This window comes from Corvus kubaryi, unplaced genomic scaffold (genome assembly GCF_017639235.1).
Source record: "Corvus kubaryi isolate FWS band 111438036 unplaced genomic scaffold, C.kubaryi_AGA036_p1.0 37397, whole genome shotgun sequence".
Lineage (NCBI taxonomy): Eukaryota > Metazoa > Chordata > Aves > Passeriformes > Corvidae > Corvus > Corvus kubaryi.
In genome coordinates this window covers 4045138-4104569 of record NW_024581136.1, presented here as the reverse complement: position 1 = coordinate 4104569, position 59432 = coordinate 4045138, and the positions used below count along the sequence as shown (strand labels likewise).

The 59432-nt window shown below is 39.9% G+C and overlaps 1 protein-coding gene across 3 annotated transcripts; it reads right to left on the bottom strand.

Moving 5' to 3' along the window:
* Positions 1 to 7890: 7890 nt before the first annotated feature.
* Positions 7891 to 44403, bottom strand: ACSL3 (acyl-CoA synthetase long chain family member 3). 3 transcript variants are annotated; one of them, XM_042041843.1, is made up of 15 exons: positions 44300 to 44403; positions 39385 to 39806; positions 32716 to 32893; positions 27390 to 27499; positions 26014 to 26152; positions 24011 to 24161; positions 23284 to 23407; positions 23055 to 23126; positions 22415 to 22554; positions 21524 to 21696; positions 20844 to 20918; positions 19980 to 20171; positions 19072 to 19186; positions 14364 to 14521; positions 7891 to 12016 (listed from the first exon to the last, which is right to left on the bottom strand). In XM_042041843.1, exons 2-15 carry the CDS (start codon positions 39733 to 39735, stop codon positions 11853 to 11855), a joined length of 2142 nt encoding a protein of 713 aa, XP_041897777.1. In that variant the 5' UTR covers positions 39736 to 39806; positions 44300 to 44403; the 3' UTR covers positions 7891 to 11852. The 3 variants fall into 3 exon arrangements, with proteins under 3 accessions (XP_041897777.1, XP_041897779.1, XP_041897780.1); XM_042041845.1 differs by lacking the exon at positions 23055 to 23126; XM_042041846.1 differs by lacking the exon at positions 7891 to 12016 and having other exon boundaries at positions 14460 to 14913.
* Positions 44404 to 59432: the final 15029 nt, after the last annotated feature.

Here is a 59432-nt window from a genome sequence, read left to right as displayed (position 1 = left end):
TAAACCCAGCCATGGACTGTCACACAGCTAAACCCAGCCATGGACTGCTCACAGCTAAAACCAGCCATGGACTGCTCACAGCTAAACCAGCCATGGACTGCTCACAGCTAAACCCATCCAGCGCAGCTTCTGGGGACAGGCGGGTCCTTCTCCTCCGGCGGAGTCAACGGGAGCCAGCAGAGCCTCCTGTCTGCAGCCAGCACACTTCGTCCTGAACTGAAGATGACACCACGCAGCCAGCAGCACAGAGGGAGCGAGGCTTTCTCCACCGTAAAGCCTGAACAAGAACACTCTTCAACATGGTGGCTTCAGAGTCAGGGAGAAAGAGAAGTGAGTCACGTGGGATGGAGCTGAGCATGGCGACGGGAGAAAAGAGGGTGGTGCCGCGATTCTCACGCGTAGCTTAAAAACCTTCTTGCATGGCTTGACAAGAAACTGTAATATCACAAACTGTTTGTCTCTTTAATCCATTTGAAGAACATGGGGGGATGGAGTATCTTCATGTGCCTTGAAGATTGTGAAGAATGCCTATGCCAGGCTATATAGAAGTAGTAAGAGGCTGTTAGAGACTTGTGGCGAAGAAAAGCCTTTGTGTGCAGGCCAAAATAACTTATCCTTAAAAAGATTAATAACCCCATGTGATGGCCCATGTTTTGCAGTGTGAAGGAACTGTGAGATTTTTCATGGGAGAGATGTTTTACACACAGCAGATTGTTTGTTTCCGGGCGGGTCTGCTGTTGGTGGCAGTTTGGGAACCACGTGCAACTGAAGAAAACCCTTTTTTCCTTAAGCATAAGAGAGAGACTTTTCAAGAACTGGAACACTGACTAACATCCCATGTTCTGTTATCCTTGTGCGAGCTGGGAGAGAAAAAAAGGAGAGAAGTGAAGGGAAAAGGGAGGGGGGGGATTTGCTTTAATTTTTTTTGTTATTTTCTCTTTACTTTTAATTCTATTAGTAATAAAACTCTTTCATTGTACTGCAACTGTTTAAGGTTTGTGCCTGCTTTGCTTTTCTCCTAATTCTTAGCTCACAGAAGGAAAATAAGTAAGTAATGAATATTTTAAACCAAAACCACTACAATAGTATAAATGTCTGTTGCCATCCTTCATACCTACTGTCAGCCAAGTTTTCTTATACTGTGGTTTCAGGGAATGAACACACTCAGATTGTGCCCCAAGATACTCATATAGCTGCCTTTTGAGACCATCACATGGACCAGCAGAGAAACACCTGTAGAGATTTTTTGCTTTGAAATTACCAATACCAACACTTCAGTTCAATAGCCTAGGAAATAAAAACATTAAGGTAAATTATCCAACCTCACACAGTCTGAGTTACTGATTCCCTCAGTGCTGCAGGAGCATTTACCCCCAGAGTGGCTGCAGTGACAAGGGGTTCTGTGACACCTGTTTGCTGATGTCCCCAGCACCCCACGCTGGCTGGGGACCCCATGAGTAAGGTGGGTGGCCTGTGCAGTTGCAGAGGAGCCAGGCTGCTCAAGCCCACAGCTCCCACCTCTGTAAACTCCTCCAGAAGTGATGCCTGGTCACACCAAACGACTCCTGCAGACAGTTTGAGGTATAAGCTCCAGAATAAAACAGATGAAGAGAAGGGATAATGAAGAGGACTAAAGTTTCGATATACCTTAGCAAAAATTATTACAAGACTTCTGTCAACTCAGTTATACAGAAAGCCTTTTGCTGCAGCTGACATGTGCTTCCAATTTTAAAAACGATTTATAAATTAGGAGTAAGATACCAGATTTGGAGATGATGCAAGCATTTGAGATGCATCAACATTTAAAGCTATTTCACTAAAAACTATGAGAAAGGTCTTGGCAGCAAAATCAAAAATTTATAATAAGAAAAAAAAAAAGGGCAAAAAGATACTAATTGTTTCTTAAGGGGAGCTGGGAGGAAAACCAAAGCAGGGCTATGGAACAGTGGAAGCTGGGTATAATTTTCTGCAGCCTCTGCTAAAGGTTATCACAGCAGCGTCCTCCACTGTATAAAGTCAGTGTTTACGAGGAATGAGATTAATTCAAAGGCTCCTGCTGTCAGGAGGAAAAGCTGGGCGAGGAAAAGCTGCTTTTGCCTGGCTGGGTTTGGCACAAGCCCTGACTCAGCACAGGGAGCAGCGGTGACATGGGCTGCAGCCCTTCCATGGGAAAGCTTGGCTCGGCTCCACTCTCCAGGCCAGCAGCCTGGCCTCACCACATGCAGCTGCTCTCCATGGAGGCCAAAATCCTGGAAAACGCTGGACCAGGAGCCCACCCACCGCCAGTGCTCCCCATGGCACTGCCAATGCACCTGCTCTGGTCAGACAAGGGGAATACCTGGAGACTCAGATGCAGGGGGAAAAGAGCATGGAAGAGAAGGAACCAAACAATTCTTAAAAGAGGTCTTAGTTAAGCAAAAAGTTGAAAGAAGCCAGGGAGTTGGCTGTAATCTCAGCCCTAAGAGGGAAAGAAAATGTGAAATGGTGTCAGCCTGTGCTCCTAAAGAGACTTTCTAAGGCTTTGCTGCACTGAATCAGCACAGGAATCTTCAAATCACAAGGGGCTAGAAATTTCTATCACAATAAAGCTGTTCTGAGTACTACTGGAGCTTTCTTGAAAAAGTAAATAAACAAAGACAAACAGATGGAAATAATTATAATCTGAATACTTGGAATTGTTGGAGTACAGTTTTCAATTACCCCAGATTGGCCTGGGCCCTAAAAACCCATCCAAACAGCTAGAGTTACAAAAGAGAGAAAAAAAAAAAAATCACTTCTGGCATAAACAGGTAGGAGGTTCCTGGGCTCTGGCCCACTCCAGAACCCAATCCACAGATCCCTGAGGGACAGCCTGGCACCCCCCGACCTTCAAGCAGGGATGAGCCCTTGGAGCAGAACATTCAGGGAGTGATCCAGCAGTACAGGTGATTAACCAGGAATTTACTGTGGCACACAAGGGCAAGGATGATGGTTTAGCTGCTCTCAGCAAAGGAGAGGGGCAGCCAGTGGCCCTCAGTACAAAGGGGGATGGAGAAGGAGTGAAGGGGAGAGCATCCTGTGGCCAGTTAAACTGTCAGACGTCACATGGCAATTCAGCAGCTTGCTTAATTTAAACTATGGAATATTTAAACTAATGAAAAAAGAAAGGTGTCAGGATAATGTAAATTTTTGTCTTTTTTTTTGTTTTAAATCAGGTTTTCCATTTCCCACTGAACTGGGGCTGCTGCAGAGCAGCAACGCAAGCTATTCACAGATCCTCAAGCCAGAGGACGAGGACAGCAAACCTTTGCTTTCATGGCAGGCATTTCTCAAATGCAGTTCTTTCTCTCCACCAAATCAGCTCACCCTTCCACAAGGACCACAAAGGCAGGGTGGGTACACAACTGCACAGCGCCCTGAGCACAGGCTGCTGCAGGTGTCACTTGGCAGCCATAGCCTCACTCTTCCAGCATTTCAGAAAAAATCCTGTCTAGAAATCTCTCCCAGTCAAGACATCTTTTTGTAAATTCCATAAAACTATTAACAAAGACTAAACATCTGTCAGGGAAAAAAAGCACACCAGAAAAATCTGATCAGACCATGGTATAATGAAAAGTTACTGGTAGAAAATAAAACTGATAGAAGGAAATGGAAAAATGGTTTAAAAACAAGTATCCCGTAGTAGCACTGGGAAAAATTCTGGGGAAAGTCCCAGATGTCATCTATTTATGAAAACATTAGGAAAATTACTGCAAAACACAAGGGAGCACACTCCCCATCAGCAACATGCTGCCCTCAACCAGACCTGTCACCTGCCAGTCCTGGAAAACCTCAGATAACCCACTACTAAGCACATGGAGGAATGATTATATGGGAGATACTTTCAAAGAAATATTGAACAAGTTTATCAAGACTTCAAATAAAAATGAAAGAAATTTCTGAAAGAAATTCTAGCACATTTCACTCATAACATCCTTGGAGAGATGTCAAACAGTTCAGCAGGAACCACCACGCCCCCGAACCTCCATGGTAGTCTGCACCAGGAAGGGACAACCCAAAATCTTCTGGTCGTCTGCCCTGTTGCAGGTCACCTACACAATGTCAGCCCGTGGGAGTGCAGAAGCACAGGCAGATATCCCACCGGAGCTGCACTTAATCAATAACTTATCAACCCATTTTGATACAGAAATCACTCTTGAAAAATCTCCCTTTTTTCCTTTCCCCTATTGTTTTACAGCTCTTACGCAACTTTGGCAAGAAGGGGAGGAATGAAGATACGATGCTGAACAGGCCAGATTGCTCATTGTCATTCTCAGCCTTCCTGCTAATTATGTTACACTGCTTTAGCTGGAACAGACCAAGTCCTGAATTGCAACAAAATTAAGCAAAATCATTTCCAAGAAACCTGGCATAAATACCCAGCAAATGTGTGTGAGTTCCAGAGAACTGATGAAACACAAAATGCTTAATGAGTTTCAGTAAATAGCTTCCTTATAGCTTGTTAAACATCCACAACCTACCTTCCAACTACACTACATAACAGGAACTATGCCTTCCAAATCATTCTTCAATCTTGTAAGCTATATGCTTAAGATTTAAAAACAACTATAAAAATATGGTACTAGGAAATGTACCAAAAATAGAGAGCTTGCAGAGAAATTCCTGATACAAATCTTATTTCAAAAAAACCGGACTGCATCCGACCAACATTATTAAGATAAAGCTCTAACTCAAAGCCTGTATTATTAGTTAAGGATCCAAGATGTTTTACCAGGTTGGGATACAACGAATTTTATGGGAAAAGTTCTGTCTTTTTTGCTATCAATAATTTAATATTTCAAAGTGATGCTTCTTCCTCCCTTAACCTCTCTAGGAGCCTGAAGTAGCAGAAACTAGATGGAAATTTTCTTCATGTAAGGAAACTTACTCAATGTAAGGATCTATGTGAAAATCTCACCATTTCAGAGGGATAAAGGTCACCAGCCACCAGGCTCGTTGCCAAACAGTACTGCGACTGCACATCAATGAGAAGTCACATAAACTTTTCCATTCATGAAGTTGTCTCTCAATTATCTGCAAATAATTACCATAACAAAAACCAAACAACCTACCCAACCTTGCTACCAATAGAAGGCATTACAGTTTCAGAGAAAGAAATAAACACATACCTGTAATAAAGTGCGAAAGGGTACAGTGGAATGCATGGATATTCAGGGGCTAGGGATTCAAATACGGTACGTGGTTTTTCCTGCTGTTGCACTTGGCAGTGCCGAGTACCCCTAAAGTCTGATTTAAAACATCTTTTTGACATTTCATGCAGGACGGGTTGCACTATCCTTTTGGGTACACGTGCTCCCAGGAAACTGAACCCACCCAACTCCCAACAGGGAGTGTTGACTTTTCTACCAATCACCTCGTACTGGAGATGAGGCAGCAGTTAGGGGATGTCCATCCAGGACCACCGGGAGCCAGAAGTGCCCCAATGGCCAGCTCTCTGTGAGAGCTGCAAGGTCTCTGCGTTGGGCAGGGAAGCAGCTAAAGCCTGGTTTGCACACAAAGCAGGAATGAAATGCTGAAGCCAATCTATATCATGATAGCTGGGATTCAAATCTTACAGATTACTTGCTGAAAGCCATAGGTATCTATTTTAATCGTAGCTTGAGTAGAGAAAATACTTGCAAACCTTCTCTGAAACTTTCAGCACCCCACACCTGCTGTCCCTCCAGCCACCACAGCTGGATCTGTGCTGGACAGCCTGAGGCAGACACAGGCCCACTGCCACCAGCTCTGCCCTCAGCTTCAGCTCCAGCTATCCCTGTACAGAAGCTACCCTGCCTGAGAACATTCCCTAATTTCCCATTGATCACTGGCACTTTTCATCCCAAATTAGAAACTTTCCTCCCACTGGCTCCCCAACACAAAGAAAAGGCACATCTGTCATCTGTTCCCTGGCTTGCTAAGGGCAGACAGATTCACTTTATATCACTTCTAGGGAAAGCCAGAGTCAACTTTCCACACTACTCCCCTTTCATCTGCAGGAGAACATTTAAAAGGGAGGGCAGGTCCCAGCCGCGGCTCAGTGACCAGCAGCCATTCCCAGCACTTCCCAACAGCTCCCCGGGGACAGCAGGAAAGGACAGGTACTGCTCTGCACACTGAGCACAGGCCTGGCGCTTCCTTTAACCTTTAGTGCCAAGGTAGAAATTCTACATGCACAGAAATAACAACAGGTTTTTTAAAATATAATTCCCAAGTATTACAACTCTTATTTGAAAAATTACTCACCTTTTCAACTGTTTGGGTACTTTCCTTATTATTTCCTTATTATTTTCTCTTTCCCTGCTGCCACCCCTAGATTTTTTTCAGTGTACACAGTAACAGTAATTCAGGTCTACAATGTTTTTATTTGTACTTTTATTGTATCTATTTTGGATCCTATGCCTCTTTAATGGCTACATTAACATATTTTCTGAAAAATGGTTACATTTTTCCTTCCTGAAATTAGTTCCTATAATAAATACCTATTTTATAGTAGTTCTGAACTTATTTCTCTTTATTAAAGAGACCCCTAACAGCATTTTAGTAGCTATAAATGCATTAAAAAAAAAGAAAAAAAAATCAAAGTGAATCATATTACCCTAAACGATTTGAAATAAATTTATAGTCTTAAAACCCCCCAGTATTTTTGAAAGAAAAAAACCCAAACAATTACTTGTGGGATATGCCCAGCCACTGCCCTGGAGGGATGTCTGCTGAGATAAAAGATTTCGCAATCGCCCAGCAGGACTCCCTGGAAAGGTGACTACTTTTGAGTCATGCAAAGGAAAGGTAGACCCACAATCCTTTGGGAGACCCTATGCAGATCATTCTGTAACCCATTGGTCTATCCCAGACCCTCTGTAATCCATTGGTCCCCTTGCTGATCCCCTGTATCCCTAAAAAAGAAGACCAATTCGCCTCTGTAGAGGGAGAGCTCGTCCCTGGCCTCCCTTCTCCGGAGGGGACCCACAATAAAGCTGCCTCTGTGCGGAACCAGCCACACAAGCCTCTCGTCTCTCTCTCCGGTCTGGTTTGGCCTGGAGGCTGCCCTGCAGAGCTGAGCTGGAATCACGAGCCGATAATCACTGAAGAGCTGACAGCCTCTGCAAGGGCTCCTCTGCCAGCAGCTGAGAGGAAGACACCGGGCCGCGGGAAGGTGATTCCTTTCAGGACCATCTCCCTGGACTGGTCACCTCTTCCTGGGTCAGAGCCTCGGACCCCACCACCAGCTGTAATAATTACTTTGCATATAACTGAATCTGGAGGAAGACGGAGCCTTCTCATGGCTGGTTAAAGGGATAAACAAAAATATCAGCTACACAGCAGGGAAGGTTTGACATTTCATCAGCACTATAACCCTGGGCATTTGGGGAACCTGTAAATAGAGACACAAAAAGAGGAAAAAGAGGCCTCTGTTGAGATGCCTCCAGGATGGAGTGTTACCAGCAGTGGTTTGTGAGCTTGTAATCAAAACTTGAAACTGAAGTGCTCAAGATCGCTTAAGAAGCCCAACTGCTAGCATCTAATACCTGACCCTTCAACCCACAAACTTAAGGAAAATGACACACCAAATACAAGTCCTAGCACACTTGGATAGGCAAAAAAAAGTCATAAGCCTACAGCTTTACATCAGGTATTACCACAGCCAGTGCTCTTAAAACCAGGTAAACAGCAGACCATATGCAAATAAAAATTGACCAAGCATGATTAATTTTCCTGCAGTGAAAATCCAGGCTAACCTGGTAATTTCTGTTCCTGCATTCAGTCCAAAATGGTCACATGTATTTGTAAATAAAAATATTTGACAATAACAAACACATTTCTATATTATCAACTCTGTACCACTGAAAAAACTGGATGTACAGGGACCAATTTGTGAAATTAATTTTATTTTTGAAACATGATATCCAATTACAAATAAATAATTCATACAATATAACTCAATTAGGATATACAATGTTCAGGCATTTCATAGTAACAACCAAGATCACACTGAAAATGAGTTTACATTAAATAACCCATTACAACAATATACAACTGGTCATTCAATTAACATTTCAGCCTGGTCCAAGGTGTAGGCAAGTTGAAAATTGTTCCTCTTACCAGTAAAGAAACAGATGTACACCATTTTATACTGCATCCAAAGTAATACACCACAGTAATAAAAATTAAAAATGCTGCATTGCATCGCCTAAATGTAGTTTTAGTACAGAATAAAAAGTTTGTGAATTTTAGCAGGACAAAGGTTATTGCAAAGGAGTTTTATGTCCCATAGCAATTTCTGCATAACTTCACGAGCTTTATGGGGTGTTCCTAATCTGTGGTTTCGGTTCCATACCCTTCTCTGCATCCTGTCTGTAAAGCAGTGGGATGTAGGTATGCGTTACGTTCTTAGCTCCAGTCACACATTGCTCTTCACTTCCATGTCAGCAGAATCTTTCAGTGCTCAGCCACAGCTCCCCACTGAGGTGTGCTCCTGCCTCTGAGACCTGCAGCAGCAGCGAACTTGCACTGTCTTTTCTGACACATAACTTTTGAATTTCTCACCTAGTCCAGAAACACCATGCTCTGCAAACAACACATCTAGCTTGAATGATAGCCTGAAGTCCTGAAATTTTTTAAAGAATTGTGGAACTTAAAGGATATTCACAGCATCCCTGGAATTTCTTGGTCAACCATTTTAATAATGAAATGCATGGATTTTCACAACAGAGTAAGTAGTTACAATTTCCAATGATTCAGAGACCTGGTAAGTTTGTATTTACAAAAGTTTTGTTAAAAATACCCCTCTTTTGGGGGCTCTTCAGGTGAGGTATATGCCCCTTGCTCTTAGTTTGAACTCAGATTGTTTAGTTACGGCTCTTTGCATTACAAAATCCACACATGACAGAGACCATTCCTTCCAAACATGCACTTCTCAGTTCCTGTACAGTTGCCCACAGCCTTTGGGACACATGCAGTGCACGCCAGCAGGAACTTTTGTTCTTGTGACACAGGGCATGGGAAGACAAACCAAAAAAAAAAAAAGAAAAAATGGAGGGAGATTCCCAGCTGGCAAGCAGTGCACCTCTGCGGGGTTGGAACAAATCCCTCTGAAGTTGTCCTTGTGCTCAGCAATGCAAGAGCACAGGGTGGCAGCCAGAAGGACCTGGCAGCCCACAGGACCAGGACCAGGGGAGGGAGGGAGGCCCACACCTGAACTGCAGCCTGACTGGACATCCCATTACAGACCCTGTCACTGCCCAGCACCCACAGGACAAGAGGCCTCAATGGGACTTGGAAGTACTCACAATCCAGCAGTAGTTGAGTCTGTCTTTTGTTATAAATCAAAGAACAAAACCAATACTCATCACAAAGATTTTTAAAAGTCTATCTCCAGCGCTGAGACTAAATGTAATGAACTGCTTTGTTTTCACATTCTGTAGAATAAATGTCCACAATGAATCTGATGCCTATTGAAGGAGGAACTACATATATCACAGCCATTTTAAACATAAACAAACCTGAACTATAAAATCAAATGCACAGTTAGACTGCAACCCCATCTTGTGACTGGATTAGTAAAAAAAATTTAAAACTACTATTTCCAAACCATTTTAAAAGTTTCATTTATGCAACTTCTCCAAAGGGAATTCAAACCCTTAGCAGAACAAAATACTAACTTCAGATTTGTTTAACCAAAAGCAGATTTTCTTAAATCTGCTGCACAATGCACCAAGTGATATACATAGTACTTCAGCAATTTATTAATTTTCACTAAAAATCACAAAAATATTTGAATAATGTACAGGCTGTGTTGAGTTCTATTTAAGAACCTGTTGAGGGAGCACAGATACAAATTTAAGTGTTAGTAATGTAATGTCTAATACAGGGTGTGACACTTCCCTACAGCCTTGGCAATTTTTCCATATCTGGATTCTTCAATCATTTTTCAACATTTGTCTTATCTCTATTTGCCACACGGTTTTCATTTATGATCTGGATATCTAAAGGCAGTAATCTCAAAAATATATGGTCCCAATTTCTTTTTGTTGCTTCTATTTCCATTTGATTACTTACACCAAAATTTACCAAATGTTAACAGTTTTTCATGGACAGCAGCAGAAGAAATCCTTAATTAGCATAGACCACCTCATAATTTCATCAAAACTCAAGTACAGGAAACCTGCTTGATAACCTTCAACTACTATGAATCTGCTTTCGATAATCAAGGGAGAGCATAAATTAAAAAAAAATACTTCAGAGGTTTATAGCATGAGAATTTGCATATCAAAGACCTCCCAAAACCTCATGTCACAAAGACAAACAGCAGGAACTCCCTCTCCCAAACTAAGCTTCTGCCCCTCAGCATTGCTATGTGCTGCCATAGCAGGGGACTAAGTGAGCATCAGGACCTTGAGTTTTATTACTACAAGTAAATGATACACGAGAGTAATCTCCAAATTAAAGCCATTTTAATATTTACTCCATCACAACATTGACTGATGCATGCCGTTTCACATTCTCATGTAACCCTGATTATTCTTTCCAGAAATATTTTGAAAAGAAAATTCACATCTGAAAAAAATCTGAACACACTCACTGAAGAAGAGCCCCCATATTTTTTCAAACTATATCCCTGAATCTCTACTGAAACAGAAATTAAGACTCCTTCCCAAAGTAAGAGTTGGGTGTAACAAACCAAGCAACATAAATAACTCTGACAAATGCTTCAAATATCTGTTTTTAAAGCAAAAAGTACTGCACAAAAGGACAGAGAATCAAAGGGAGATTTTTAATGGCACAAAGGGCAGCTAGGCACTGTGTGAGCTGAGAACATAACTGTCATTATGACTTTAAAAATCCCCCCCCGGAAGATGTGGGTTGCAGCTAGGGCAGAGCAAGGGTCTTGTCAAACCTTCACAAACAACAAAAGAGCAAACCCAGTGTAATGTCCAAACCTAATGAGAAAAGACAAAGATTGCTACAGTCCCTCTGCTAAAAGAACACTGTCAAGCTTGTAAAGTGTTAGGAAAAATTAATGATAAGAGTTCACATTAGCACTACACAATTCAACTCTGGATGAAATGGTCACGAGTTATTTAAAAAAGGAGTTTCTGTATCTGAGAGATTATTCTTAGGTTTAACTTCTGCTGTGTTAATAGCATCTTCTGTATTAAAGGAGCTTTAACTAACACCTGCAAGAGTACCTGCCTTGAGGCAGAGCTGTGCCATGACCATCCTTCCATTTTCAGATAAAAATAAAAGTAACCATTAGGCACATATTGAAGGTGTATTACACAAGCTGGAATGTCAAACATTTTCTCCCTCAGATTTACACAGAAAAATAGCACAGCAGCAAATAACCTGGTCCTCTGTTCAACAATTACCTTGTTACAAGCATTTTCAATGTACATAATGTCACAACATCAATACCTTCTTATCTTTAAATAATTAGGTAAAAAAAGGCTCCCAGTATAACCATTTCTTACATAGCCAAGTTCTCTCTATATACATCCAAATTTTAAAGATACAAATAAAACATTATACAGGATTTATAAATGTTTAAAAACTTGAGGCTTCAGAATCATGGTTTCCCAAAAAGACCTGGGAAAATCCACAGACTGACAAGGTAGCAGAGAAAACTGGAAAAAAGGAGACAGACACAAGTTTGCTGCCATAACATTTTACTAAATGTGCCAGTCATCATGGTGATGCCATTAGAAAGAACAGTTTAAGCTGGAAATGAGGAATGGTGGTTTTGTGTGTTGATCTCAAGCATTGAGTTGAGACAGGCAATTCAAGTATTTCCTATTTGATCCAAGCTCATCGTAGCAAAGTGGTGCAGAGGAGGATTATTTTACGTTTTTGCCATACATTCGATCAATGTCCATTTGATAGAACGCCGTGAGCTCTTTGCGTTTTAGTTTGAACGCATCTGTCACCAAACCAGTCTCTGGGGTCCAAGGATCAGGGCTCAAACGGATTTTTACTGGTATTTCAAACTTCTCCAGATTCGCTGTAAAAAGAAATATTTTTAATACAGAACCTAAACGTAACCATTTTCCTGAAGTTAAGCACAAAAGGAGAAATCATATTCTCACACAGAAAAGCACGTGACAAATGAGGAAGTGCTCCTCCAACCTCCCACATTGGCTTTGACAACCTGTGGGGTCACAAGCAGAGTAGACAGGATCCAGCAGTACCTGTTGGTCAGTTTCCACTGAAATACTGGAATAAAGCCCAGCTGTTCAGGTATCTGTGCTGCTCCCTAACTTCAAAAAAGTCTCAGTGCATGGAAATGATATCCTCAAAACACACTCTGCTCTACCAGCATCATGGTGCTCATCATCTGGAGATGAAGTCTTAATATCCATTCAAGCTAAGCTTGAAAAAATGAGGGAGTTTGTTTTTTCCTGATAGCTGTAAATTGATCAAGAGAATTATGTTCATATAGCAGCTCTTCCCTGTACTGAAAGAGAGCAGTGCTCTCCATGTTACACCTCCTGCATAAAACACTATCATTTGCAACAGTTTCTGCTATGATTTCAGGTATGAGAAAAGAAAATCAAAGAAGAGTGGCCAACAGACAATAATAAAAAAAAAAAAATCTCTATTTTCAAGTTGAACTTCAAAAATACACACAAATGTATATTTATCCTGTGCAACCTGCCATTTCTAGATTTTCCTGCCCCTTTTTCTCTCTTTGGCATTAGATTACTGGGCTTGCATTTTCAGAGATTTTTAAAATTTATCACTAAAACCCATAGTATTTAAAAATAAAGCCTGTGATACTAAAGTGAAAATCAGAAGCAAATACAAAATAACATCAAAATCACTGAATGAAAAACTACCTTTTATCAATTTAAAAAAAGTATTTAATTCTCTTCAGAATAGTTAGTGCTTCAGAAAAAAAGGAAGGCAACTTTGTACATGCTCTCCATCACAGCAGCTTCTGAGAATGACTTTGTCCACGTGCTCCACACAGTGAAGAAAGCCAGACTACAGAGGTGGGGCAAGGAAACAGCAGCTGCAGTGCTGAGACTGCACTCATGGCAGGACGGTGCTCCTGGGATGGGAGCTGGCAAGTATCTCACCAGAGTTTAATATATTCACAAGCAATATGGAGAAGAGATGAAGATTAACAAGCAAAGATTGCTGGAAGCATGTAGTTATCCAGTGTAGAAAGGAGGAGGACAAAGGGCAAAGAGGGGCAGAAGGACATTGTGATACTGAGCAACTGCAACACAGCAGCAAACATCCATTGCAGGAAAGCGTCAAGAGAATGAGTATGGAAAATTTTACACCCCTGATGACCATTTAAAAAAAAAAAAAAAAAAAAAAAAAAAAAAAAATCATTCTGTAGCCATAACTGACAGTGTTATGAAAAAAGCTCAGTGTTTAGTAATGGGCAAAAGCAAAAGGAAGGCAGAAATTATTAAGAAGAACAAAATATCACTGTGCCAGTAATAAAATATCATTCTGCACCAGAACAGCCTGACAGACTATGGCCAATTAGCACGAAAAAGATACTGAGGGGGAAGAATAACCCACACCGACAGAATCACAACCACCTCTGGGACTGCTCACTGCCTCTCCCAGACCAGAGCTCAGCAGAGTCACCCTGAACTGGCAGATGGAAGGCTTGGGACAAGCAAAGCATTTCTCCACACAAACTGGCCAAGCTACACAACTCACCATGAGACACTATGGACACTGATATGGAACATCTGAGTAACTCTGAAATGTGGCAAAAGTCTTCTGAAAATTACTAACTACAAAGATGCTGCTCTGGTTTTGGAAATCCTTCAGATGGAAGTGTGTGCCCCTGTCACCATGGGTTTATTTCAACTCGGCACTGGTATGTAGCATGTGAGACTGTCTGATACCTAACACGTGATTATGGATCTATAGATGGCCCACACTGTTTTTGGACCAGCAGCTAAGGCCAACAAGATACTAGAGGACATCTTAAAGAACACCAGACACATATGAAGAACTGTGATACTAAAGTGAATACAAAATAACATCAAAATCATTGAATCAAAAACTACCTTTCATCAATTTTAAAAAAACATTTAATTCTCTTCAGAATAGTTAGTGCTGCAGAAAAAAGGAGTACTTGCGAAGTTTGCCCTATTTGTATATTGTCTTCTCAGCTATATTTACCACAGTAAAAGAAGCTCCATGAAACAAAAGGACTGATCCAACTCACGTTTTGTCGTTGGGGTTTTTTGTATGAAAATTTCACTTCCTATAGGTTCTATGAAATAGACATACTCAAGGAAATATTTTTAGGGCCTATGATGATCTGTTTCACAGACACTGCAGTCCACAAGGTTGATACCGTCTACCCAGCCACTCACCTGCCATGGCAGCCTCAGCTAGCACCTTCAGTACCTCTTTTTCCATCTCAGGACTGTTACAGATCTCTTCCCAGCTTCCTTTGAATCCTTTTTTTCGGGCTAGTTCTGCGAGCTCCTTTTGATTTGGCACAACAAATCCAATGACATAAGAATGGAAACTGAGAAGCACAATGTACTTTAGTATGAATTTTACAAGTAAACAACTCTTCAAAAATAACATTACAAGTTGAGGGGTTTACACTTCATACAGAGATATTGCTCTTAACAGCTGGCTTTTGTTCACCTGATAATCTTCCTGAAATAGGACAGAAGTTACCTCTGCCTGCTTAAAAATAAGTAGAAAGAGAAGCTACTTACCTTACAGTAACTGGATTGCTTCAAGGTGTGCTGTCCATATGCATATTCCACTGTGTCTCATGCCCAAAGCTTTGGGAAGCAGTACCCATACGATGTCACTGCGCCCTGCCTCTGCTCATGTTTTGCAACCCGGAATGGAGACTGGTGTGCCGCTTCCCTACCTCAGTTTCCTCTCAACTGCAGAATCCAGTTACTGTAGAGGAGTAGAGGACTGCAGTGAAGAGGGGTTGGAGAGCAGGTTGTGGAACGAGCATATGCACAACACATCTCAAAGGACGCCTGCTTCTGTAAGGGAAGTGGCTTCTCTTTCTCTTTCAAGTGATTGTCCATACGCTAACTGTACTGTTGGCACTCTTTGTCTGCTCCTGACAGGCCCAGAACACAGGAAGCTGTGATCTCAAACTCTTTGGGCCCTAAAGCACTATTCACTCTGAAACAGGTATTCAAGGTTTTTCAGATGGTGTAAAGTTTAGGCAAAATGTGCACAGAACCTCATACAGCAGCTTGACACATTCTAACAAAGCAGATTACAGAGCCAGAGTTGAAAGTGATCTTAGAAGAGCTCCTAATCAATTCACCTGCCCTGAAGCAGGGTCAGATACATCTAAGAGATGTTTGTCTGAATCTTTCTTAAACATCAGCAAGCACTAATGCCAATTAGTGCTTCATCACTCGTAGCATGGATAAGGTGTTCCTGATGGCAATTCCTGACTCTTCCTCTTTGCAGTTTACATCAGAGTAGTCAGATGTCCCTCCCTTTTCCACAGAAGCTATTTTTTCATTCACAGACTCTTACCTTTTTTCCTTGTCACCCTTCTAGTCTTGCTTCCTTTCTTAGGTTTATTTAGAAATATAACCAGTGCCCCTTCCTCCTAAATCATGCCATCACAGGTCTCTGCCCAGACACTGCCATTTTTTTCCTGGACTCTTTTCATGAGGCCCATCTCTTCAGATGTGCTATATGCAGAACTCAGACCCTTTAATGCTTGGTAGAGCAAAGAGATCATTGTGCATTTTGCAGGCAATATATCTGATTATGCCCTTTACCTTCTTATAGCAGCATGGCACTTGTCGACTGATGTCAGCTCCTACAGAACTGCTACCAACTGGTGGTTCTCACCCTTAACTTCTGCAGTTTATTTAGCTGTAAGTATCATTTACAAATCCTCTCTTTAAACTTACTGCTGTTTTCAAGCAAGTCTCCCCATCTAGCCAAGCTTGCTCTGAATTCTCAGCCTATCCTCCACTGTAGCTTTGGTTCCATTCCCACCTTAACTATCTACAGATTTGTTAAATCTTTTCAACTCTCACCAGACAGATCATTAATACAAAATATGGAAACATAGCCCTGGCATGCAGATTACTGTAGCTATATCCCTTAAGGTCTTCAAATATCTCTAATTATGCTTTTGGTTACTGCACATTGCAATTTCTCCTCTGTTACTGGCATGAATTATAATGGGCATCTGACAGGAGTTGAGAAGACTGAACCAGAGTCCATTACAAACACAGACTTCCCTGGCAGCATCATCACAAGCTTTGCCTGCCAGCTTGAAACCATTTTCATTTTTCTCTTCCTGATAATGTATTACAGGATGATTTCAGATTAGCCTCAATATCACTACTGCTTCCATCTCACCTTCTGGCTTTGACTCTGTCCCATCTTCCACCACACACAGTCGTGCTGTACTCTGTACTGAACCCCTGTAACTTTGTCTATGGTCTGCTCCCTACTGTGTATGTATTGTGTGTGAAGGCATCTAGGACACAAAGGACTCTGGCACTTTCCTCCCTGGCTCCTGTAGTCTTTTGACATGCTCAAAATCACATCCAGCAATATCAACAGCATCTCCATGGATGAACAGCATACAGAAGTAATCAGCTGGCTGAAAAGCATCAAACTTTCTGTTCATCTAAAATCCAGCCCCTAGACTAGAAGCATATTTGTTCTGGACAAACAGGTTCACCCAACTGCTTTTTTCTTGAAAGAACACCTTGAAGCTCACAGTTCCTGAAACAAGTAGCTTTTCATTCTGTGCCACAAAGTTAAAGCTTCACTTATTGCAGTTCAAATGCTAAAGCACTGTTTAGTCTTGAGAGGTATCCTGAAGGTACATCTTCCCTCTTGCTGTTTCTTATGCAGATCTTCTGTATTTGGTAGCTTTGTCAGTCTTGGAAGTGATTTTCAGTGGAAGTTGGTCCTCAAGACCTCCTTAGTCATCTCTTCCATGATGAAAGATTTTGCCAAAATGTCTGTCCTACACTAGGCAGCCTCATTCCCTCGCTGTGCTTATGATTCTACCCCATGTATGGCTCTCAGACCTATGGTCAGAAACTTATTTAGTGGCACTACATATAGATACCACTGTTTCTATTCTGTAAAGTCTGGTCCTTATCTCCTTGAGATTACTAAGAAGTCCCTCAGGTTTTTTGCCATGTTTCCTCATTCCTCAGGTAACTGAGTTACTAGTTTTCCTGAGGTGATGCTTGAAACCCACTTCATTTGTGTTGGATAGGTGAAGTGTTGACAAAGCAGTCAGAGTCTCCCCTGACAGAGCTCTAATCCTGACTCCTTTCAGCAAATGTTTTTATTCCTTATCTCACTTATTTTATCTGAAGTCAATACAGCTTTTGAAGCAGCAATATCATGCAAACAATTCTGATTCCCTACTACCATGTTCAGAGGAGCTTTGCACCCTAAAATCTAAGGTCAAATCACGTATTAAACCCATTTGTAAGTCCACCCTCCTTGTCCTTTTGCATGTGGGAAATGGAACAGCTACAAATATAAAGGACTCCTCCTGCATACAAGATCATCCAGGCAAAGTATAAGGAGAAACAGGATCTAAGAAAGGTCACAGGTTACAAAATCTCTCTGAGCTCAGACTGCTGAGGTGAGCACATATCCACAATGAAATGTGCATATGGACAATCATTCAGGGACTCTTACATGGCTACTCAGGCTACATTATATACATAACAGTATTAAGAAAAAATACAGCCGCAACAGAAAAACCCATCTGGAATGTCTTGCCTTGTTTGTCCCTGGTCTGGACTCTTGTTTGTAAATTACCTTTAAAAATTGCTCATAGGTTTTCCTATTTTTAAGTAACAGACACAACATGGCCTATCAGAGTCAAGTGTCTGTCTAGCAAGTGCATTTTAGCTTCCAATGTTATGTTGACCTAGAAAAATTAACACAAAAATTTGGTAGCATGAGTCCAATAGCGAACTGCAATCCTAGAAGAAAAGAAATCACATGTAGGAAGCTCTTTCTCCACAGATTACAGAGGGTGCTTGGAACAATCACAACTTCGGGCTGTCAAAGTGAGCAAACATGAGACTCACTCAGTGAGTCCAAACCACAAGTAAAACTTAATAGAATGAAAATTTTCTCAGAGGTGGCAGGCCCAATGCATGGCAGCCTACTGATCCAAAACTGTCAAAACCAACTAAAGTTACAGAATGCCTACCATTAGTTAACATACCCTCCCCACCCCCCAAAATTACAGAGAACCAGGTGAACAAACCAAAAGTTGGGGTTTTTTTTATTTATTACCACTGAGCAATTCTCTGGTATGCTTGTCCTGGCATCTATCAAAATAAAGTGGGAATCAGAATATTTCGGATCACTCAAAAGCTCCAAAATAACTTTCCAAACATCAGTGTCAAATGTCAACAGGAAACAAAGACCACCTGAAGTATATTTATATCTGTAAGAGCTAAGAAATTATAGAAACAAACTTAAGACATGTCTGAGCCCTTATCACCTCATTTACTAGTACACATATAAAGCAAAAAGAAACAACAGTTGATTGCCATTTATTGTGTGTTTGCACAGTATTTAGAGTGTGTTTTCTCTCAGGCTTAAAGGTGGTGTACTGCAAGGGTTAAAGAAAAGTAACTTTAATTCACAAGCCAGCTACTGGGCTGTTGGTGGTTTTTATCACCACCTTCCTCTGAAGTACCACAGTAACTTCCTCTGAAGGACAGATCACAACTAAACACAGCAAGGAACTAGGTGTCCTAGGGCTTCTAAAGGTAATAATCTCCAAAGTGCTTGAGTGATGTCTGTAATTAATGCAATAGAGCTCAGCTGCTTTTCAGATTGGGGAAGGGGGAATGTAAGACTCATTATTGGTATTTTCCAATAAATTATGAAACAAATGAGAAAGGAAAAATAAAAATAGATTTCAGATCTTTTAGTTTTGATAGTTATTCCATTGTATTGTAAGTAAAATCCCTTCTTTAACTGATTTTAAAAATTCCACACATTGAGTGGCAAAAAATTTTGCTTACGGCTTCAAGAGGACAAAGAACAGAGCAGTAACAAAGTATCAGCTGCTCTTACCTGCTTGCATACGCACAAATATTATCTACCAGTGGGAGATTCTTCAGAGCTGCTTCTACTTTGCCAAGAGAAACATATTCTCCTGCCTGCAGTTTTACAAGATCCTTTTTGCGATCTAACAAGGAAGAAAGGAATTAATTGTTAATTACAGAACAGAAAACTTCTAGACATTGATTTTAAATTTTTCTGAAATGCATATTTAAATACCAAAACTGACTCATGTTTGGTGAACGTACCAGAAACCTTTAGTATCAGGTTTCCAGACTCTGCATTTTATCAGTCTCTCCCACCAAAATGAGGGACGTTACAATTCCATGCATTTTCTGTCTTTAGAACAGCATTTCCTATAAGACAGCACCATCATGTGCATGGAAGACAACTGGAACTGTGCAAGAGCCACTGTTAGCCAGGAGCACACATTTTCTGCTGTCTGGTTCAGACCCACAAGGCAGGATTTGCACCATTTGGTAACATTACATTATTTATTTCAGACTAAATCCATATTTAAAGAGCAACTGTTCACCTTTTACTTGAAATATAACGTTAGGAACCAAAAATTAAGCCCAAATTACTTGACGTTATTGTACACAACCTTACAAAACTATACAACATATAAGGCAGCTTATCTACTCAATTAGCTTATATTTAACTCTCTACTTACTATCCAGTCTCAGTAACTTAGGGAGTCAATATTAAGACTGTTTCAAAATGAAAAAAAAATCAAATTCTAAGACACAAACAAATTTACATTAACATATCAGAACTTCCCTGGGATACATGGGAAGGCTTTAGACTTCATGACAAGATATGGAGGGATTTTTTAAATTACTGTATTTCACAGCCCTGAAAAATGTGTATGTACATGAATATATATACATACACATGTTTACCTGAATTTATTAACTCACCAATAATTTTTAGACACCCATCATGATGAAACTCTCCAATGTCTCCAGTATGGAGCCACCTCTGCCCATTCTCATCAACAGTGAAATCTTTTCTGGTTCGTGCTTCATTTTTGTAGTAGCCCACAGTCACATTCTGCCCTCCAATAAGGATCTCACCTCTAGGATATGGCTTATCAGTGTTGTAATATCCACCTAAAAAGATCGGGGTTTTTATTAATGAGAATGAAAATGAAAATGAGTTAATGAGAATGAAAACATATTCCAAAGGAAAAATTCGTGCCATCCTTCTGGCAGTAATAAGTAATGTGCTTTATCAGTTTCACACAAAAATAAAAATTAAAAAAAAAAAAAATTGCCTCATTTTTGGAAAGAAAAAATCCATAAGGCCTTGCATTAGCCCAAAACACCCTTAAGTATTACGTATTTCTACTCTACAATACATAAAAGCCTACAGTGAGAGAGGAAATCACCTAAATGCATTTCAAAATTTATTACATGTATTTTATAATGTATTCATTAAGCTTCCATCCTACATGACAATTTTTTAATGACTTTACTAATGATACTATGAAGATTATTTTATAATAATTTCTTAATGGCAACTGAAGGTATTGTGCATACTACCCAGTCAAAGTGCCACTTGCACTGACAGCTTCTGTCTGGATATTTTCCTGTTTAGAAACCACTGAGGAATTTATTTTACCTTTCTTCTCCCCAGGAGCAAACTTTTATAGGTGAAGGTAGCATTTAAAAATCTAAATAGCCAAGAAATACTCTTCTAATTACTGCTACTGAGCAAAGCCCAATAGAAAAACACAGTTCTTACAAACACCTTACAATTTAATCATATGCAGGAATTCTCACCTTCTTCCCAGTTCATTAACTTGATTTCACAACAGACCAAAGGTGCTCCCACTCTTCCTGTAGTGTAGTCCCAAACTAGAATTTAAAAAAGAGCATTTTTCAGAAAAACATTTAACCAAAACTGATTAGGATTAAAAAAAAAAAAACAAAAAATCTTTTGCTGTCAGTGAAAATTAACTGCTATGTATTTTTGGACTTTAATTCAGAGAACCAAACTTCCAAGAAAATCAATGGATTTAGCAAGACAATGCAGATAAACTTCTTATTCTGCTAAGAGAGTAAATGGCTGTATTTACAGATACTGTCAGTTACTAAAAGGCAACTGAAACCATTAGGCTCTGTTACATGAAATTAAAATCTGGTGCAGGCAGATTTTAATTCCTAACAACTTAATATACTCACCACAATATGAAAAAATTTATTCATTTGAAGTGGTAAGTGCAACAATGCCAAGATCCCATTCACGCTAGAATGGTTTGCTCTATCACAAACGAGAACATCCATTTTACATGCAGGTCACCTGCTTTAGCACAATGCATCCAGACCAGCACTCCCACTGGTTTATACATTTTTGGGAACATCTAATTCTAGGGTTCCCTGACAATGTTTGGTGGCACCACCAAAGGGTCAGAGCCAAGCCCCACAGAGCTCAATGCAGGTGCCAGTGCAGTGCCACCCACCTTCCATGATGGTGCCAGCCCCAGCCGACTCGGTGAGGCCGTAGCCCTGCCCCACAGGGCAACAGAAGCAGATGTTCATGAAGCGCTGCGTGGCCGCCGACAGCGGGGCGCCGCCGCACAGCAGGAGGCGGATCTTCCCGCCCAGCAGCATCCGCACCTTGCGGAAGATAAGGCTGAAACGCAAAGGGAAAAGTACATTTTGGGGCTTCAAAACAAAACAAGAGAGCACTGAGTTTAGGATCTGAACTGAAAGCTTCCACTGTCTTCAAATACGCTTTTATGATATCCAAGGAAAACCCTGAAGGAGCACATTGAAGTTTTCAGAAATACCGGCACAGATTTCTAAGCTTGTGTCATGTTCCAGTTTGAAGATGAGTTAAACATTTCAGAACATATATTTAATGAGGCAATTGTGTGATTTTCTCCTAAAAATACTTTAAGTTGTATAAATTTTGCAATTACATTATCCTTTACTCTCACTGAAGCCCAGAGTTAGACTCAATGATCCTTGTGGGTTCTTTCCAATTTGAGATAGATATACTATTGCTCCCTTCTGTGAAAATGAAGAGTCTACAGTTTTCTGTAGGAATAGACTTCTCATCTTACCCAAAAATTGTATAAATCTATTATTAAATTCCTGATGAAAATGCAATAAATGTAAATTTTCAATTTACAAGTTCCAAGTTAAATAACACTCACTTAAATTTTATCAGTAAATATTTAAATCCATCACACAAACTCCTGTTTTGTTGTTTCAATTTATGCTCAAGTATAGACTTGTTCATGTTCGAAGTATCAACAATAAGATGAAGAAAAGCACAAAGAACTAGATACTGCTCCTGTGGTAAGACTTTGATTTTTTGGTGCCATTAAAAATAAAGTTAATATTACCTATCACAGAGTGGGGTAGTGTAACCTTTGGAAATCTGTTCCATTTTGTAGTTGTAGGCCAATATAAATAGATTCCGCTGGAAACTGGTCATTTCATTCACTTTATTCATGACGTTTTTGTAGATTCGATCCATGATTTCCTAGTTATGTAAAAAGATGAACTTTAACTCAAAGAAACAGAAATCCTGAATTCAGTACAGCAAAAAGAAAACACAATCTAGAAATTCAAGTATGTTTCAGGTGACAACCCACTCCCAGGTCCCCTCCTATTCCATTGCTAAGACACAGCAAGATGTTCATGGAAAGAAGGAAAGCAAAATCTGGGCAAGAGCAGCAGTTAACCCCCAGCTGCCTGCTGCCAACTCTCTTTATTCCACCACTGTAACAAACAATAAATGACTAAGTAAAATGGGAATCTAATCCCTATTGCCATCTTAACTTTGAAAAAGTTTGATGCTCATATCATGATTATCCCCAACATACAAATAAGCACCAAAATTATTATTTTAAGGCAGCTTAACATCAAAGATTCTACCTTTTCTATTTAAGTGGTCATGGTATTAATTTTGTTGCTAAAAATGGAATTATAAGTCATATTTTAAAAAAAGCTTTAAAAATTATTCATCCTTCAGTTACTTACCGGAACAGCTGCCATTAGAGTTGGCTTAAGTGTAGTAACATCCCCTTTGCTTCCTTTCTTTATTTTAGAGGACTAAAGTGAAGAACAAATTTACTAGCAGACACATTCAAGATCTTTAACATGAGAAACAGTATTTGTAGTATTTTAAAAGAAATATTACAAAGATCTGATGTAAGTAATTTTTTTAAAATTATTTTTTTAACATAGCAGACTTACATCTACAACATACCTGGTCAGCCAGGGTCTGAGGGGAAGAGTAACCGATGCGGCACCCATGAGACAGACACACAAGCTCAGCACTCAGCTCCAGAACATGGGCAAGAGGCAGGTACCCAATATAAATGTCTTTTTCCCTGCAAAGAATGTGTAAAATATAGGTTTATGCTGTATCACTAGAGTCCTCAGATGAATCATTAAGCACAATTTATGCAAAGTTTATTGTAGAACTAGAGAAAGTAGAAAATGCCTTCGAGCTTGAGAACATATTTCAAGTCACACAGGTTTTGTTTCAAGAATTGAATATTATGTACTGTAGGTTTAAGGCATGAACAAAAGGTGATGGTTACTCATCCCAAGACAATTAAACATGCGTTATGGTTGCAAAGGCAACTCACTGGATGAGATTGAAAACTGGACCAAATAGAAAGAAGCCACTGAGTTTAAACATTAAGCAAGGGAAGCCCTGCTTAGGGAGGCTTTCAACCACTCTAGTGGAACGCGGCCTCGCAGGCTTTTGTATCCTGGTCTTGCCCACACACCGAAGAGAAGAGAACAAAGAGTACATGAAGTAGTCATGTGTAGCACAGTGCTGGAAGATGCTCAGACATCAGTGCATAGTATGATGTGTCACAGCCACAGCAATATAAAAGAGTTCATATTTTACACAGTAATTAAACTAAAATTAAATGCAACTACATGACTTCTTTATTTGCTGGTAACTAAGGGTAGGTACGTACCCCAGATTTGGGATCCTCTCAGCCATTCCAGTTATCCCAGCAATTATGTTGCAATGGGAGATCATAACTCCTTTGGGAATTCCTGTGGATCCACTTGTGTACATGATCACTGCAATATCCGAGGGCACAGGCCTGGATGGCTGTTTGTTTCCTACAAGTTGTTAAAAAAATAGGATGTGTTATGTGTGGAGGGCCTCTCGGGCTGGGAGATGACACACTGACACATTTCAGCAGTCACTGCAGTACAGCACCACAGGACTCTTGCTATTACATTCTGCTTTTGCTTAAAGAGATTGCAGTCAAACTTAAGTGCCTTCACAAAGAGTAGGAACTTTTCGTTAGCTGAGCAATACTTCAACTGATTGTCCTTATCACCACAACAACAGTTTTCCTATTATGTTTCCCCTACTCCTGCAGTGGAGAGAACAACAGGCAGAGCTTTGGCTTCTCCAAAGCACCACTGAGCATCCCTGCCTCGGGAAGGTTCACTGCCCTGATTCCAGGCTGCCACAGGGTCCATCCCTCTGTGCCAAGCTCCTTCCTCACGTGCTCCCTGGCAGGGAACAACACACTGCCTCATTTGCAACACCTGAAGCAAAGCACTGCTGAGCCAACCTGAGGTCCAATCTCTATAAATATTTAAAAGAAGTTCAACAGCTTTAATTAAAGTGCTTTTTAAATACTTGTGCTGAGAGCAAGAAAATACAAAAACTGCTGTGCTTACTCAGAGGAAACTGCATCACACACAGTGCATGTGGCACAGTGCACACACTAAATGAGAAGCGTGAAAGCAATATTTAATCATTTCCCACTCACTGAATCCTGCCTATCCTGCACAATGAACAACACATAGAAAAAACCATAAGCAATAGCTCATCTACTTAATATTAACTGGACATGCTTGACCATAAACAATTCATGATAGCATTTCACAGTTTATGAACGGTTAACTTGACAAAGATAATGTTCCTTTATTGTAGTGCAGAGTATGTGATATTTAACAGACTGAAGAAAGATTAAATACCTTTTTACATAGCACATAGATTAACAAATTTCAATGAGCCAATGAATTACAGCAAAAATTTTTCTGCGGTATTGTATTAAATAGTTTTAATGGTACATAAGACTGGTATATCAAACAGGGAAAACCATCTTCTGAAGAAATTGAGAGCTCATTATGTTAGGAGCAAATCTGCCATTCCCCTGAACATCAAGAGGAAAGAGACTGACCACCCTCTTTACTCCTAAAATACAATCCAACATTCCTGTGCCTTCAGTAGTCATGAGATTCTGAAAACACAAAGGATAAGAATAGAAGAAAGCAACTACTGAATATAATGAAATCTTAAGATACTAGGATTGTCAGCTCTTCAGAGCCAAGAATAAGAATTTCTTATGATTATAATTAAAATAACTTCTAAAATACCGAATTTTAGTTCTAAAAAACCGAATTTTAGTTCTAAAAATATTACATAAATTAGAAACAGATTTCAATGAATTTACATAGTAGATTGATGCTTTCAGAAATCAGAACCTGGTCAGTAAGTGACCAAGTTCTATCAGATTCAAATGGCTATTTTACATTTTGCTATCTGTGAATTTTACAAAAATTAATGGTAACAAATTACTTATTTCTTTTGTTATAAAATACACAATGATTTTCCTTCTGTGCCCCGAATAACCTGGTTTTAATATGTCTGATCTCAAGAATGCTTTCCAAGTTTCTATCCTCTATTAATTGCTTATCCTAAAAGCTATCCTTCAACCTGTGACACTTGATTGTGGAGTAGTTTTTACTCTGTTGAAAAACAAAACAAAACAAACTTACACCCCAAAATCCAACCACCCACAACCAAAACAAAAAAATTACACAAATTTTATTTAAAGGAAAAGGAGATAAAGGGTTAAATCTGCGTAATTTTGAAATCTGCAGTTTCTCGAAGTTTATTCAACAGGGTCAAATTAGGGCACCAAATGAGATGGTCCAAACAGGAAGAACCTACCAGTGTCTGCCTTGGCCCCCATGGCTTGCACAGATGCCATGGTGTGAACAATGACACCCTTGGGGAACTCTGACCACGTTGTGGGTTTGCCATCCACTGTAATTATGTGTTGCAGCAGTGGAACTTGAGAAACAATTTCCTGTGGAAATGAAAAATGAGTTCAGAAATTAAAAATTAGTTTTATGCCAAGAAGAAAAAAAATCCAAGAACAAAAACCTCCATGCTATCTGCTGTATACTTTTTAAAAAGCACTAATATAAAACATCTGAGAATTTTAAAGGATAAACTTTCCGAGCTCAAACAGCTGCAAAGCTTGAAGCTTTCCAATTTTAAGTCCAAAAACCTCTCCAACCATTTACTGATTTGTACCTTATTTCATGAAAACCCCACAAATAAGACTGCAATGATTTGTAAACGTAATTGACTTTTGCCTCCCATAGAACACTGAGAGAAACTGTTGACACTGGGCTCACAATAATTCTTAGGTTGCTCGTTGGTTATTATGCTATTTAAAATAAGAAACAGTTAGCAAAAAATATGGAAAATTATTAGTTAAGCATTTCAAGCAAAGTATGAGTTCTAAGACATTTATCAGGTGTTCTTGTGGAAGAAGAGATGATCACCTCTAGCAGAGCAAACACATTCTCTTACTGCAAGCTGAAATAAATGTGCATGGCATATATACTGTCATTCTAGTAACTTCTTTTTAAAGTTTGGGAAATTCTTATTCAAAATTCCACAGCAGCACAGTTTTTCATTAAAACAATTGCCTTATCTGAAAGGTCCAGTTTCCCCAAAACACACAATGATGAAACTCATGCAGATTAGTTGTTCCACTTGGGTATTCCATCAGGGTCAGTAAGTCAAAAAAGTTCTTTGACTGCTCTAATGTTTAGTGAGCTTTTTTTTTCCCCCCTGCATGGAAAAAACAGCTCTAACTCTTCAAACACCCATCTTTATATTAAAAAGCCATTCACTGCTGGGAAAACATCTGATAATAAGCCAGGAGCATGATCACAGTTAGCTCTTCATACACAGTTTATATGTTTTTCTGTTCTTCCCATTGTTACATTTATAGGTACTAAATCCACCCAGAAGCCACGGCAGTTTATTGTAAAGGTGCTTTTCCAGGCAGCACTCCAGCTCTGCAATACTGCAAATTACTCGTTCTCCAGTCACTGAGGAGCCTCAAACCCACTGAAAACAAAATACCACTTTTCTGTACATGAAGAGAGATACATAAATCTTATTCCAAAAGTGTCTGCCTTATGGAAAGGCAAGAAATCATTGTTCTGTACAATGGAACCAGGCCATTTCACAGTGATAAACACACACACACACACACACACAGGGAAGAGATAGAACAGTTTTCTGACCTTCAATTTTGTTTGCATCAATTCTTTACTAGTAATGATGGTGGTCACCTCTGTTTCATTCAGCCCATGAACTATTGCTGGGCCTCCCAGAGTGGCATACAGAGTAACAACTGAAACACAAAACAGAGGAAATGGTCAATCTCTGGGTTACATTTGCAAGTACAATTTACAAAAAAGAACTGAGATTTAATCTATTCCAACTTAGGCAACACAGTAATAGTATCTGTCAACTCAGAAAGGTGGGACAGTTTTATACCTAAAAAACCTCTTCGCATGGATTTCAATACAACACAATTTTCAGTTACTCACAGAAGGAATAATGAACAACCATTCCCTATGTGACTGTTTACTCTTACTCTTTTCCAAGGTCTAATTAGATGTACCAAAACCACATCACCTTATGCAATTCTCCTGGATCTACTCTCATGCCTTCACTGCTTTTACCATCTGAAAAGTAGGCAAACCTTCTCAGTTTAATCACCATGTAACATTTCTCTTGCACACAAGGAAAAAACCAGCTTTCATTCTTGTGACTTCTCTTTCCAGAATTCACATACTCTCTTACCAACCTCCTACAACTGACTGCTAATAACAAATTATTACAGCATGGCAGTATGTGTCATCAGCAGAGGAATTCTCACACTCAGGAACAAATCTATGACTATCCTGTTCTGCCATCTATTTAAACAATGTAATAAAGGTTTAATCACCACAATCATTAAACCCTGAACTGACATCATGAGAATCATACAGAATAGCAAGGAAGAAAATATTTAGAAAATTGACTATAAGAAAAATTGTTTCCTGTTTTTAAGGTCAGCTCATTAGCAAGCATATTAAACAATGATTTCATAACACCTTTAAAATAATATCTAATTTCCTGCCATTTTCAATGGAACTGAATGAGAGGAGACCAGAAGAGACTAGAGAAGAAAAAGGCAGCTAAAAAATGAAGAGAAGTATTGCTCTAAAAGAAAAAAATTTTCTTATTTTCCAAGCTGAACACTAAGCTGCGACATCTCAAAAAAGCTCTGAGGTCAATCAAGACAATCAATTACTAAAAAATATCCTTGCTGGGAGTTTTGTCACATCAGGTACCTGAATATCTTCTGCTTTTTAGTCTGTATTTACCTGAATACTTGAAGAGCATAATTATGAAAATAAGACACCCCATTGCACATTAGAACTGTACTCCCTGCAGCAAAGATTAAAACTTAAAATTAAATAAAGTTCTGTTGTATTCTAAGATTTTTTCCTAACATTTTAAATCCAAGGAGTTACTAACCCAATGCAGCATACTACAGAAGAACTCAAAAGCAGTTTTCTTACACAGAAAAGTAAATAGTTGACCTCTACTTATTTTTTTCTTGTTAAAACAGTCCATCATAGTTCAGAACTGTTGCAGGGCAAATACACATGCACTGTGTTTTCTTTAATTTGGTGGGAGCAAAGTCCAGAAGAGTGCCTCTATTCGTTCCCACGAGCTCTCTCTACTTACTGCAGTGACCCCTGTTATATAAACATGTAGCAGAAATTCAGCTGCCCCGAGCCAACAAGCAGAACCAAGCCCACAACACCGCCCAGAAGGCGAAACATCATCTCGGGTATAACCATGGAGGTAATGAATAACTCATCTACAAATAAGTACATTAAGACACTCAGAGCTATATGACAGAGCCAAAGAGAAAGAGAGACCATTTATATGATGGTGCACTGATGTCATGGAGAGAACAAAACTGAGCAATGACTCTCATCTCTGAAATTCTCACTTCTCCACACTGGCACCTGAAACATTTTCTGGCAAATCTGAAAGTGTTGATAATTTTTTAATCTCGTCATTCTCTTGAAAACACACTGAGAAGGGGTTATTTTGTATTCACCTTTGTGAATGAAATAGTACAAGTGAGTCTTTGTTACCTGACCAAAGTCTTGACATAAAGAAAAACCCCAACAACACTGAATTTGCCAGCTCATATAAAAAGACAAAACCTTGCCCTAAAGAAACAAATAGAACTTTTACAATTTATTTCAAGGTAACTGGAATGTTAAACTCAGTATTTCAGCATCCATTGTACGTCAAAAATAAAAAGCAAAATGGACCTTTAAAGGCCTCAGACAAATCTATTTCTGACAAAACCACTTCTGCTCAAGAATGATTGAAAAATGAAACCTAACCTCTCCTATATCACCATTTGGTTATACACTCTTGTGTTTTATCTGCCTACCCTGGTGAAGAGCTGTTCACACACACAAAAAGGTACTTAGGAAGAAAATCTGTTTTCATGTTAGTACTACTACTTCTGTTTTTGAACTAGCAATCCCACTCCACCTCCTGCAAATACAAGACTTAGAGAACTTCAAGAAATGTTACATTTAAAATCAAGCAAGTATTTCTAGCTATAAAATCATTTGTTTTGCAAGCAATCCATAACAAACACCACTTTCCTCATTTTAATTCTGTAGTGCAAAAGGCATTCTCTCTCTCCAACACTATGCATGAAGCAGATGAACCTGCTCTGTTGACATCAGTTCTGGGCCCACACCATCAGACTGAATACATTTCACATTTGGAAAGAATGTCCCAACACCCCCCACAGCAGTTAGCTGGTATCAAACCTGCACACTGAGAAATGCTAATGTAAGCCATTTAGCAATGTCTTCCCACTCTACCACTTCAACATCATCTGAATCTTCCAATTTGTTCTGCAAACTGCCTGTGAACACTGCACGGCTCTCTCTTCATCTGCCAGCACAAGTCAGCCAAGTTCACAGAAGATGACACAGCTTAGATGCTGAACACCACGTCAGAGTGTGTGCTGAGGCACATCGCAGTAAGGGGATTTAAAGCACTAATCCAACAAACCCAAAAATACATGCATACCATCCTGCTCACAACATCCAGCCTCTAGCTCAGATTCTTCCCCCTTCAAATTACAAATTTCCCTAGGATTTGTAAATGTGCTTCAGTTCCAAAGGAAAAAAAAATGATACAAGCCTTTGCATTTCATTCCAGCATAGTCACTAGGAGTCTGACAGATCCCAAAAGTGATAAAAGGGAACTGGAACCAAGACATGTAGTTTAAAAGCAACACAGGCATCTTATCTGAGAATAGTCTGTGCAGTTCTCTGCTCTGGTAGGCAGGCCAGCAGCATTTACTCACTGAAGAACCAACTAAAAACATCACCAATTTAGGCTGGAAGGCACCTGCAAAGATCACCTGCACACACCATCCACTCCAGCAGAGGGCTCAGAGCCATGGCCAGTTTGGATTTTATGGATCTCCACAGATGAAGATTTCACAACCATTCTTTGTTCCTGTTCTGATACGGAACCACCCTCGCAATGAAGACATTTGCCCTAATACGTAATCAAATTTTTCTGCCATTGAACTTGTGACTGTGGCCTCCAGTCATATCAAAGCACACCTTCGTGAGCAGAGCCTGGCTCCATCTCCTCTGCATGCTCCCACTGGGTAGTTTTAGACAGCAACAAGATCTGAACTCACTCATCTTAACACTGAACAGGCCCCACTCTGTCAGCCTCTCCTCAGATATCACATTCTCCAACCCCTCCAGCATCTTGGCAGCCCTCCACTGGACTTGCTCCAGGATGTCAACATCTTTTTTCCTAATAGGAAGCCCCTCTCTGCAGACAGGGTAGTCCAGATGTGGTTCTACCAGTGTCCAAAAGGAGGAGAAGGATCATTTCCCTGGACCTACCTACTACGCTCATGCTACCACCATCCAGGACGCTGCTGGCCTCCACCACAAGAAAGTGCTGCAAAGTGCTGGGTAACTCACGGCCCACCAGAACCCTCAGGTCCTTCCCTGCAAAGCTGCTTTCTCCAGCTGTCCCCCAGCCTATACTGGTGCATGAGGTGCATTCCAGCATACACAGAGGAAATTTTCAAGTGCCTTTACTGAATTCCAGGTTCCAGACAACCCACTCTTCCAGCTGACAGGCTCTCTGCCCATCAGCCCTGCCCTTGAGTGTACTGGCTCCTACCCTCAATATGCCACCAGCTGGGACCTCCTGTCTTTGCATTCTGTCCCATCATTCAGGCCTTCAATAAAGAAATATTGGAGTGAATAAAGAAGTATAGGAGTCAATACCAACCACTGAAAGCCGGCAAATAACTCTGTCCTACAGATTACAACCCTTGCAGCCAATGGTCCATCTTACCCATCTTTACCTGAACAGTTTGGCTGTACAGATACTACAGGAGACCATGCCAAAGGCAATGCTACAGTCCCAGTACACAACATCCACCCTCTCCACGTCCACAGAGCCAGCTGTCACACAAGGCAAGCAGGCTGACTTTGAAATGTTAAGGGCCAGGGCAGTAGACCTTGTCTTTAACACTGACTCCATCCTTAACACTGAGGGACCAGTAGAGCAAAACATACGTGCAAAATAACCAGAGATGTGAGTAAAGACTTCTGTAAATGAAAACTGTTAAACAGTCATCAACATATTGCTTCTCAAACTGAAACAGACTCACGGTCAGAGCAAAGAGGGATAATTTAAATACAAATCTTATTAGATTTGCTTCCAAAATCTGAAAAAAGTCTAATTGATAGACATCGTTAGTGCACGCAGGTAGGAAATCAGGAATTTCTGCACATTTGGCTTTTATGGCCCATCTTGTATTGAAAGAGAGTAAATGTGGCACACGAGCGAAGAGGCCAAAGCCTGTGAAAAATGGCACTTTCTGGCATGCCCTGAGGGACAAGGAGATGTGTCCCCCTGAGAGCATCACAGAACCCAGCCAGGCTGGGCTTAGCTAGGTGAAGCACATATTAAGGAGTGATGATGAAACAGACATTTAAACAGCTATAGCATATTGAGATCAGCACTTAGTACATTCCTGAGCAAGAAAAATAGGCCTAACCAAAATCAAAATTGAAGAACTGACAAAATATCCAGATGAAACAAAACTCGCAGGCACAGATGACGGTTTCGTGTCGACTCCTGAAACTGAGTCAATGAATTCATGTGTGATTTTTGTTTGTTTTCAGAAACTTGGGAATCTGTACTGATTTGAGATGAAAAGAAAATAAAACTCTCATGAATTCATTGAGCAAACTATACTTACCAAAACCATTCTCCATCAGCCAACAATAGAGGTTTCTCTATTCACTAAAGCAAAAGGCTACAAAGTGCACAATTTTTACCTTATGCAGTATTTTTTAAATTGAAGATTTCAATTTTCTATATAAAATCTAGATAAAGTTTTCTGAGTACATGAAATGAAGTAAGAGAGAGTTTTATTTTCAAACTGTAAGATCAAAAGACATAAAAACTTCAGGGAAGACAGGTACTCACGCTGGTAGTTGCACATAAAGCAGGCCTGGGCTGCAATCATCCACTCGGCTCTGGTCTCACAGAAGATGGCAATGTTAGTCTTTGGCTGCTGACCCAAGACTGCTAAGCCGTTTCCAAAATTAACGGCTTTAATGTACACATCTTCATAAGAAAGCCAGGTGTACTTGCCAAGGATGACCTAATAAGAATAATAAAATCAATTTAGAAAATGAAAATCCTTAATACATGTCCTACTAAATCTTCACCCACATGAAGAATCCACAGATGTTTGAGTAACGTGCTTGAATTTTAACAGCAGTTTACTCAAGATAAAGATGATACTTTTTCTTGCCAAAAGCTACAGGGCCTGTGGAAGTCCCAACACAAATACTGCAATATCTCCATGCATGTTATTCCATTTTCACATGAGGGAAGCACATGATTCCCACCATGCTTTGTAGCTTCAGAAGCCCTCTGAAAAGCTGTGTGAGGCTATCTGGCCTATATACCTCTACTTTTTAAAGAGGTTGGGTTTATGTAAAGGATGAAAAGCACTAGTTAGCACAGTACATTCTCTGTATTTGCTTTCTTGGATATTTGGGCTACAATTCTCCTACACAAATATGACACTCGGATGTTCATTTAAAAAAAGTTAAAAAAAGGGAAACTGGAATCCATAAAGCAGTATATCCATGGGCCCTCAGTCAGAAATTGTGAAATCCCTTTCCCTTTGTTCTGAAACAAATGTCAAGGGGATAAGTAGTAATAATTTTGCCCTTTTTTTACTGTTAAACAAAAGCCGGACAGAAGACAGGATAGGAAATTACTGGCAAACCTCAGTTCTGAGAAGTCATGTAGAAAATATTATGCAATCTCACTTTTCCATATGGGAAAGCTGGTGCACAACAAAACTGGAAATGAATTTACAGGTCACTACCTAGATTTATATGTGTGAACTTGCACCTTGCAGAACTATTTCCTTACTGAGCGACAGGATGTTTCTTTGAGACCAACCTAGAAGTCTTCATATGTAGATACAGTATGAAGATGTTTTATACTGAAAATCTATACTCTAAAGTATTATATCCTATCCATCTATTTCTATAAGCACACTGACAATTTTGAAAAACATAATATTTTAATCAAGTATTTCAGACATGTTCTTTACACAGCATTAATAATAAATGCAAGCAAACACTAAAAAAAGGTAGAAAAGCAAACTTTTGCATCCTCCTGCATTCTTTTTTCCACATTTCATTCATCAACTTGAACTAAATTTCAAACTTTGGGTTGTCAAATCTAACAACTTTTTGACATGTAACTACATTTCTAATGAGTCTGTATTTCCACACACTTCCTTAATGAAATGTATTTTAAAATCTCTCTCAAACTCTAAAAGAAAAATAAAATCTAGTAGACTTCCTTTGTCAAGACACTCTTCCAAACTGCTCAAGTTACAATTAGATAATGAGTTGTATCTATTACAGCTTCACTGCATATTGCTCATTAACTTACTAGTTTAGCAGGACAAACAGGTACATGTGCAGCTGCTTGGAAATTTCACAAATGTTTTCATGGGAAAATATCATTTAACAAGCCCAAAAATCCAGCATTTGCCAACAACAGCAATATATAGCAATTCCAACAGAAAATACATATTTCTCACTCAAATATCTGCTTGGGTTTTCCTGGCTTATTTACACAAGCTCTGTTTCAGTGGCAAACAGGCTGTTTCAAACCCCAAAACCTTTCTGGAGCAGAAACATCAGGTTGAAATGGCAGCATGTGGGGTAGGGGCTCACCCATGGCTGCTGCTCACTGCCACAGCCCCCTGAAGAAGAGGGGGTACCTGGGAGTCCCTGATTGTTTCAACACATCAAGATATTTCTGGTGTGGAAAACTCCTACTGCTTCCAAAGAAAATATTGCACCTCTTCCTGTCTATCCAAATTTCGGTAATTTGGAATTTAAATTCCTATTTGGGACACTTTTTTCCCCAAAGCCAGTATTTTTGGCAGACATGGAAGTTCTTGACAAGCTCATCAGCTGAAAACAATTTATAGCAGTGAATTGAGCAACACCCTTTTCTCCATTATATTCTGCCTACAGCGTGGCCTCAGGAAAACTGCTCACAAATAATTAGGCCAAGAAATACAAGCAGATTCTTCTTACTGTTTATCATAGGTTTGCCAATCCATAACGTCTTTTAGTAATTTCCACCACTCACTCTGTAACTCATGGAATTGGGGAAAATAAATCATTAAATGGCCAAAACCTAATCTCTCCAAATAACACTTGTGATTCTGCTTTTTTCCCCTTTTTTTATTCTCTAAATAATTAATCCTCATTGCTTAAGCAAGTTTGATATGTAGTGAAAGACCTCACTGGTGCTTTCTTTTCTTAAGAAGGAAAAATCCTTTTTAAGGATGTATAGCATTGTTAGCTACAGCTATTATATAAAGATACATTTGTGAAGAACACTGACATGAGAACAAGTAAGACCTTTTTCAATGCAGTAATTTTGCGTTTTACTTTCCTCCTGCCTTCCAGATACTTAAATTCCAGTGTTTTCTCCCCATGCCCAGTGTTTCTTCTCTATTCCCTCCCTACAACGTATTATTTATATTATGTACACATTAGTGAATAAGAGATATTCATATATACCTATTACTATACTGCCTCTATGTCCCTTTCTCCTGCATTTCTCTACAAGACTCCTTTGCAGGACACAGAGCAGGTTATGGTTTATGTCTCCAAATCCATCTCCCTTCTTGGCCTTTCCCTCAGTAGTTTTTGCTAACATTTTCCAATGTACAGTGCAAGAAACACAAGGAGCTACAGGACAGAGTCCAGTGGATGCCACAAAGATGATGAGGGGTCTGGAGCATCTCTCTTGCAAGGGGAGATTGTAGGAGCTGGGGCTGTTCAGTCTGGAGAAGACGGAGGAGATCTCATTAATGCATACAAATACCTCAAAGGAGCGCCAAGAGGATGGTGCCAGACTCTTTTCAAGGGTTCCCAGTTTATGGCAATGGCCATAAACTAAAACCTAAGAAGTTCCACTTCAACATGAGGAAGAACTTCTTTGCACTGAGGATGGCAAAGCACTGGAACAGCTGCCCTGTTCTCCTCCTCTGGAGACATTCCAAACCCACCTGGACACATGCCTGTGTCACCTGCCTGGTGACTGTACCTGGGCAGGGGGTTAGACTGGATTAACTCCAGAAGTCCCTTCCAACCCTGACAATTCTGTGATTCTGCTTCTGCTGCAAACAGCTGATAAGACTGGCATTAGGTGCCATAATCCTTTAAACATTCACACACATTTAACTTCAGAACTTTCAGAGGTTACTTCTGCTTAATAATGAATTACACACGGAAAGAAAGTAACTGTCCAGAGTTAGCAAAAGGGCCCAAGAAGTCGAGTTTGAGCATTGATTAAAGAGCCCCACAAACAGCACCCAGCAGGGACTGCGGCTCTGGGGTTTCACCTGGAAACAGCATTCCACAGGAACACGCTGCCCTCTCGTGCTCCACATTTAAACTGCAGGCTGAGTCACATGGGTCACGCAGCACAAAACACTAGTAAGTATCTAGACTGTACCAATATTCGGAAATCCAGAAAAGCATAGAGACTAAACACACAGTTAACGTTTCTTTTACCCGGATTTTATGGAGATACTAAAATTTTTAGTGCAAAAATGTTCTCCATAAAGCTGCAGGCTCATGTAGAGTCATTAAACTACCTGACCTCAGTTACCTTTGAAGGTCTTCCTAAAAGTACCTTATAAGGTTTAGAGAACCTTGACTATGATTTGGAAACCAGTGATCATGAATTAAATATATTTTCTTGTAAAAGTATATTAAAAATAATACAAAAGAGGTTATTTGAAATTCCCACATCTGGCCTTTTTTCACATGAAAACATGGATTGCAGCTGAATATATCTAAAAAAACCCTACCCTAACATGTAATTTACATAGAAATCTATGGATTTCAACATCATATTTGACTCTCTTACTGCTCAACGACTTGGCATGGCAAGAACCTTCCTGTTCCTTCACTTTAAGTTCCAGTATCAGCAATAATGAGTAAAGTTCTGAACTCCCAAGTGTTTGCCCACGTGCTTTAGATGCACCACCTTCCCCAGGTGCTTTAGATGCATCACCTTCCCCAACAAAGCCGTGTTTTCTTCTCCCCACTGTGTCTTATTTATTATGTTCCCATTAATTCAGTTCTTGGTTACCAACCCTTTTTAAAGCAGAGCAAGACAAACAACCCCCAAAACAAACAAACATCTCCCTCAAAAAATAAACCAACAAAAGAACACACATGCAAAGCAAAATCCACATACCAACGTGGATCAAAGCAAGCACCTGATGATATAACCTATAACTAAGATGACATAAAATAATCAGCCAGCAGAATGAAGCTCATCATTTGGGCATCATAAAATTTCAGCTGTGCTTAAATTAAGTCATTTTTCCAATTAATTACATCTCAATCTCCAAGGTACTTTCAACATTATTTTATCCTGACTTAAATACATGATTTATGAAATTAATAATAGGTGTGCATGATATTGGAGAAGGAAACTGGAGAAGTACACTAGAGAAGGAAATAGAAGAACTAACCATATATGAATTACTATGAAATGCAACCAGTGCATAAGCAAGTATTTGTATTTTATTCACATCCATGAATTTCTGCTACTTTGGCATTGCACAGAAAAAACTAAAAATTTTGGAACAATACACTATCATAAAAATTCAAGAAATTACAGATTATCTGGAATATCATTGTTCTCAGAATAAATTAATGCAGTACCTGATCTTAAAGATGTTGATAAGCTTTAAATAATTTTAGCTACAAGTGCAAGCACACTTAGTTTTCCCAATAATCAAAAGCTGAATATTTTACTTTGTTTTGAGAGATACATATAATATATAAATATATTGCAGCTCCTGTAAGGTATAGAAATTACATGCATTATACCTAAAAATTAAACTTGTTGTGCACCTTTTTGAAGAACTGCGCCAAACCTCAACAAGCTGGCTTTGCTAAAGAGAACCAGGCAATAAAAAGGTGTCTGGAATGAAAGACAGAAATCAAAGGAAGAGAACCTTGACATTTTGAATCAACAAGGTATCTTGTGAACTGTTCTTATTTTCCTCACTTACTAAAACATGCTATGAGGTGTTAAGAAACACTGTATTCCCTAATGGAAAAAAAAAATTAAAAGTGGACCTGCGTGATAATGCCACAACTTGGAACAAAGTAACACGAGGGCAAGTATAGCAACCGGCCATAATGAACCCTTGTGTCAAGCTTAGACAAAATTACCTAACTTGGGAAATTTCTAAGTCTAAATACTCAGAAACAAATAATTTAAGTGGATCAACACAAACATTCTTCAGATTTCCAATATTCACAACTGCTTTGCTTGCATAATGGAAAAGGCTAAAACTCCTAAGTTCTTAAGTCTTACATTAGCAATTATGATTAAAAAACAGGGCACATACCACAGGCAGCCAAAATTCTGATTTGTGCTCAAAAGCCTTTCTTTGTATAACATGAACTTTCTTTTTCTTTATAGTGTAATGAGGCAGCAAAATGTGCATCGAGAAAGGTTACATGTAACCATTCATCCCAGCATTTCCTTCGTACTGAAAAACTAACTCCACAGCTAAGAGGAAGTTTCACTAACAAGTAAAGCTTGTATAAAGATTTTAACAGAACTAAACTTTGCCATATATTGTGATATTAATCAAATTCTATTTTAAACATACTCCTCTATCAGAATTAAAACTAGCAGAATGAAGAGAAATTTTTTTCATCTGCAAGGAAACTAATCTTAACTAAAAATTATCTATTGTGGATTTAACAACTTCTAATACAAAAACACAGACCTTTAACACAGAGATATGCACAAATGTGCATATTCTGTTACACTATTCTGCCTTGCTTCTTCAGGCAAAAGTGCATTTTTCAATGTGTCTGAACAAATACAAAGCAGCAAATGACAATACCGGCTTGAACATCACACACTATAAAAAGCCAGTCTCTTCAGACAACCGAGCTGTTGTCAGATACTAGAATCACATCTCCCACACACAGCAGGATTAGAGATTAGCAGAGTAGTTCACCTTAAAGGAGACTCAAAGAAAAAAAGACTCCTCCAATGGAATCTGTGCAATCCTTTTCCAAACAAAAAATTCATTTAAGTCCTGAATTCTCAGGACAGAACAGCAAATCCTTAAATCACAACTAAGTCTGCTGGACAGGCACATCTGAGTACTGGCATCTAGTAATTTTTGTATATTTATCTGATTATAGTTCAGAATAACACAAAGGGAGACTTTATTAATTCACTTTAAAAAGAAACCTTTAAAGCCACTTACATCACCAGCTGAATATTAAAAACAAATACCTAAAACAAACTTGTGTTTTTTCTTTGACTGACACCATAAATAGGATATCTATTCAAGAATGCAAAAAGGTTTAGATTTGGTTTAAATACAGAGTATTTAAAGACTGGGAATTAGATCATTTAACTCTTTTCACAGCTACTGAATCTAAGTAGAGAAATTAATTTTTTCCCCAGCTTTGCTTTACTGGACTAGAAGTGCTGCCTAAGAAAGTAAACATACTTTGAAAAAAATTCTTGTAGGCAGACTGCCAAAAGACTTACCTTTTTAAAAACTTTTCCTGATGGCTGGATTTCATCTTCCTCTTTTAGGATTTCCCGTGTTCCCAAGAGTTTTTTGTCCTTATATTTAGCTTTAGCATATTTAAAAACTTTGTCGAGTGTATCACATCCAGGATATAAAACTGAAGCTAAGCAATGCAGACTGTTAACAGATCTGTATGCACCCCCAGGCTTGTTATTCACAGGTCTGGCTTTAACCTGCTTGGCTTTTGCTATAGCCTGCTTTGATCCTGAAAGTATGTACCACGGAATGTACGTTATAAGGGAATACACCAGGACGATAAAGTTTATAAACTGTAGAAGAACAGGGTTGATGTTATGCTTCAACTTCATTTTGGCTGCTTGAGAATGTTACAAGAGAGAATTTGGAAACATGGATCAGCTAGACAGGGATCCAAAAAGATCTGAAAAGAGAAAAGAAGAAGTTAGTCGTAAACTATCATTGTTGGCAGGGAGGTATTTTCAAACATAATATTACAATCCATATCCCAGTAGGTTGTCTTATGCTGAAATGAGGCTAGAGGTCTGAACCCCGTATACAAATGAAACCAGACACGGATAGACGAGGTGGAACTGTTCCACTCCAGCAGATTGCAGCACAATGACATGCGCATGGCATCTATTTATTTGAAAATGTTTTGTGATTACACAATTTAAAAGATCCTCTTCAACAACATCAGAGCACCTCCATGTGCACCTTCACTAGCAATCTCTATGAGCCCTGACTGTGAATCACCAGCCTCCCAACAAGCCCTATGAACACAGGCAATGTCACCACTCTGTGCATGGGACTTAAGGCCCAATCATTAAGGACATTGAAATGCTTTCCAAGCCTTGGACACACTGGGACACCCACCTAAGAGAAGGGAAGCTCGGTATGTGACAGAACTTTGCTGGTTTAAACCTAGGGGTTTATTCCCCATCAGTCCTATGATTTCACTCTCAGAACCAGTATGCAATGGGCCCACTAGTATCAATAAACGTGACAATGAGTTAAGTAATATTGGGTAAATACCAGAAAACAGCTTAGAAATATCCCCAAATTCTTAGCAACAGCACTATGAAGAGTTGTTGGTTTTTTTTCCAGAGTCCCTAATGATGCCAGAATATTCACTTGCTTTCATTTTTAAAAGCATTATTTACCATATCCAATGGCCACAATGATGATGCAACTTTTAATGTATTCTACTGTTAAGAAATTATGCCATCTGTCTAAAAGGTTAAAAAAGATAAATCAACAAAATAATTGAAATCTTTATGGAAATCAGGGACGGTTGCCAAAATGGCTGAAGATGGATTTCTGCAAGTCAGTGAGCCACTAGCAATTCAAAATCAGTGTTTTGGACATAATAAACTACAAATGCACTTCACTCAGTTAACCTTTCAAATGTATTGATACAACTTATTAAATCAAGCAACTAATAAAGATGTATACATAAGATGCACAGCTTTTGACAATTCTAAATTAAGTAAATTTTCACTCATAACATGTATTATTCTGTGCTGATGTCTTACACTCTGACTTTCTCCATTAACTCTCTGGAAACCCTAAAGAAAAGAAATTTGAGTTGAAAAAAGTAGTGTTTAAATCATATAAGATCCTTCAGTAGTAATGGAAACCTTGCTTCATTAATCCTAGATCTGCAGTCTTTTTGAGAACAGATCAATCCAACATCCTTCATTTGTAGGATGAGATTAATTCCATCTTTCCCTAAAATTTCCTAAAACTCCAAGCAAAAATATTTCATGATCGTCTTTCTCCCTAACAAGCTGCTGTAACCTCACTGTTAACACTGCATCACTACAGGCACTACATCAAAGTCTGTTCTGCAGAGCATCCTGAGACACATACACAAATAAACCATAGGAGCTCTTCACAGTAGGGACTTACTACAACAAGCAGCAGGAGGGGAAGGAGACTTAAAATATAAAAAATAAATAAAATGGAAGTGTATATATTTTCATTTTCAGATCAAAGGCAAAAAGCAATGACAAATAAACAACAAACTTAAATAGGCTAAAGGGCAAATTCAGTAATCGCTTGAAGAGACTTATGTTCTTAGGCTGTCACTGAAGGGTACTTAATGAAAATAATCATGAGCCAGCCAATCAGCTACTGCAGGCCAGAAAAATTATGCTGTTGTTGATAGCAGCACAGAACAAGACGTTTTAAAGCTGAATCCAGAGTTCACACAGCAAGAGTTTACCCATTTCTCAAAAAGTTGTATGTTGTGCTAGAATCTTGCCTGGCCCAGTTCAGGACGTGAACATCTTTTTCCTCCTTATAAAGCTGGAGAATTTCTCTCTACCTACACAGTAGAAACACAATTTAACCAAACACAAAAATTAAAGCAACTCATTTAATACCTTTAGGCAAACAGTTCTCCAAAGAAATTCCCTTCTGACAAACAATGAAGCCTGCTCAATTAATAGTCTCCCTAGGTTTCATACCTTCTCTTGGTTAGAGAGCCACTGAACCCTTCCAGAAGAGTAGCCTGCCATTTCATTTTGCAGTTATCCCAACAGCTTTATTCTTTCCTCAGAAGGAGAGAGGAACCTTTTCCACTATTTCTATGATAACCATGCCAAGGTCTCACGTCAAGTTCTCTCTTCTGGCTCACTCTTGCAGAATAACCCCCAAACCTGGAAATCTTTGCTTTGAATTGCAGACATAAACTGTGCTTTGCCCACCATTTCATAAAAGGCTGCATTGCAAGAAAGGGTCTGAGGAACACTCCAACAGGATAGACTAAAGGGAAATGTCTTGGACTGTCCTCCTAGCTCAGAAAAGTAAGTATCCAGCTCTAGGAATCTGCTCTGATGTACATCTCTTACCCTGAGTAAATTGCTAATTATTTCAGTTAGTCCTTCACAAAAGTGAGGCTCTTACAAGCCATCTATTAAAAACAGTTTCTTAAAAATTAAGACCATTTTTTTTCACTCAAAATGTAATGTTTTTAAGATTAAAAAGTATCTTTTTCAAATGCAGTTTCTTATCTTACAGGCCAAGTAAGACTCCACTTTTTTTTTCCTTCAAACTCTTATGATTAGGAGATAGCAAACTTTAGTGAGAGAGAGCTCCGATGCTAATGTCTTAAGAATGTGGCAATGGATTTCAGACCGTGATATTTACAGAGCATTTATGCTTGTAACTAATTGTAATTACCATTGTAATTAGACACTGGGAAAGTACAGTGCCTTCTGAACAAGACAGAAAAATATATTCTAGTAGTTTCATTAGAAGGGTAAGTTCCAGTATCTTTGTAGGGTGATGGTTCTAATGAGAGCTGAGCCACAACAAAAAAGAAAGTTCCTTGGTGGCAATAGAAAGGCTCCCCCTCTTTCCTTGTGTAACTGAAGAACAGAAGTTGTATTTTAACTCATCATTTTGTTTATTTATTTGCTATGTTGTTGAAGAGGAAAATACCAGGTAAGCAAAGGAGATGCAGTTTAAAATGCCCTCACGCCCAACAGATTTATCACTGCCATTCCCAGGAAAACATCAAAATCAGCTAAATGAATCACTAAGCATTCAATAAAAAAAATCATTTTGATGACAATGTAGAAGCAAAACTCTACCCTAACTTGAGGCTGCAGTGCTGGCTGTAAGGCAATTATGTTTTACAGCAAGCAAAACCAATGCAGCTGAACATGACAGTACATTTTCTGCTAGTTTTTTTTTTTTTTTTAAAATAAAAAAGGTCATTTAACCTCCATTAAGAAAACCACTTTTAATGACAATGTAAAAGAATAAGACTGTTTGCATTAAGATACAATGCTTGCTCATGCATTTTTCTCTGTAACAATTGCTATTTCAAACATTTAATGTAGCTGTTTTAAAAATTTGAAATGAAAATATATTATTAAAAATCAATTTCCAGAACTAATCTAAAAATTAGAAGTTTTAGAGAATTTTCCAAGGTTATATCAGATTTGCAAGGCCTAAAAGAGAAGTGTTTGCTGTTTAATATTTTGCCTTTAAAAAAGAAGAACTATACAACAAAAATGAAACTTCGAAAGGTTTACTGAAGTACTATACATGGTTTTAAAATTTCACAGAAGTACAATATGTTGTCACCTTATTAATTTTGGAAGCATGTGACTGCTTCTGACCATAAAATGAGTATAAGCAAACCCATCATTTTAGGGCAGGGAAGAGAAAGCAGGACATGATCCTAAGCAGTTTTTGCAAGTATTAGACTATGACACAGTGAGAAAGTTCACTGCCTTTTCAACACTGGAATTTTGTTCTTAAGTAGCTCCTGCTTAATCACTGACAAATAAAAACACATGACAGGTGGTAATATTCTAACTTAGTGGCTTGGTCTGCAGGTTAGCTGTGAACACTCAGGTTATTACACAACACACATCCATCCTGGTTTCACATAATCCTGCTGGGGCTTTTGAGGAATCAGTGCTCAAACCCTGACTAGTGATGCAGGAAAGTTTGAGAGGTGAAATCCTGGATGAAAGAGCTGCTAATTTATACAAGAATATAACTTCTAGAAAATCTGCACAAGCAAAGGGTTCTGCACATATGTAAGAGCTGTTCAGTTACATGTAATTCATGTTTAGTCTGATAGTCACCAAATGGGAAAGAGCAAGACCACTAATTAAATTTGACACACTTGTTCAACAAAAAGAAGCAGCAACCAGCACACTCATTCATGAGTCTGGAGAAGTAAACCAGTACTTTTCAGGACTGATCCTGCTTAATACATAATCAGTGATTTGGCCTGATATACTACTTATACTAATACTGTTATACCCTTTAGTTTTAGAATAAAACTTCTGTTAGATGAGAAAGAAAAAATCCTTAAAGGAATGTGTTTACTAATTGACCTGCTTACAACAATTACATTATGATAAAAGCATGAATTAACAAGAAAAAAAAAACCTTATGCAACTTCTCATCGTGGCAGGTACAGGTACAAGAGCTGATACAAGATGTTCCAGTCTCAGTTTACTCAATAGGAGCTGTCACAGGCAACTGCGTGAAATCTAAAAATGGAAAATCCCCATTAAATATGGCAATTATAAAACGCATCATCCATTTTTTCACTTATTTTGTAATAAATAAATGAAACCTTTTCCTCATCTGATACTGCACTGTCTCACCTCAGAGTCCAGGCCCACTACATCCAAGTTAACACAAAGGCAGATGTAACACACAGCACAGCCAGTTTGGGCTTGAGTCCCATACAATCAAGGTGGCTGCAATAGCTTCAGTTAAACTCACGAGCTCATGGTGCTCGTCTCCCTGACAAATTCTAACTCCCCTGTGGCTTTCAATGTATGCTGCTTCTACCATTTAGGGTAGAAAAAAATAGACCTATCATTGTGTATCCACCCACACAGAGAACACATTTCAGCCTGAGTAATAAAATATTCTTGAACACTTTACAAAAAGACTTAATAAAATAGTAATAATTGTATTTACTGATTTTGCTCTACTATACAAAGTTTTATCTATTGTCCTTTGCAGAAAGAAGTCTTGAAAACCTGTGCCAGAAAATCACATTTAAAATAGGCAAATGGAAATATTTTGTACCTATTACCTTTCTTCAAACATTATTTACACAGCTATTCAGTTCTTAAAGATAATATTTTCCAGTTGATTAACTATTTGCTGCTTGAGGTGAGCATCCAGGGTGCTGACTGCCCCATTTTTTGACTTCCACGACTTTACACATACTAATCAAACAAAACCAAACTCCATCCCAGAGACTCCAAGACACTCTTGCAAAAAAACATTTTGGTCAACAATTTATAGTTGTAGGAACACACACTAAATTTCTCTTATCAGCAAATCATGCAAAAAAACCTCCTGATTTATTAACATTCACAGAAAGGATGAAAAGGTTATTCATAGGGTTAGGCTTTAACAGACAAGATAACTGAGTATCTTCAGGTACTGCCCAATCTCGTCATTACAGAATGTAACATTAGGAGTACCCAAGACAATATAACAAAGCCCACAATACAGACTTCTAACTGTAGCAAAAATCAACTTCTCTTAGTTTACATCTGGACTTAAAAAGTAACATCAACAACCCTGAAAAGGCAGATTTTTACTACATCTGGAATTCACTCAAGAGCTGCCAGTATTTGCTAGCACCCAGCAAGTGAGCCTTTTACAAAAAAAGAGACCAAAAAGAAAGAAATCCCTATTACTCATTTATAAATATTCATGTAGTCATCTGTATAAAAATAAAAAAGCAAACCAAAGGTACACAGAAGCAACAGCCTTTGCTTCACAGGCAAACTCCCTGGACTGTGAAGCAAGGAGAGCCTGAGGCGATGAACGGTGCGCAGAGGAGAATCCCAAACATGTACCCATCTAAGTGGAAGGTCTCTTTTGCAATATGGGTTTAAAGAGCAGTTATATTTGAAAACAGACGTTCATCACAGGTACAGCACAAGTATCTTCACATATTTCTTGAAACAGAAGGGATAGAAATCCCAGCAAGTCCTACTGAATGGCAGAAATGTATGCTCTGGGTCCCTGGAGAAGAGCTAGTGCTCAGCACATCCTCCTGAATTGGAAGCAACAGCAGAGTGGGCACAAGGACACACCTCACCTCCCCAACTCACCCTTCACTGCTTTCCACAAGTCTCTCCTCCCACCACCTCCTGCATTCCCTGAGCACTGCTGCCCTGGCACTGCTCGTGGGAGCTGTAGTGCCCCCCAGCAACAGGTGTGCCAGCAACCTCCAGGCCATCCTGGCAGTCTCCTCTCTCACAGGCCCTGTGGTTTCCACACAAGCGCACACACTGTCCTTGACCCCCACTTGCTGATTTTCCAGCCTCCAACCTCTCCAAGTCACCCTTTTCCAGGCTGCTGCCTGGGTCTCAGCATCACTTCTAGCACAAGGGAGAAGACTTCCCATGAGGCTCTCAAACATCCACAAAGCCCTTCACCCAGCAGACCTGTACCCTGTTACAAACAGGAGTGCCTCTCTGCAGTCAAGCTGGGAACAGATCCATAGCTCTGTCCCAAAGGACATCTGCTCTCAACACAGAGGAAAAGCAACGCTCAGCACACCAACCCCCAGGGACCACCACCCACTGGGAATAAACCCAGCAGGACCTTCCTCAACAGTTCCACATGACCACTCAGGGCTTGTCACAGTTATCGAACAGCCTCGGCTACAGAAAGATCTGGAAGAGGATTGCATGGCTGTAACACAGGCACACACTCAGAGGTTTTTCTGAAACTCTTTCAAGCAAGCAGACAAGAATGAAACGGATTCCCTCATCAACTCCAGTCCTCGATGTCTCACTCCCAGTCCTGAACAAGAGATAACCTGTCTCTCCCTGGACTTTGCTCTCCCTGCTGCTCTACATGCTGTGAAACTGCTGTTGTCTTACACAGAAAGAGGGATGGTGGGAAACCAAAATTGCTGTTGATTATGGCTCTGCTCTCAAAAGGAGGCAAATAAATCTTCAGGACATGGAGAGAATACACTCTCTGAAAGCACCTGTAGGGTAATTCTGAGCTACATTATTCAGATCACCTGTAGGCCTCCAGCTGTGACCCACTTCTAGCACAACCCTGGGTGAATCCTAAGGCTCTTTAAATGCTTCCCGTTGCTCTGCCAGGGAACGCAACGCTAGCCGATGGCCAGAGCCACCTCAGCATTCCCACTCCTGCCCCCACAACTCGACCCACCCAATGCTTCAGCATAAGCAAATCCACAACTCAACTCCAGTCCCGAGGGTAACTCAAGCACTTCTCTGCATGAGCATGTTTCTGAAAAGCCCAGGAGAGCACACACAGACCGTCAGGAAAGAGGCATCATGACCTGGAACAAACCAGTTCCCAAGGTAGGAGTTTAACAGACGGCTGGGGGAGGAAAGGTTGCTCGTGAACTGCACAGCCTGAGAGTGTGATTTCAGTTTGGCTCAAGCAGATTTAACGCTGGGCTGCGAATAAAAACAGACTGTTCATCTCCAAAAGGTAATTCCGCTGTTGCCCTCCATTGCATCAACACACGAGTGCCTGTGTGGCTAGGAATGAGTCAGATTAGCTTGTTGACCCAGTTTAAACCCTCTCCTCAGAGTGGAATGGTGGATTTTCCTTTGTATTAACTTTGGTACTCATTTGAGCCTACCTTGAGTCACTGTAAGTACCTAAATCAACAGAAAATTAGCACTACAAAAGATGTTATTCTTCTACTATCTCAAACTGAGTAACCATGAACTGTCAGGAGTTACTGACAAGGCAAAGCCGGAGGAGGAGATGGAAGGAGCCTGGCAGTCGAGCTGCAAATGAAACCCGATGGGAGGAACGGAGCTCAGCACAGAGCGATAGCAGGAGGCCTAGTGACATGGGTGTCACAGCACACTTCGGGATCAGGGCAGAGCTGCGGACTGGGGGATTAACCTGCTGCTCTCCTACTAATGATCTCACTACTTACTTTTTTCGGAGCTCAGCCTTGGGAGTTTCAGGTGCTACAAGATTAAATACCTTTAAAACTTTGGGCATAGGCTAATAACATTCCTATAAATACAAAGGGGTTGAATTTATGTCCTTCACGTGCCAGTGTTACATTTGTAAAACGATACTCCTATTTCTTTAGGAGGCAGCCAGAAAGCATGTTATTAGGATAAATAAATTATTATGTCCTTGTTAAACACCAAGATACTACAACAGTATGAATTACATGAACCAAAGAAGTCCTTTTACCCTAGAGAGACATTCTATGGTATTAAGTAAATTTTGATACAAAGCAAGAAGTTTTACTATCTAGAAAAGATTCCTTTTCCTCTTAGTAGGCTCATTTACATCAAGGGGGGGGTGGAAATCACACCTAGTGTTGGCAGACAACAGGGAGACAAACGTGGTAGCACAGAACTAAACCAGACAGAAGGAACGGACATTTCTTGAGGGCACAAAGCTGCATTTTCTCTTAAATAGATCCTTGGTATATCCAGTTATTCTAAAAAGGTAATGGTAAGTGGGTATTAAAAACTTCTATTTGACATCAACCTCTTCTAGGTACACCCAAGCCCCACTGTCAGAAATATCACTGCACACTGCAGGACAGCGAGGGCCCAGGTTCGTACCTCTCTCCTCTGCTTCCTAACATAACAAAGACGGTGACATTTATTAGAAACTGAAAGCTAAAGTGACATCACAAACAAGACAAACAGATTTATTTCCCCCACAAAAAAGCTTCAGGACTTCAACACACAGTCTGATTCACACAGACTACAAACTTAAGTTTGAACCTTTGTTCCAGGCAAAAAATAAAACTAAATCAGTGAGTTCAGCAATAATGAGCTCCAGGAACAATATTTAAACATTCCTAAAGCTACCTTCACCCACAACACGAGCACCCTTCCAATAAAATCAACTAAAAATGCAAACCCCGTTGCAATTCTGTACCTTAGATGTTTTCTATCTAAAACATTTGAAAACTTACTTTCCTTAAATAAGGGGGTTTTCTTAACTTATCCAAGACAGTTTAGATATTTAATGGATTGACAAACACATCTTCTATTAATAAGAACAATAAAACACAGCTCTAAGGTGACAACTTTGTCAGCAAACCCAAACTTCCCAAAAAGAAGGCAGTGTGCTAAAAACACTTACTTAAAATCAAGTAACAAAGTAATGGCTATGCCAGAACACAATCCAGGGCTGCTCCACCTTTCACCTCCTCCTCCCACATGATGCTTCATGGCAAACAAGTGTCTTAATTCGTTCCAGGCACTTTACCAGATACTGTCAATATATTGCTTCTGTTCCTTTTCACAAGCAGTTATTAGAGCATTTAAAAGATGCATTTAGCACCAAACTAAATTAAATGTTTTCATGTTTGTGACAGAATAAAAAAAGAAACTAACGGATAAAGTACCTTGCTACTGCAGAAGGCCTCGGAGGAACTTTGGTATCTGCCAATTCACTGTTAGAGAGAGATGAAACCACCAATTTCCCCAGCATACTGCTAAATTTTTAAACCACAGATACAAATTAAACATGGAAGAGTACTTAAACAAGAACATCAACACCACTGCACATAGAGTACGAAAAAAGTCTGCATAAAAATAAGCCAGAAGCTTCACCAGTAACCTTTGCCTACTGAAGAAGTGGTGTAACAGCATAGTTATCTCTTCCAGTTTATAACTCTCCAAATTCCTAAGTAATTTTCCACTCATTTAAGTCAATCGCCTTAAGTACTTCCACTGGGAGGCAGACTCTACTTTCCATCCGAATCCAAGAGACTCACCAGAATTGTAGTAGAAAACAGCACATGAAACCAAACACAGCCTAAGATCAGTTCTGCAATTTCTGGGAAATCCGAAATGCTAAGGCATGAACATTTCTGGCTTGTTTGTTTCTTAGAAAACAAAACAAAAATAGACGGTCTGCTGCCATACATTCAGTGTGGTTTGTACCGTATCCCAGTCATGTATTCATTAGATCAGAACAACAACAAAAAATCTAACAAAACAATCCCACACATTTTTAACTGTAAAGGTGCTTCAGTATTTTTTTCTCCAGCAGAAGCTATGCACGCAGAAAATTGTTCTCATGTACTTCTAGATGAATTTGAGTTCATGTAGTACTACAGTAAAAATTATTACCCATTATCCTATATTCATTTTTCAAAAACTACCAGGTGGCCAGGTCCAAAATCTGGTAAGCCTGTATATTTATGTTGTCTTTGCCTTCTTTCTTTAACATTTCTTCTCTATTTGATGGGCTTTTGGTAGGGATAACTGTTGTCCCTGATGCTGGCTCATTACCTGGTGTGCAGTGTCAATTCACACACCAAGACAAGATGTTTTATTTCTTTATTCTAATTTGCACAAAGTAGGGATCTAGGTGTAACCCCACAAAGTCATCAAAACTTTACACTAGTTACACATTTTAACAAAGGTATCAGTGTTCCTTGGTTACAAATTAAACAGCTTTTTCGCTAATTAGTACTCAAATTCACTGGTTCTCTCTCTCACTACTCCTGCTAATTAGTCCACATGCACAGCTCTTCTCACATTAGAGTCAGGGGTCTGTTTTGAGCAGGTGGTCAATGGGCTGGTGGCCATGACCCCCCTGCCAGAATCACCTTTCTCCAGTTACCACTCAGCCCTGCTGATTTCATTCCTGGTGGCTCTGGTTCAGACAGCCCTTTCATCTTGGGATTGTGTTCCCCTTTCTTTAAAGCAGAAGATTAGCCAAGCCTACAAGTCTCTACAGGTTTCAAAATGCAATTGCTTAATCATAACTGCCTACCTATAGCTACTGATTAACATCAAAACAACTGCACAGTTTGGTTCAAATCTTGAGGGACCTGACAACCTTACACCAGAAGCTCCTGAAAACAAGCAGCAGATGAATACACTCAGGTAACAACACAGATCTGAGAGAACAGAATGAAGATAGAGATTTCACAAGAAAAAGTGTGAAAAATTCTAAGTCTTTACACAAATTTCTCACAAGAAAAATATCAGCCAGATGAACAATACATATAAGAGAAATTTTACAACACATTTCAAAGAAAGAAGCATACCCACAGCATGATCTAAGCTATCAAAGTGATAAAGTGGGATGTTTCACCATTTAATTTGAAAGGCTAAGCTGGTGACATTTTCAATACACTTTCTCTTTTGAAGGATAAATACATTCTCAGGTTCCAATTACTTGGGGTTTTGCTAGGTTTGGTTTGTTGGGTTTATTTAAAACATCATTATTGTGTCCAGTCATCTACAGCAATTTACTACCAAAATAAATGTAATGAAGAAGTTCCCACAAGAATATCTGCTTTTCTCACACCCCATGCTTTCCACTGTGGTGGCTGAAACTCCAGAATAGGAAAAATCCCTCTCCTCTGGCCTGCAATGGAAGTCACAAGTCCTTTGGAAAGGATCAGTACCTTATTAAGGAAAGACTACTGCTCCCAACCCATGTGCATGGTTCAGATTGTGTTATCTAACATTCACTCTTGGTATAATGAAGAGATCCCCCTCAAGCCCCACAGCAGAAGAACAACAGGAATGCAATTTATAAAAATCACAGCCCTAGGAAGTCCTGCCTCAGGCCAACACTCACACAAGATTCACTGGGAGTTTCAGAGTTTGTAGACTGAACCTCTCTGTAAGGACTAAGCAAGATATATTGAAAGCAGTGCTTCACTCCAGCAACTATATAAATGCAGAAAGTATCCTGTGGAGCTTTTGCTAAGCACAAATACAAAGAGAGAAATGAAACTTGCTCAAAGTTCTGGGAATATGCAATTTTCACTTTTGGTAACTTTGCCACAGGTTATAAACCTTTTCTCAGAAACAGTCATCTGTTTTTAGATTGCTCACACTGGTGTCTGTGAAACCCCACATCCTAAACACCCAGGTTTACAGATGACTACACTTGACTCTTAAGCTGGTTTAACAGCAATACTTCGCTTAAGATTCAGGGTATGTATCCAAATACAACTATTGTCCTGCAATGGCCAGAAACTACCTCCCTCCTAGTATATTTTAGGACCTAATGCTAAAAAATTACTTCACTTATTTAACTCCAGATTTCAAAAAACTCCAACTAAACAAAACCAATTTATAAGACACCAGGAATGCTGCACACACAATCAGTAGAAATAGGACTTCAGCAAATATTTCCTATGGATACAAACATGACACCATAAACACCAAGTTGCCAAAAGGAACTGGAAAGCCTGGAAACCATGGCAAAACCATTGACCAATTAAGCACTTGATGAAATCTGGGGAAGACTACCAGAGAAGATTTTAGCTGTTGATGCTTCAACCTCACTCCTCCATGTATTTATGGATAGGCAGCACACTTCACACTCAACAATTTGGGGGGTGACTGATGGGAAGTCACACAAAAGGCTGAGCTACAGAAAGACAAGTAGGCTGTTTCTCTGCAAACTACTTTGTACAGTTTTTATTTCTCTTGGCTGCTCTGAAGGTCCAGGGACAGTGGGGAATAGGACATTACAAAAGAAAGAAACAGCCAAGGAAAAAGATTTCGAATTCAGTGTTTTCCTGAAGAGCTACTTGAGCTAGGTTTTATATCTATACTGCTTGGGGAAAAATTACTCTTCTGTTTAAAATCCAGCACTATAATTTATTTAAGCATGGCATAAAGAAGTCTTCCTTGCTCATTTGAGTCATCATTCTATTTTCTAGCTTTAGAAGTAACAGAATATCAGGACAACCTCTCTCCTCCATCACACTGGAACAAACATCCTTTTCTCTCTTATTCTTCTTCTGTAAGCAAAGCAAGACAGGATCAGTCATGAACATGCTCAACAATTGCATAACTTGAAGCAAACATGAAACAAGCTCTCATTAAATTAGAAGCCATTTTATTCTCTGAGAAGAAGCATTACAGAAGTGTGGTTCTCAGCTCCAAGTCCTTATGCGTCACCCTTAAATATAAAACTTACAAACACAGGTGTTGAAAATCAGAGGACAATATCCAGTGCCCACAGATATGTTCTGGATGGGATGAAGGTGAGGAAGTAACTACTACATCCTCGCAGGAGATCACTCAAGTCAGTAGCTCAGAATCAGTACACAAATACTGTGTAGGTAGATGGAGATTTTGGTAGAAGGGAGTCCTGTTTTTCTCTTCAGGGAAATCAAGCACACCCTTAGACTATGATTGTGTAAACACGACCAAAGCTGAGGTATGTGGCTGGGTAGAGCCTTCACTGCTAAGTTTCAAGAACACTGGCCTTTTTTAAAAAGAAAGGTGCCATAGGTACCAACTTCATTTGTAGGAATTTTGTGAATATTCGCAGGCAAAATTATTTTGTCTGTCATATACAGATGTCAGCATTAGATTAATACAATTTGACAAGTCGAAGTCCAGAATAGACTATTAAGTATTTCTAGAAGAATAATATAGATATTTCATCTGCTTCATGAGCTGCTAACATTTCAAACGCCAAGCGAAATACATCTTGCTTTTCAAAAAAAAAAAAATCCCCCAAAGTATCATGAAATATTAAGCTAATGATGTAATTAAAATAGAGGCAGTTTCAATCACCGTATTCTTAGAATCTGGTATCTGAGATGTATACACATTTACAGACACACAAAAAACCAAGTCAGGGTAGCAGATGTCTCAGTCCTTTCACAACCTGGACCTGGCCACAACTGCACTTGTGACTGTGTAACACAGGATTTGGGCAGAAGATTAACTTTTTCTTAACTATAATTGATGTTATTAGTAAATTACAGATCTAAATTTTTTTGAGTGTCTATTTTACTTAGCCTTCCTGATCAAAAACCCTCATCCCACCTTCCAACACTTGCTAACAGCCTTGGCTTGGTGATCTGGACATTCACACATGAGCTCACAGCCCTACACCTACAGGGAAGTGGATTTGTACCTTGTTCTTGAAAGTACTGGATGTTACCAGGTTAAGCCTTTTGTGCAGATCGTAAGAGAAGCAGGTAAGAATCTCCATAAGCATCTTCCCCCTCAAGAAAGGGGAAAAAATAAAATCTACACAGTTTTCAGCACAGCAGAATTGGAAAATGTTTTCTAAGCATCTCAAAGTTATCCATTAGGAAAAGCACTTCTCTATTCACAGTTTCTCTAGAACAATACAGCACAGCAGTACTTCATCAGGACAATTAAACTGCAGCTGTAAATGCATGGAAAGTCCTGTTACCAGGGCTTGACAAGTCATTTGTGGACTTACTGCTGGAACAGACCAAACCCAGTTTGCCATATAGATCACCAAGCTTCCTGCCCGAGCACGCCTGGGACAGCTGCCTCCCCTGTGTGCCTGCTGCCTTTAACCTCTCTTCAGCACTCACAAACAAAAATTCTGACAAAATCTGCAGACACAAAAAAGCAGATGTTTCTCTACATAACCACTTAAATCCTCCTGCAAGCCATCATCTCCTGTTTATTCTGTTCCCTTCTGCCTTTCTTCATACCCATGTACCTAAAACCAACTACAGATACCTTTTTACCAAACACAAATCACCAACTCATCTAAATTCTAGAAGTTAATTGTAGATACTCCACTTTCCAGTTTTTCATGGGTTGTCATAGAATGAGCTCATAAACATTGATTTTAATAATGGTTTAGTGAAACAACTGCAGACCACACTCCACTGTTTCACAGACTATCTTATCATACTGTCTTAAAACTTTGGTATTAATTTTTCTGTGCATCTGATCCAATATGTCACCATGGACACTGATGGCTCACATGGCACTAATTGCTCATGAAGTAAAGCACCCATGCAAAACCTTCCTGTGAATGGCCAAGGTTTCCCACATGTCTGAGCAGCCAACCTGAACAAAATGAGGTTCCATACCTTGTCCGGGAAAGCAGTAAGGGAAAGGCAGAAGTCTTGCCTTTAAAGATGCAGAAAAAGTGTTTTTACATAGTTTTCATATCCTTATGAATTTATCACAGGAGAGAATGTTCTACAGACAGGAATTTAACACAGCAAATAGATGGGGAACTGAACCTGGCAGTACTGTGTTAGTGCCATTCTGCTGCTTCAGCAAGTCACTTCTAATCTTTATTATCTATTTTCCCCTTCCAGGTCTCATACTAGCTTCATCTAGTAGATACAAGCATTCAAGATAAGGATATTTACACAGCTCCTAAAAAACAAAGCACTAAATTTCCAATTTTATAGTGCAATGGGAGAAGGTTTGCACTTTGTTCTTGTTGTTTTCACTATCAACAGTGAAAATCCTTCAATCAGTAATTTCAATAATCTTATCTTCCCTGCTTTTCAGGAAACTTACTGGACTGAAAAGCCAGCTTGTCCCATTTCAGATAACATAATTACCTAGCACATTTTTGTAATTAACAAGGCTCATGAGCACTGAAGGAAAGATGACTTCCCAATGCACAGGTGGTGACAAATTACCACCTCCTCCTCCAGGATTACAGACATCTTAAGTCATCACCTTGACTTCCCATGAGCTGCAGGCTCACTTAAGGAACAAGACAACACGTGGGTGAGAATTCCCTCCCAAGGACCACTAAAAGACTCTTGCAAGTTTTGAATTGATTGATTCAAAGCATTTTGAATTTTGAACAACTTTAATCGATTCAGAAGGCAATACAGAATAAGATTTGAGTTTCTTTCAGAGTTGCACTTTTTCCCTGCCCCACATTTCGGAACAGCCGTTCAGGTGTGTTTTGGATATGGCCTTGTCCATGTGATTTCCTTCAACAGACTCAAAATCATTAGATCCCAAACTGTATCTTGCAGCTGCGTACTGAATCTTTTGAGAGCCCTCCAGGCTTTACTACATGGCAAGCCCTGATGTAGACCAGGCCCTCAGGATGAAGAGCAGGTTCTTCCAACTCCAACTGCATAATTAAGCAAATAAAGTCCTGCCATTTGAGAGCTGCTTAGAATTGGCTTGAGTGCTTGCTATACGGCTCCAAGTCTGATGCATAAACCTGAACTGCCAGACCACATGCAGCCCTAAATAAGCTGGCCCACAACCTTCCACTGCAACTGCTCTGTTGGCAGAAACTAGATAGAGCCATGGGATAATTCAGGTGGAAAAGGACATCAGGGGGACTCTGGTTGAACCTCAAGCTCAAAGCAGGATTAGCTGTGAAATAACACCTGCTTTCTCAGGGCTTTGTCCAGTTGGACTTTGAAAATTTCCACAGAAGGAATCTGCACAAGTGCTCTGGGCTACCAAGTCCCACCACTTGACACACCTCAGGGTGAAAAATGCCTTATAAACACAGGCCTCTGTGACTTCAATCCACACCTGCTGTCTCTTGTCCTCCCACCACGCACCACTGTGAAGAACTTGGCTTCACTCTCTTGAAAACCTTCACACAGGTGCTGGAAGGGCCCCCCAAGCCTTTTCTTCTCCAGGCTCAACAACAGGCACAGCTCCTCTACTTCTCCTCACAAAGCAAAAGCTTGCAACTCAAGCCAATCTTGGCAGCTGTCCACTGAACTCACTCCAGTTTATCGACATTTCCTTTGTCCCAGGGAGGGGAGCACAACTGGATGCTGTATTTTGGACGCAGCCTAATGAGTGCCAAATGGAACGGGATAATTGCCTCACTTCGCCTACTGGCTGTGCTCCTGTTAATATGGGGCATAGGCTGCCCCATGCTCAGCTCGCTGTCCACCATGACCCCCAGAGTCTTCTTAGCTGAGCTGCCCCCAGAACAGGCTGTGCTGGTGGAGGGGGTCAGTCCTGACAAGGGAGTGAGCCAGGAAGCCCTGACCCTTAAGGAGCTGCTTAAATGGTAAATTTGCTTAGTAATCGGCAGCAGATGAAATGGATAGAAATTGAAGCCAAGTCTTCTTAGTGTTAATACACCTTACTTAGTAGTACTAAGTCGCATCTTAGGGCCATATTCAGATGGCCTAAATTCCACATAAATCCTTCTGCCTCCTATTTCTTATTAGCTGGCTTTCAGGCAGCTCCCCGCTCAGTGTCTTATGTAAATTCTCTGAATTGCTCTTCAAAACCACCTAGAATTCTCCATTGACTGAGAAAAGGGGCTTCAGTGGAATTCAGGCCACCTGAACCTAGTGTTTAGGTCCAGTAACACTGCAGCATCAGACTAAATTATTTCTTTAGATTTGCCACGATGGTAGTAAGTAGCAGTTGGTTGCAAAGACAGGTTTAGTTACTCTTCCACTGAAACAAATACTTAAAAAGAAAATATAGACTACTAAACAATTCAGGACTCAATTCTTCCTTCTACTTTCTGGAAATTTACTCCATAGCTGAATCTCCTTTAACAAGAATGCTTTATCCATAGGTCTTTTGAACTTTGTCCTGAGCCATGTGTGATGTTTGTTCCAGAAGTCTTGACAATCGAATGAAAAAAATTGGGTCTTTAGTATGACTCAATGGCTCAAACCATTCACTGGTCTACAGAAAGGAAGAATAAAAGCCCTACAATCAGCACTGAATGGGAGCTGGGGAAATCAATGGCTTAAATGCTCAGCAGTTCAGCAAAAGCACACCATGCTTTAAGTCAAACATGAAGACATTTCCTCTAGTTCTTCAAAGAGTAACAGTTTTCCAAAAAATACCATTCTGATTTTTCTAGGTTTCTGGCTAAACCACATCTCTTGATTTGAGAAGTTATTTCTTACAGGCATTATGGTTTTGTAAGTGCCATAAAGGAGAAGTTATTCACACCAGCGAACTCAGTCCAACAGGCCCTAGTCAGTGTTCTTACATAATCAGGATCCTCCAAGCAAGAGAGATGGAGCACGGAAGATGGGAACCACCCATAAACACTTCTGAAAAGTGGAACCAGCTTCTACACACCACAGTCCTGACACCTCTTTTTAGGCCATTAATAGTGCTTTTGTCAAAGTTCCACAGCACTCAGGTGCACAGGTATGGAGAGTCTACTCCTTGTCCACAGCTGTAAGCCACAGCTCTCTCAAAATATCCCAGTTCTGTGAAACATAAAGAATAAAACTGAGGCTGAAATTTATTACCTTCATCCTTACTTTGAGTGGAATAGGACACTTGAAGATACCACAACGTTCAGAACCAAGTGCCAGCTTATTGCAGGTCAAATAGACTACTGTAGAATTAAGTCAGTAAGTTTGTTCCCCCCTCTGAAGGATTCTGTATCCATGAGTAAGAACCCTGTTTTCCTGACCAGCCAAGAGGGACCAGATCCATACCACAGGCTGACTTCATTATGAGTTTCAAAAATTTTCACCACACAGATCAGCAGCTCCATCAGACTGACTCAAGTTTGTCAGCCAGCCATCAACACTGAACATACAAATGTTAAACATGAACCTACCTCCCATTTCTAGGGACCAACAATAACAAGCATGCTGAACAACTACAACGAAAATTAGATCTGTAAGTCACATTGTTTGGTTTCAGCCATTCCTGAGGCATAAATCTACAGGTCAAGAAGGAATTACCAAGCTTAAAAATGTCTTTCCTTAACTTTTCAGAGCACACAGAACAAATAGTATGAGAAGTGCTGCAATCAGTTATGAATATAAAGTCTTATGAATGCACCCAGATCATTACCTTCCTCTCAGGATACAGTTAAGACCTGATAACACGTCTATTAATTCATACTTCTGCTTTTTAGCCCCAGGAAATAAAAGTCATAAGCTACAGTGAATTTTTGCACAATGAGATGACAATCCACTCTGGAGAAAGAATGTATCAAGAGCAGAATGTAACCAGTCAAAAATCACATTAAGGCTTTTTCACAGGCCAAAAAAAAGAAGCCATACTCTAGAATCTGATACTCCTAAACAAAATGCAGTATGTCATTTTAAAAGATTACATACCAGCTGCTTAAATGCTTGGGGAGGGAGGGGGGCTCCTTTCTTCAGTAAGGCAAAAAAAATGTAGCAGTGGTCATAAACTAACAAACAAATATTTTTATTCTGCCACTGCCCTTATTTTTCTGCAGGTTACTGGTTTCTTACTTCCCAGGGATTCTGTATGAGTCCCAAACACGGAACTTCATGCTATTTATGGAACTATCTGTAGTAGTATTTTAAGGCTTACTGCTCTCCCTGCGAGTGAAGGATGCTATCCCTCCCGGTCGAATCCTGGAAGGGAACGCACCCCAGCACTAAATCCAGTATCACACCCCTGGAAAACAGATCGGCAATCCTGAAACGAGACTAGAAATCCCGGCCCGCTTCTCCTCCGGCCCTGCCGGTCCCGCATCACCCGCGCTCACCGACCATGAGCCGCACGCCGAGACCACGGGGCCGCGGTCGGTCCCGGAGCCCGCACCGGGGACACGGCGGTGACACGGCACGCGGGGGGGACAAGGCACACGGCGTGTCACCACCCCCGCCGCACCGGGCACCTGCCTCACGCCGCGCTCCCGCCACCCCCTCGGACGCCAGAGCCCAAATACAAAGCAAAGCAGAAGGAAAAACGCGTCTGTTACCGACTGTTACCTCGATAATTACCCGGAGCGCCGCTCCCGCGGGGGCAGCGCCGGTGCGCAGCCGCCGGCCCCGCCGGCAGCCGGGCCCGTGGCAGCTCCGCCGGGCCGCTTCAGCACCCCCGCGGCCCGGATGGCCGCC

Excerpts from the sequence above, each read along its gene's own strand:
- ACSL3 (XM_042041843.1), bottom strand. The coding sequence starts at position 39,735 with ATGAAGTTGAAGCATAACATCAACCCTGTTCTTCTACAGTTTATAAAC. Across the intron at positions 20,919-21,523 it reads GGCTGGCACCATCATGGAAG|TTTGGGACTACACTACAGGA; the intron begins GTGGGTGGCACT and ends TTTAAATTCTAG. Across the intron at positions 14,522-19,071 it reads ATTTGTGCGTATGCAAGCAG|TTTCCATTCTTATGTCATTG; the intron begins GTAAGAGCAGCT and ends TGTGCTTCTCAG.